General features: G+C 33.9%; 1 long non-coding RNA gene and 1 other non-coding gene across 3 annotated transcripts; one reads left to right on the forward strand and one right to left on the reverse strand.

Annotated features, from left to right (window-relative positions):
* Positions 1–41,215: 41,215 nt before the first annotated feature.
* LOC123669244 lies at positions 41,216–56,590 on the forward strand. Of its 2 annotated transcripts, XR_006745719.1 has the most exons (3): positions 41,216–41,226; positions 52,160–52,165; positions 56,430–56,590. It is a non-coding gene; the product is annotated as an uncharacterized LOC123669244 (long non-coding RNA). The 2 variants fall into 2 exon arrangements; XR_006745720.1 differs by lacking the exons at positions 41,216–41,226; positions 52,160–52,165 and adding an exon at positions 43,036–43,047.
* An 11,775-nt stretch (positions 56,591–68,365) lies between these two features.
* Positions 68,366–68,438, reverse strand: Trnar-ucg. The gene has a single exon. It is a non-coding gene; the product is annotated as a tRNA-Arg (tRNA).
* Between the last annotated feature and the right edge of the window lie 3,651 nt (positions 68,439–72,089).

Below are 72,089 nucleotides of genomic sequence, written 5' to 3' on the forward strand. Positions count from 1 at the left end.
CGCAGTTACCTTTTGCTGTTTGACGACCGCTTTGATATAATGGTGCATGTGCCGCGTCGGCGGCGTCTAAACACTGACGGTCGCGGGTTCAATTCCCGCTTGGAGTGGATATTTATGTTTATACAAATATTTATTTTCAGTCTAGTTGTTAATCCTTGTGGTTCTCCCAACCTAGCCTCAGAGAACACGCTAGGCTGTCAGTCCCGGTTGTTATTACGTACACCTGATAGCGAACTTTACTCATAGTATGTCAACGCGTTAGCGCAGCGGTCACAGCACTGGCTGTTGCGCTGGCGTTAGTGGGTTCAATCTCCGCGCAGGACAGACATTTGTATTGGCCATATAAGATGTTTGTCATGATCTGGGTGTTTGTGCTTGTGTATTGTGTATGTTTCCGGACCCCCGACACAAGAGAAAAAGCATCCTTGTTAGGTCTACCCATCACTAAAAATTGTAAAATAAAATAATTTTTAACAAAAAAAAACCGACTTCTAACAGGAAACTAAAAAGTGAAAAATAAACTTACTTAGTACAAAGTAATTCGTAATTTGATTTAGTTAATCAGAAATGATTAAATAAATATTTTATAATATTGAAGAAGTTTCCTGTTTGAAGTCGGTTTTTTTTTGTTAAAAATTATTTTATTTTAAATTTACATTCATCATCATCATCATTGTTCCGTTTGCAGAGTTATAAAATAAATAAATTTCTAAAATAGAAGCAGCCTATTTTACTCCTTATTGCATAAGATATACCCGTTTCAGAGATTAGCCGGAACATACCGACAGACAAAAATTGGAAAAATGTTATTTTGGTATATGGACCGTGTATACATCCGTATGCATTTAGTAAAAAGCAGTATTTTAATATAACTAAAGGACACTCCAATTTTATTTATTTGTATAGATTGTTTACGTAAAATATGTTATGTTTATTTTATTATAATGTTAAAACTATAATAATATAACTTAAAATTGTATGTGATTTTAAATTATAAAAATAAGCGTATTATTATCTATTATATTTTATTGTATAGTACGACGAACGAGTAGTAGATACCCTGACGCCTTAAGACATCGTCATAAACAGAGTAGGGGAGAGGTTCCGTGAATAGTAGGTACTTAGTAACAGTTACCAAGTTCGACTTTAAACTTACAACTAAATTTACTAATCAATACCAGTAAAATTAAAAATTAATACTTTCAAGTACCAAGATTAGTTACGTCGGTACAAAATCGAGCAGATAGCGGTATCAATGTGTGCGTACGCGTAATGTTATTGTGTTGCGATTTAAATACCTAAACTTGAGCGAGTGAAAAATGTGATAGCGTCCTTAAGAGCTATACAGATACTTATCGTGGTCTTGGATTCTCTACGTTCTTCTCGTTCTTCCCACTGTACTGTATGTTACTCATAATTGGGAAATCATTTGCTAGCCAACAGTTATGAAACACAGTGAATTAAGCCCTTCTCTCATACAGAGAATAGACCTTTATCTAACAGATAGTTTACAGCTTGATTCACTTCAAATAAATTATTATTTATATCTATTTATGACGACCGCTCTGGTGTAATAGTACGAGTGCCGTGTCGGCGGCGCCTGCACACCGACGGTCGCGGGTTCGATTCCCGATCGGATTGGGTAATTGTGTCTATAAAATATTTATTTCCGGTCTGGTCTGGTTGTTAGTCCTTGTGGGTCTTCCCACCGTGCCTCGGAGAGCACGTTAAGCTGTCGGTCCCGGTTGTTATCATGTACACCTGATAGCGATCGTAACTCATTGTAGTCAATAAGTATATCCACCATCCCGCATTGGAGCAGTGTGGTGGATTAAGCTCTGATCCTTCTCCTACATGGGAAAAGAAGCCTACGCTCTGCAGTGGAATATTATAGGCTGAAGCGAAACTACTATCAAAGTGACACATCTGAAATAACCGCATCATAATCTACAAACATTCTCAAGCAGGCATCTGTTAGGTATCTGATTATTACCCATTCCAACGGTCGCAAGTGTCGCCTTAAAATATTACCGAATATTACCGGACGTGTGCCGAATATTGTGCGCTATTACGCCGGTAATCATTCGAGTACCAAATAATTCCAGCTAAGTTTGGGGTGCGCTTATACACATGCACTACTTGAAGTTATTCGGACTATTAACGGTAATGGTTTATTTTGTGAAACGAATTTTGGTACAACACTGCTACGGTAAAACGACAAAGTCTTTATTTAACTTTCATAGTACGCTCAATGTCACACATTGTTTCACTGTTATTAACTACGTTCGATATACAAATATGAAATTAGACAGCGTTTTATAGTCTATTAATTTGTTTATTATCGTAAAAAAATTTAATTTAATGTCAAAAAGAAAAAAACTGAGGCAAGAGGATTAAAAAAAAAAGATTTATAAAAAAAAGAAAGTGTCTAAAATCAAATAAGAAAATACATTAAAAGGACTCCATCACATCAACACACCACGCCCGAAATATATCTTCCAACATTAAATACACAAAATATAAATATACTATTTATGCTCTAAAAAGGACATTTATCAAAACAAATATTTTTTGTGGATATTTTTTAATGAAATCAATGTATATTTTTACTATAAAACATTTAAGGATATTCACCCACGAGATACATGAAAGCATTAATCTGGAGTGCAGACTCTCATATGAAAATCTGTAACTCAACTAAAAATTGTTAACGTAGATTTTAGTGTTTTAAGTAAAATAAATTTAGTCATATGTCCTGAAACAAAATGAACGTTACTGTAGCTAAGCATTTTTCTAATTTATATTATTTCTTGTGTGAAAGACACGATAAATCCTATACCTTTTTGTCTAATAGCAAAATTGCATGACGAAGCTTTCTTAAGAATTATTGAAAAGACTCTTCCCCATACTACATTCTTAGATATCGGCGAAAAAGCGTTTTCGCACAAAAGCGCCTTATTGTAGATATTTGGTAATTTTATATAATTGAATAATATATTATTTTGAACATAAATCAACGGTGATGTATTTTCGTAATTACGACCAATTCTTTTATAAATTTTCATTACTGTACCAAATCTTATGTATTTTCTTAAATATATTTGGTCTCTTACATCTTAGGTAAATGAACTTAGGTACCTATTAGTAACGTCCGCGCTAAGCCACGTGTAACCACTAGCAATGGCTAGTGGTTCAGAGAAAAATGATATCAAAACTAAGACTCCTACAGTACCTATGCGAAAAATGCACACACAAAGGAATTACAAACGAAAAACAAACACCCTCACAAATAAAATCACATACACACAACCAATCACGCTCATCAACACACAACACATGAACGCACACATGCACAAACTATACACCTATCAAATATGAAAGCTAATGAGAAGTAGTAACAGTCGTTTTACGTGTCTGTTACAATTAACATTGTATCATAATAACGCAGGGTTGATGGAGCTCAGTTGTTAGTGGAAAATGTGACCCTTTTAGTGACGCTTACGTTAGATATACACGAAGCTGTAATTTACATTTAGTTATTTATGAGCTTCCAAGTTTTTTGACTACCCACCAGGGTCCCTTTTGTATAACTTCGTACACGTTGCTAATGTACTAGATGTTTGTAGGCTGAGTAAAATTTGCGTTGTGTTTTGTCTATGTCGTATAACAAAAAAAAAAAACACGAGAATTGTATCAATCATAAACTGACCGAAAATATAAATACAAAAAAAACCACACGGTTTATATAAAAAAATATTGTTAAAAATAGTTATAGGTACAAGAAATATTGGCCAGTAAGATAAAGTATTTGAGTGATTTGTTGGTTTGTGTGATTCATTTTTCTCATGTTATGTTTCACCTTTTTATATCTCATGGCAGAGTTGTATAAGTTCTGTAATTAGATTACAAAGAAATTGTTTAATTTCATTATGTTGATACAAAATGTTATATTTAATATTAATTTAGATTGCCGGTGGAGGCAGGATGAGGATTGCGGTAAACCGGGATGTTGGACGGGAGCTTGGAGAGGAATATGTCCAGCAGTGGACTGCGATAGGCTGAAGTGTGTTAATACAAATTTACAAGAACGACAAATACTCGTATAATTACTAATACTCGTAATTGTGTTTGCTCGCAAACGAAAAAAAACCGACTTCAATTACATCGACAAGTAATACAACGTAGATCGACGAAAAAATAGTCGAGCAACTACGCGTTATCAAAGATTACTCAAAAAGTAGTTATCAAATCTCGATAAAATTTATATGTGACCACATGAGAAACATCAGCTTTCGATTAAATTAAAAATTATCAAAATCGGTACACCTAGTAAAAAGTTATTACGGATTTTTTTGAGTGTTTCCCTCGATTTCTCTGGGATCCCATCATCAGATCCTGGTTTCCTTATCACAGTACCAAACTAGGGATATCCCCTTTCCAACAAAAAAAGAATTATCAAAATTGGTACATCCAGTAGAAAGTTATGCGGTATAATACAACGTAGGTCGACGAAAAAAGCGTCAAGTAAAAACGCATTATTAGATATAACTAGAAAAGTAGTTGTTAGATCTCAAATAAATTTAAATGGGACCAATTGGCACACACCACCTTTCGATTAAAACAAAATTTGTCGAAATCAGTCTACCCGGTAAAAAGTTCTGATGTAACATACATAAAAAAAAAAAAAAAAAAAAAGTACAGTCGAATTGAGAACCTCCTCCTTTTTTGGAATTCGGTTAAAAATAAAGTTTGTATTTTGTCATTTAAAAATATAAAAACGAATTTAAAAAATATAAAAATCCTGATTACGAAAAATACAATAAAAACTCTCACTGTATTAAGTATTCCATATGTGCTTCACACAGAATCAACTGAAATCACCGGTGGATTAACTGAACAACTCGCCGCATTTTAAAACCAATTATCTTTACATTTACATTTTTTAATTTTTAACAACAATACCATCTTTATTATATTTTTAACCGACTTCAAAAAAGGACGAGGCTACTCAATTCGACCGTATATATATATATATATATATATATATATATACATCCAGATACATTTTTGGCGTCAAGCACAAACTGCGTTATTACGACGTCCCTCAGTTATGCTTACATTTTATATGTTTTTTCTGCGAATGTTGCTTATTTTTTTCATTTTAAATTCCGTGGGTTATATCAATTTCTTTAAATTTCTTTTTTGAGAATATTCTGCTTACAGTTGTGCCCAACCATTTATGAACCCCTTTCATGATACTTATGTTATTGCTTCCTCCATATATCCATATAGCCTCACTTAATGCACCGATTATTTAGCGTCCTATATAAGTAATGATGAAATGAGTGAGAAGTAAGCTGAAATGCGACGTTGCCAGTTTTCTAGTAGGTGTGATCATCTATCGTTAACTTAAGAAATAATTCTATTACGCTCATTGAAATTTTAACATGTAACGGTCATAGGAACACCTCCAATTTTTCATCTTATAATAGCTCTCTTAATGAGTTTCAACATATATTATATTTAGGCTTTTAACATTTTAATTATTGACGACGTAGCACATCATCAGAATAATAATATAATAAATAATTATTTATCGTTGTGTCCATTTGTTATAAGTATTCTTTGACGGTTCGCAGGTTATGTCCACTTTCCTGCGAACCGTCAAAGAATAATAATAAATAATGTTCCCTTATCCTGCCACGGATACTTTCTGTACATTGAAGATATTTAAAAAAAGTGATACGGTCTATGAATACAGGTTACTGAATCGAACATTTTTTTTATATGTTTGTATGTGTCGTTGTGTCTTCATCACGCCAAAACAGCTAAACGGATTTCAAGTAATTTTAGAACATGGGTAACTGGGCATCCAAGAATACGAGGATATTATTTTTTCTTCTTCGCTGACGAATCTTATAGGTTAATTATGTTTTATAGCCACAAATAGTTGTGCCACCTGCTTTTACAAACAACATATTATTATCATTTTCAATATAAAAATGACTCATGGCTAAAATATTTTTTATACAGACTAAATAGTCTAACTACTTAACTCTATTTCACTAGAATGATTTACCTAAGTCGTCGTCTGGCAAATTTAAACGTCGTCAAACAATATTTACTTATAAAATATAAAGTATATCTTTTAAGTAGGTTTCTAATTTTTTTTAAATGGATAACAATAGTTTATTAAACATTATACATATTTATAATTCACAACTTAAGAACTAAATATTTACAGATAGTTTTGTTATAAATCATGTCCGCGTGGAATCGTGTCAAGAATGCTGACAGCATTTTCTCGTTGAATCGCTATGCCGATTCTCTGGGCAAAAAAATGCACCAGCCCTCTTGTCACCAGTGGAGGCAATAAGGCGAGGAGTTATCTCATTTAAAAAAAATTTAGCACTGCTACTCCAAGGTCCAAGTGTTTCGACTGCAAATGGCACAAAGATGTAATTTGAAATTAATGACGAATACTTGTGCCGTTTAGTCGTTTCAGCTTTTTCCGCTGTGGCTCCCGCTTTTAAGGCTGTTTCCCTGACATGAGAAGGAGCAAGTGTGTCAACGCAGGTTGCGTCCCACAAAAGCGCCCGTCCCCTTTCCCAGGGAACCAACGTCAATCCATCAGGTCTCTTGCCATCATTGCGACTAATTCCAGTAGGCTCGATAATAGCAGGAACGTCGATGGTGGCAAGAGATTTTTTATGGTATCGTTTAGGGAACCGTGGCGGGAAAACCTACCTGAACTCTTGTTACAGGAAAGGCCGTGTAGTCCGAAAGAATCGACCTCTTTTCCGCACGGAGATCTGTGTTCAAAGCACAGTGGAGCTCCCAACCGGAGACCGAGAGCAATCCTAAAACTTTCATTGTCTAAAAGTGTCCCAAAGTTTTTTGACGGCATTGCGTGTAACCTGGATTGGGTCAAAAGCCAGAACAGCTGCAAAAAAAACTTCGTATCCTTAATAACAGTATGCGTCAAACTAACGTCCGTATATGTGTTACGTATTGCGTAGCCCTTACCTTATATACGGACGTCGTAAACCTGTATACCTACTATTCGAACCACTACATATTCGACGTCCATGACCAAACCGTCACTAAACAAAAAACACAAATTTTCAGTAGGGGCGCTCAGTAACCAAATAAAAAATCATTGCAAAAATGTATTAAATATAACAGAACCTTTATTTTTTCAAATTCAAAGACTGCTACCCAGCCTGGCTTCCATGTGCATGCAAAAAAGTATAGATAATGTATATTAACTTATAGAAATATTTTTATGACAAAATAGTGTCACTTTTCCGTTTAATATGTAAATTCAATTCGTAAATTCGTTAAAGCCTCACTTTTTCCTTTTAAGTGTACTTTTATTTTATTTTACTACTTAAGCAGTATATTGCAACCGAGCGTCAAATAAGCAGCGACACGTGCGTAGCAACTTCGGCAAACGGTTTTTAAATGATTTGTTTTGACTTAATTGAATATTTCAAAACCTTCAAATACAGTCAGTTTGGCAACGTCGCAATAGGACGTCAAATAATCGGTTGTATCGGAAGAGTTTTAGCAGAGTATACGCTCTGTCGATATACGCGCTAGACTAGCGCTGCACCGTTGGTGCGGAATTTCGCGGAAGTTTTAGTTATACAAATGCAAATGTCTCAACGATTTTTTGACTTCCGGCGATTTTTGTTGTACAGGTAGCTAGAGCCAAAAGGACTAATGGGACATCGATTAAAAAAGTGGCGTCCGATATGCGGACGTCTAAAGGAGGTGGACGCCAGTTTAGATGCATTTCGGCCCATGTGGGACGCCTAATTATTAGCAGGATGTATATATATATATATATATATATATATATATATATATATATATATATATATATATATATTTATAAAACAAATACAAAAAAAGACAATTTAATAAAATCTTTTAAAAACATTTCATTCAAAACTATTTAATTTTTAGGTTGTCGTGAAATGGTTAATTAGCCGTAAGTCCATCCATTACATATGCACAATCTGTAACTATCTTAAAACTGTATTTAATAAGTATCATGTAGTTTTGTTGTAGATACAATAAACAATAACTTATTTCATCATCATCATCAACATTTCAGCCTATCGCAGTCCACTGCTGGACATAGTTCCACAGTTCACACAGTAGACCACAAGTTCAACTCATGTGTTTTGCCCATAGTCACCACGCTGGGCAAGCGGGTTGGTGACCGCAGGGCTGGCTTTGTCGCACCTAAGACGCTGCTGCCCGTCTTCGGGCTGTGTATTTCAAAGCCAGCGGTTAGATGGTTATCCCGCCATCGGTCGGCTTCTTAAGTTCCAAGGTGGTAGTGGAACCTTGTTATCCCTTAGTCGCCTCTTACGACACCCACGGGAAGAGCTCCTCTCTTGTGACTGTCTCGTGTGACTCTATTCTTTGTTGCCGTAGCCACACAGCAAATAATATAATTAACTAATTAAAAAATGTTGTTAATAAAATAAAAAAGTTCAGATGTAACCTTTTCTATCATAGCGGTGTGTTAACAACTGCGCAAGTTTGCGACATCATTAACTGGATGATTGTCTAGTGTACACCGATGATCATCATTAGTTTACAATTCATTAGCTTGTAATGACTCTGTTGATTGATCTAGCTTGTTATAGCCGAGTTTTAGTCATCTGGATAAGCATGTGTTACTATATATTATATTTAAATTAAATTTAATGCTTATATTAGGTAAAACAGCAAACAATGTCGACTAGCCCATTGGCGCGGTTTGTAGTGGCCAGTGCTTTCTGCTCCGCGGGTTGTTGGTTCGATTCCCGCCTGAGTCAGGGTACAATATTTGTATTTACATATTTATATATGTCTTAATAACATGTATATATATAAAAAAAAATTGCTATATCAGCCGGTATACATATTTTTATATCTTGGTGAGACCAAGACATGAAAAGTACTATGTGTATAGATAACACAGAATAGTTTTGGAAACGAGTTATTAAAAACTAGCAACCCGCCCCGGTTTCGCATGGTTGCAAAAACTATCAGTGTTCCTCTACTATATTATGCATGTACGATACATATAAACCATCCTCTCATCACTCATCATCATCACTTCAGCCTATCGCAGTCCACTGCTGAACATAGGCCTCCACAACCTTCCTCTGGAAACACTCGATTAAAGAAAGATTATTTAAAATTAATTTTAAAAATTTGTATGTGTTTGTCTTTTGAGGCAATAAAAATTAATATATATATTATTATTACATGTACTATTTTTATTAATAATTAACACTATAAAATTAATACTAAATATCGATCTAAAACCTTCTCCATTACTGTGTATTAATTTAAAATAAATATTAATTAAATGCTTAATAAATGCCTGTACTTGTAATATGTCGTACAAAATATAATTAAAAATATGATTCCGTATTTTATTTCAATGCAACTCATTACTAAAATAAAATGTTTACTAAAATAAATTTTATCAATATAAGTAAAATTATAGAGGTCGCTTCAGGATAGGCAGGTTTCATTGAAATGTTTCAAGTGTTTCTCAAGTATTCTTCCCCCATATAAAAAAATATAGCGGTATTTTAATTTTAATGTTTTTACAAAAAAAAAGTTAGCAAATTATATTTTTACAAGTGTTACTTCTGTTTTTTCCTCCACTCATAGAAAAAAAAATACATTTTTAATGTAATAAGGAACACAGATAATAAAAGTCAGCTCAGTCAGCAGTTCAAATACGTCTAAAGCACACAACCTTCCTCAATTCCTAAAGGCATTAAGTCTCAACCGTCCATTTGAACCGTATCTATGAAAATTCAATTTGCCATACCACCTTTTGTGGTTCGCTATATCTATCGTTATTTGTATTGCACTGCTAGCGATCTGCATTGCAACACGGTTATTACACGAACGATACGTCCGCTTACAGTCGACAATCCGCGAATGTTCGCGAACGCGTGGATTCGTGATTGATTTTAAATTGTTTACCGCTCTCTGGCAGAAATTAAAAGTGAAGATTCATTTTGTATGTTCTCTTTTGTTTTTCTGATGTAGAGATATACATATGTATTTGTTTAACGTTTACGTTTGTTGATTGAAATGTTTTATTAATGGTCGGGTATTACTTGAAATTGCAAATTGTTTTCATTTTATTTGTTAGAGTACATTTATGAAAAAAATAGAGACTTGTTAGTTTTAGTATATTTCTTTTAGATACATATACTAGCCCATTGGTGCAAATTGTAGTGGCCCTCTATAACACAAGCATTAAGTTGCTTACCATAGGTTTCGTGTGTGTGTGTGTTATATTTAATATTTAATAATAATTGAACATAAAATTTGAAATATACATTTCGAAGGCAGTATTATTTCTAACTATCATCAGACAACATGTGGTCAAACCGTAAGAAAATTGAGCAATCTTTGTTGTAATCATTTTCACAAATTTCTTCTCAGTCGTGCTACGCGTCGACGTCTTGCCATCTTGACCAATTTGCGCGACAGTGCTGCCAACCTCCGGTAGCCACGTCAAGCTCCGTTTTTCGTTGCGAATAATTATTGACTGTCTCCGACATAGACACAAAAATAAAAGTTCATATCAAATTTGTTGATTTTGCAGATTTTCTTACCACTTAATATTAAATGCAATTTAATTGCGCCTAAAAATTAAGTAATATTTTATTTATTTATTATAAAAGTAAGCAACTATCACATCTTACCCAATTAATATAATAAATACGAAACATTGAACTAATTGTAATGAAAATTGGTACGTAGATAGCTGAAATCCATGAATAATACATAAGCCACTTTTTATACCTACATTCCATGGCATCGCTTGAAACCGCGAGTCGAATTATCTCAATTATAATTATGATAAGAACATCATTTAACACATTTGTAATTGCAGTTTATAATTAACCATAAAATAATAGATAATTAATATAATTACTACGTCAGAAATTTATTTCAATTATTATTCACAATCAGAATTAATTCAAATATCATGTCGCGTTAATGACGTCACGGCTTAATCAAACATCGTATAACCATTAAATTAATTAATTAATCAATAACGGTTCGTTCAAATACCGGTAATTATGTTGATATTAATACTAATTTTGTTAGCGTTTTGACTTTACTGTAATTAGATATGTTTCTATTTTTTTTTTATAACAATTATATTTTTAACTTGGGGAGGCCTATGTCCAGCAGTGGACTGCCATAGGCTGAAGTGATGATGATGCTGATATTTTTCATTTCAGTTTACGAATCACTTTAAATAAAAAAAAAAGACTCAAAAAAATAAGTCATTAAAAAGTAAAATAAGTCATTTCATTCTTTTAAAATATTATTAATACTCTCATGCAATAACAATATTGTACACCAATCTCCTACTTTTTTCATGTATTTTTTTTTGCCACCAACCTCATTAAGACAATTGCTACATTTTCCAATAGAAAATTACAATCTAACCGTGTAGTTAGTAGTAGTATTTTCTCGATGGAGTTAATACGATACACAAATTCCATATAATTTTGAAGAATTGTCTCAGGAATCAGTTTAAAGCCGTTAGTCCTACTAGTTATCTATGTACCGCTATGACCGCTACTCATGATTGGAAATTTACCCGCTTGTCCGCAATGGAGCAGCGTAGTGAGTTAAACTTTTCTTCTACGTGAAAAGAATCCTTTTTCCGGAAAAGCTACGTTACTAGGCTTTATTAGTTTGGTTCAACCCTATGGAAAAAAATATACCGAAATATGGACAAATTTAGACCAAATTCTAAAACCGAATTATGAGAGGCCATTATATGTATATACCTATGTCTCATAACACAAGTAGAAATTTTTTCGTCTTCCTTAGAAGGACTGGACTAGGCATGCCTGATCAGGACTAGATAAGGCATGTAACACAGATGGTTATTCTGGACCTGATCAGGATGACATGAGATTTCCTGATCGGGTCCAGATCAGGAAATCTCATCTCATCCTGATCAGCCGGTTCGGTCCGGTCCTTTTAAAAAACACAAATGTATATTCTTGAAAAAATTGTTCAACAAAAAAAAAAAGCGAATTGATATTATTAATATGTTACTTAATATAATTATTATGATATTTGTTTCAGTTTATTTTTTCCAATGTATTATTTATTTATGTTTTTGCTTTAAATATTAATTATTTTTATGTTACTAATTAATTATTATTATTAAATAAAATAATTAATAGTAAAGCGGTGTCTATAAATGGACAAATAATTGATCCGCCTTTAATATATTTTCCTTCTTTCTGTCTGTCTGTCTGTTTGTCCCAGCTAATCTCTGAAACGGCTGGACCGATTTGACTACACTAGTATTGATTAAAATAATATACCCGAGTAGAAATTTTTTCGTCTTCCTTAGAAGGACCGGACCAGGCATGCCTGATCAGGACTAGATAAAGCATGTAACTCAGATGATTGGTCTGGACCTTAGGATCATCTCATCCATATGCCAGTTCGGTCCGGTCCTTTTAAAAAACAAAAAAAAAAAAAAATAAAGCAAATGGATATTATAAATATGTTACATAACATAATTATTATGATATTTATTTCCGTTTATTTTTTCCAATGTATTATTTATTTATGTGTTAACTTTAAATATTAATTATTTTTATTTATTTTTAAGTTATTAATTAATTATTATTATTAATTAAATTTTATTTATTAACTTCTAATAATTAACTATTTCCTATTACTTACATGTTACATAACATAATTATTATGATATTTCTTTCCGTTTATTTTTTCCAATGTATTATTTATTTATGTGTTTACTTTAAATATTAATTATTTTTATTTATTTTTAAGTTATTAATTAATTATTATTATTAATTAAATTTTATTTATTAACTTCTAATAATTAACTTCTAATTAACTATTTCCTATTACTTACGACTGCTCTACTGTGTAGAAATGAACTCCCTGTTTGACTGTGCTGATAACTGTATATATACTAAGTGCGCTTAAAAACATTAATAGCGCGATTCAGGCTCAGCTCGCGTAATTTATTTCAGGCTATCCTGATCTTGACCGGTCCGGGTCCTGATCTAGTATGCCTTACCATACTTGATTATATTTTACATCAGGCTATCCTGATCTAGACCGGACCGGGTCCTGATCCAGTATGCCTTACCATACTTGATTATATTTTACATCAGGCTATCCTTGTCTGGACCAGACCTGGTCCTGATAGAGCTTGCCGGATCTGGCATGCCTCATTCTATCCTAATCCGGTCCAGATACATGATTTGGTTGAGCCTGACCTTTTTTCTAGTCGGGAACTTGGTATGAGAATTTGGTCTGGATTTGTCCGTTTTTTTTAAAGGCTTATTAGATTTTTTCCACGGGAAAATGCTAAATACTGATTATTTATCCTCTTGTTTTATTGTCTCTACCTCAGTCTTTTTCAACCATTACGTCAAGTTGCAGTAGCAACGAAAATCGGACATATCACAAAAACTCTAACAATCAAATCACAGTACGGTGTCATCGTATTAATGACATTAATTCCGTTGTCGGAACAAAACCATAACACTAATAATATCAGATTAGGCTCGCTCTGTAATACGTTAAGGCATTAGTATTCCAATTGCCGATAATCGTATCTGATTAATGATTGTGAATTTGTAGCATGTGTAATTACAAAATCGTTTGAATAATATACAAAACATAAATACATAACCGATTGAACACAGCTTCGAATGCGAATGCTAAGCTACTTAGTACAAAAATGCGGTTTTTTGGGATCGAGTACGAACAAATATAAAATTTATTAATTCATTTGTAAATATTATAAAGCTGATATTTATTTGTTTGCTAAATCGTTTATTATTAATGGATTTCATATTACTTAATTTATTTAATAATTTTTATAAAATTTTAAATACGCATTTACCACGTTGTTTCTGAACGTAGCGTCAAAAATAACGAAAGGCATCTTTTGTACCAAAATGAAATTAGTTTTCATTTATTATTAAAACTGAAATGTAATAATATTTGGAGAGTTTTTATTATATTTCAAAAAAAAATGTTGGCTGTTTTTCTGTTACTGAAATTAGAGTTAGCAAATATTCGTACAAAAATCAATAATTATTATTAAAAAAAAATATATTTTAATTTAAAATTTTAAGCAATACGCAAACAAAAGTTTTAAGAATATTAAACGCCACTTTATTCAGTCATGAAGAAGTGGACGTAAGCTTTAGGGAAACAGTAGTAAAGAACTAAGGTGTACAGGCTTTTTAATAAAAGTATTGCCTGTTTAAATATATTTACTCGTAATTTGTACATTCTACCTCCTCGTCCCTGCGGTCACCAACTCGCCTGCTCAGCGTGGTGAGTATGGGCAACACACATGAGTTTACGCCATTTTTAGCGCGAACTTCTGGAGGCCTATGTCCAGCAATGGACTGTATTAGGCTGGTGTGATGTTGATGATGATGATGACCTCCTCGTTGAATTTTCATTCTTCAATTTTAAAAGCTGTCTAAATTTGTAAGCAAACAATTATTACTTTCTGTACATAATATAGAATAAAAAAATATATAATTATGTGTAATTTTTGACAAAATAATAATAAAAATTAATTAATTTATATTACAAATGATATAAAAAATATATGTTAAATAAATATTACTTAACACAATCAAAGCTAACGTAATAAAATCCGCTACGATTACATAGGGAACACGGGCGCCTCACAATGGTGTGCTCTTATTTGCATTTTCACTGTACTGGCCAATCTGCATTGCAAACTTCCACTATAGTATGTAAACAAACGCATATATAAATTTTCAGCCTACCAACCAACTGGTCAACTCTGTACACGTTTAGCCAAGACATAAAATCGCTTATTTTAAAGTTAGCGGTAACACAGCGACTGTTTGTTCAATGGGTTGTCATGCGCCGTTTTGACGCGATCGAATGACATTTACAAACAATAGTCAGAATGCGTTGGTCTGTGTTGTCGCTTGACGGGATTTACGGCTTAATTCCAAAGCGATTTAAATCGATTTTCGCGCCCACATTATCCGATATCGCGTTAATCGCATTGATGGGATGTCAAAGTAATTTGAGGTTTGGCTCCGGTGCTAGTCAAACATTGGTCAAATCTATTATAATTATTTGCGAATAGATTAAATACACTTCTCTAGTGGTTAGTATATTTTTTATTGTTTTGTTTGGAGATATATTTTAAGCACTTAGTTATTTTTTCCTATCGACTGAAATAGTGCGATTGTATTATAATGAACATCCACTTCAATATGTTCAATACATGTAAGTGCATGTCTTATAGAATTCCTCCAGAAACACGTAGGTATAATTTTAACAACAGGTACCGAAAGCTTAACGTGCTCGCCGAGACACGGTGTAGAGATCCACAAGAACTGCACAAAACATCTGTATGGCAAATACAAATGTTTGTGATGTGCGGGGATCGAATCCGCAACCGCTAGCGTAACAGCCACAAACCAGTGCTGTGACTGTTGCGCCAGCGTGTGGTGTGTGTACTTAGTAGTGTAATATGAGATTTACTCATAGCTATTCACATCTAGTTGCCTAAATATACCTAATAAATCTACTTAATATGTACGATTTTATTTTTGTGTTACCCACACATTAGGAATTCTAAACGTTTTTGAATATCATATCAAAAATTGACCGCTCCAGCGGGGATCGAACCCGCGTCTCCGACTGACCGTGTCGGCGATCTAGCCAATTAAGCAATGGCACGATGCACCCGCTAGATCGAAATTTTTGAAAATGATTTTATTTTCGGTTTAAGCGAACCGTGGCGCCGTCTATAGTGAGTTCTTTACAGAAACCCGTAACTATTCAAAGTTTCATATTACAATGAAAATCTTTGACAGGAGACGACACCATGCTATTTTTAAAATGTACGATTTTATTTTTGTGTTACCCACACATCACCCACACAAATCTACTTAAGAAAATAACGTCAAATCTCCCCCTACCTAAGGTAAGGAGTCCGGACCAAGATAATATACACGTATTCAATTCTCTATCAGAATAATTGTGTAATATTCTGATAGAGAAATGTTAATAAAATGTGAACTAATAAGAATTAATGATTTAAAGGAAAAACATTTTAAACAATCATTATCGGATCAAGCTGTCAGTTGACTTATCTTCATTAGTATTTCGTTACGATTTTATATTGATCGTTTAGTACTTTTGTTACCATTGTTTACTTTTTAATCATTTATCTTTTTAATTAGAACTTAAAACTTTCCAATTATTGAGCATTTATTAAAAATTTTGTTTTTGTAAAAAGATTCCACTATCTCTTAAAAAACTTAAAAATAATTGGCCGAATTAAACCAGTCGTATCTAGTTTTGCGCTTAGCGGCAAATTTAGGAACATTTTTTAAATTAATAGGTATTAAATTTTTGAGATTATATTACTAAAATATAAAAATTTAGTATAAAAAATTTATATAATTAATCAATTGTTATAATAATAAAAAATAATAATTTTGGTTTATTAAGAGTTTACCATTAAAAATAGAAATGAAAAAGGTAAAAGAACTGACATACATATGATGTATAAAAACATTTTTAATGAAAAAGTTGATGTACATTCTTAATTCTTTTCTAGCTAAAAATCAGAAGATAGTTAATAAATAAAAATTCTACTCCATTTTTCAAATGTTTCTTTCAAATTGATTTGTAACAAGCGTATACAAAAAAGTCACATAATCATCTATACTAATATTATAAAGCTGAAAAGTTTGTTTGTTTGATTAAACGCACTAATCCCAGAAACTAATGGTCTGTAAATCTAAAAACTTTGTATTTGGATAGTCCATGTACCGAGATAGACTATAGGCTATTTTTTTCATAAATTAACTCGCGTAGAACCGCGGGGCACAGCTAGTAATTAATATAACGTGGCTCCGTCTAAACAAGTTCATCACAAAATCGATGATGTCATCGTGTTCACATTCCGCACACATCGTAAACAGCAATCAGACGATGCGTTTGAAATGTATAACGCAATTCGGGTTGCGTTCACGCTATGACGTCACTCAGTCAACCTAACTGGCAATTGTCGTAAACAATGGCAATAGTAACTACTCAGCAACTGGTATTAAAGATTTATAACTGCTATACGATACAGGTATTTTTAAAATACCAACTTACTACTACGGTTTTATCTTCGTCGCTTATATATTGTTATGATATGTCAAGTCGCACTAATGAGTAAAGCCTTTTCTTCTTTTAGGAGAGAGAAACTTATAACTGGGCACAGCAGGAAATTTCCTGCTCAAAATATTGAGCAGGAGGGGCAGTACCTCGACCTTACAGAAGATCACAGCTAAATAATACTGTTTTCAAGCAGTTGTGGTTCTGTTGGTGAGTAAGGTGACCAGAGCTCCTGGGGGAATTGGGGATATGGTTGAAAACGCGCGTGCGATGCTTTTAGTGTTGCAGACGTCTATAAGCTACGGTAATCGCTTACTGGCTATAATTAGGTGAGCCGTACGCTTTTTTACCGACATTACCATATTATATATACTCGAATTTTTTTTTATAACTGAAGTCACGCTACAAGAATGAATTAAAATTAAATTTTAGCGTCTATATTATTAAGCAAAATAATTTGTTTGTTCATTTGTTAGTTGTAGTAAGTTATTTCCTCAAATTAACGCGGTTGAAACCCCGGGACTAGTTTTATACTCAAGATTCACAAATGATTCACTTACAACGTTAGCAGATATTGACAGGCTTTGCATAAATTCAGTTCTTTGAGACAATATCAATATGTTAAACCGTAAGTGCCGTTAACAATGCACTGACGGAATACGTTACGGGAACCATTTCAATATTTATGTAGTTAACTGCATCGCACGGTGGGTCAATAACATTAAAGGTATTTGCATGTGTGCAGGTAATGGTATTTATATAGTTTGTATTGAGTCGTGTATGATGTATGAAAAGTGCAGCATTGCGTAGCGCGGCGTAGACAATATTAGAGATTCCTGAGTCGTAATTGAAAAAAGAAAATGGTGATGCAGATGGGCTTATAATATATTTTAATTTATATACAATTGTGAGTTTATTTATGCCATACATTTTGCTAAAATATTTGCATGTTATATGACCACTTTGCTGCGAAAAACTTAAAGCTATTCTACATCAAGCTCTGACTCATGTTGTAATATATTCTGATAGAAAATCGTTAGTTAACGATGGTGTAACCATGTGATCTGGATTTTGACTAGCCCGTTGGCGCAGTTTGTAGTGGCCCTGCTTTCTGTTCCGCGGGTTGCGGTTTCGATTCCAGCCTGAGCCTGGGTGTAATATGTGTATTTATATTTATAAAAAAAAATATTTAGCTATCACAGTCATCTGGTACCTGTAAAACAAGCGCTAAGTTGCTTAACATAGGAACAAACGACCTTGGGTATAATTATGTTATAAGATATTTACTTATTTATCTATTTATTATAACCTTAATAAAACGATACCAATAAGATACTAATCGTAAATTCTTTATCATGCAATATCACACACATGGCTTACAAAATAATGATGTCATAAAATGCACACAATTGGGATGTACAATAAGGAGGTCCTAATTCCTAAATAGCGATTTCTTCGAAATAATCTTCCAGCTTTTGAAACAGATATTGTATAATGAGAGTTATGAATATATTAAACGGACACTTTAATATGTTTATAAAGTTTTATATTATTTTAGAAAACCCGGTGAACTCCGTATCACCTGCATGTGTTAGTGCAAAATGTGGACAAAACACTTTCTGAACGCACCTGACATTTGACAACAGTGACATTTTTTTTTTTGACAAAAGATATCAAATGTTTCATAGCAAGAATTTGTATTGGAAAATTAAATTATTGTTTTTAGTATTTTCTGTTACTCATTATTTTATATTTCTCACCGATTAAACCCTCTATTCTTAAACAAATACCTATTTCAAGATCAAAATTAGCCAAATCGGTGCAACCATTCTCGAGTTTTAGCGAGCAAGCGAACAGTAATTGTATATATAGATATCTGAGATATAAATAATAAAACGCATTAGAAGATACCCAAGTTACCAGGATAGAGTTAAAATTATTATTTAAAAATAATCATATTACGTCATTATTATTATTTTTAATCAACCAAATCTATTTTACTGTATATGGTAAAATTATAAAAATTTTGATCATAGTGTATTTTGCAGTCGATTCGTCCTTAAGCAACTTGGTAGATGTAAATCTGTATCTATCTTCATATACGACCTCTTATCTCGTTAAGCAGAACCTTTATATTCATAATGACGTTTTCATGACCCGAAGCGACTTAGAATGGACCACGTGATAACCGATCTTGGGTTCAAATCGGGTCAAGCACGTCTGAGATCTTCGAGTGCTAAAGTGCTTACCATTGATATTTGGCATAACAATGAAACATCGTGACGAACTCTGAAAAATATAAAGAGGGATTTTAAAATATGTGTCGAAAACAAATTACTGCAAAGACGCTCATAATATTAAAAAGTCATATCGCAACAAAAATTATCACACAATGACACGATTTTCGTGTAGTAAAGTATTTAGTTTTACTAATTTTCCTATTGAGTTTTTTTTTCTTTTACTTTTTCTTTCTGTCAAATTATGAAATACAAAGAAAAGTGATATATACCAAGAATCACGTACATATGGACGTAACATATATATAGTTAGATACAACTAAAAATACTTCGAAAAATTGTTGATAATAATACACACAGTGATGTTTCGATAGACTATTTATTGTCAAAAGCTTACATTAAATCATGACAGATGGCGCTACTTAAATTTTAAAAATGTGACTTTTTAATATATTTTTGATTTCCCTCCCTTTTTTACAAATGAAATCGAGATCGTGTGTATTCAGTTACAACTAAAACTATTTTTTTTTATTATTCTTTAATCTAATCAAACGCTGTAACACTTATGTTACAATGAAAAGTACGTTACTACAAAAACGTTACACGTTAACAATCCGCGCAAATTACATAATTCAATAACCAAAAAGTACACTTAATAAAATCACGATCAAAAGCAAAGTATAACAAACTAGCGACCCGCCCCAGCTTCGCACGGGTGCAATGCTGATGCTAAATATAAAACATAAAATAAATATTTGCAATGTAAGCGCAAAAAATATGTTTATTTACGACATCACATTAGAAACCTCTAAAAGGATCAGTGTTCCTCTGCTATATTATGCATGTATTATGGATGCATTATAGATATAAACCTTCCATCACTCTATTTACTAAAGAAAACTGCATTGAAATCCGTTGCGTTGTTTTAAAGATCTAAGCATACAGACAGCGGGAAGCGACTTTGTTTTATACTGTAATTATAATATATGTAATATAATATATAACATTCACACTGATTTGTCTGTTCCTAAAGTAAGCAACTTAATGCTTTGCATATAGATAACAGCCGACTGTTATAGCTAAATAAGTTATAGATAAACCTTAAGGAATGAATGAATCTAAGTGAATCTAAAGCCGCTTGTATTCTATAGTTCAATAAAACCGAAAAGTACGCTTTAGATCACAGCGATATAAAGATAATGGTTTAAACTACAAAGGTAGCCAAAATGTTCTTCCAGACTGATAACCCGTTAATTAATAGTTTGTAAGTTAACCGTAAAGCCTGGAGAGTGCATCTTGTTTGAACAGGGTTCGTTAACTCTCGTTTATTCAGTCTAATCATCTGCTAATCGTATGCCAATCCGCTATGCGAATTTATGCGAATGAACCGTATATGCATATCTTGCATTCATAGATTAATTAAAATGCAAATGCTATACTAAGAAAATGTTAATTTTTTGTTGTGTTTCCATTGCAAATGAATTGTAATGCACTTGTGTATTTAAGAGTTCGATACATGTTCATTGATATAGAATTGGGTGACGGGTGAATCTTGAAAAAAGTTAAATAAATTAACAAAATTTAAACATTTTATTTATTTATTACAACATAGTTTTAAATTAATTTGCATGTAAAAGATATCAAGTTATTATAATTATAATTAAACAGGATTTTAATTACTTTAAATATTCTATAGAGTTTAGTTGAGTAGATTTGAAATATGAGTTTCGTCGTAACACTGGACCATATTACTGGTCTAAATATACAAAATAAAGAGACATTTACAAATAGTATAACATACTCGTGGTAATGTCTGTGAGATCGACAGCCAAATAAATTTAAAAAAAAATTTAAAAAATCAGAAGAATTTAGTTTTGGTACACGACCCTTTAAGTACAGAAATTATTCAGTAGATTATAATGATAGTTTTTTTACAATAACTTTTATTCTTTTCTTTGCGTGTTAAAATACAATTTTATGTTTCAAACCGCTGGTCAAACAGCTTAATAACGTTTTTCTTTTGCCAGACCGACCTTACTTTGAACGTAATATAAAATTGATGATCACGTCAAACTTTGACGGATTTTATCAGAACCCTATTGCTGTTACGTACAGAGAGTTTTTTTTTTTCAATGTAAACGGGAGTCTTTTTGCAAAATTTGACATTTAGGTCAACATTTTTCAAGTATTAAATCGTAGGTTACTAACCTAAATATAAATATAAAAAATATATCAAAAATATATTTTTATACCGAATTTAAATATCAACAACGAATCTTTCTTTTTTTGAAAAATAATGATGGCCATATTTTTATTTGGCGCGAACTTGTGGAGGCTTATGTCCAGCAGTGGACTGCAATAGGCTGAAATGATGATATTTTTATTGTCATTTCTTAAAGATTTACGTTAGAAATAAACTTTTTAATTTATAGTAAAAATAAACTTTTTTGCAAAAAGTTTATTTTGTTATCAACAACTTTCAAAAATGTTACTTCTGAACTAGAAATGGAAAACTAAACTTAGAAACGTACGGCAAATTATTTTGAATTATCGTAAATTATTTTAGCGAACATGTTTGGCATGATTTTGTAAGTTTTCCCTACTAATATATAGCATGTACAATTACATAACATTAAGCAACGTCCTAAACAAAAAAACATAAATCTCCTTCTTATTTACTATATATTTAGAACATTGGAAATAAACATAAAATTCCGTGGGTAATGCGGAAGTTTGCAACTTTTATGTTTTCAAGAACGCCTTATTTCAACGTGATAAAGTTTATATTTCTGCAAATCAAGCGCATTATACGAAAGCTATATTATACTCTCTTGCAATTGGAAGTGCCAACTTTACGATCGTGCTTCGTAATCGATTGTGGACGTGAGCCGTGTACTAATATTTCGGCTATAAGTGTAAAGGATCTAGCCGGATAAGCATATGAAAACTGCACTCGCGTCTAATGAAGGATTCTTACTTCGTTTTTATTGTTTTTCATCTAAAATAGCCATACACTTAATCTCACATCCCTAACCCCTATAGTAAGGGAATAATGGGGGTGACAACCCTTAACGAAAGATTTTTATTTCTCAGTACCTATTGAAGATATCTTCATGAAATTGAAACCATATATGACTATCGATAAATTAATTATAATATATTTTTTTTAGAATTTTCGCAATATTAGAAACTGTAAAAAACGAGAAATATATTTTTTGGGGGTGGTTTTTTATACCAACCCCTAAAGTGACACCTAACAAAAAAATATATCTTATTTGTTAATAAGTTAGCTATTACATGTTAAAGTTACAAAAGGGTCGAATTGGTGGAACATAGCTTAAAAAATATAAATCAATTACGGATACGTACGTGCATATATACTTATATATCATTTTTTACCAAAAAATGTATGAACACTTGTGCGTTATCTTTATATCTACCATCAAAAATACGTTCTCATAACTTTTTAATGTCAACAAATATGTATACCAAAAAAAAAAAAATATGAACAATCAACGATAAATGATATTCGATTTGATGACTTTCAACTGCACGAATTTCGAACACCGTGTTTGTAGACTCGGTACAATGTTATTTTATGTTGAGTAACAAAGAACGTTTAGTGACCTGTTCATTTTCATACAAGTTTTGTCAAGTTATAAGAAGTATATTAGAGGAACCTAACGGACTCAAAACGCTTCTACAACCAGGTGACATCTGCATTGTTGATCGCGGTTTCCGTGACGTGGTTGATTTTTTAAAAGAGCAAGATTACCAGATGTACATAAGCCAGCTTTGAAGGGGAAAAGAGCACAATTAACAGTAGAAGAGGCAAATGCATCACGATTTGTAACTAAGGTACGTTGGCCTGTTGAAGCTGTACATGGGGCTATTGGTAAAAAATACCATTAATTACATAATGTTCTGGACAACAAGCTTTTACCTCTGGTAAAATCATTGTGCAGAATAGCTGGATTTTTAAATAACACTTTTGGTAAAAGATTGAACTCTGATATTGAACTTGTTGATACTATTGTTGCTTTTATGAAGGAGCGTCAAAATCAGCAGAATACAATGCAAGAATTGGTTAAAAATGAAAACTTGAATCGGCGTAGAAAACTTTTTACGAAATTATCTTCAACTAGTCTAATGGATTTTCCAGAACTGAGTGAAACTGACCTTAAAATATTATTTACTGGCACTTATCAATTATCACAAGCAGTGTATGTTATCTTGCTGAAATAATAACTGACAATGAATTAAACCTTGAATTTTTAAAAGATCGCGAAAATATTATAAAGGTAAGGGTACGATCAAGGCATATTAACAGCAAAACATATAATTGCTTTATCGACTATGAGCCAAATTCGAACACCTACAGAGGAACTCGAAGATATGTTTGTGATTGTGCAAATGGGAATAGAACAAACGGGCTGTTGCGCTCATGTAGCCATTATTATTTACTACTTAGCACATGCTCGTTATAAATCAAAAATTATAAAACCAGCTGAAATATTGACCTCCATGTTTGATGCGACTGGTATAACGACTACTATTGAAGAAAACAGTGACGATGATTGACTGTTCAGTATGATAATGTTATCCGAAATTATGTTCATATTTTGTATGATTATTAATTTATAATACGACGCCGCGTTGGCGCAACGGTTACAGCCATGGATTGTATCTGTTGCGCTGGCGGTTGCGGGTTCGATCCCCGCACATGACAAACATTTGTATTGGCCATACAGGAGTTTGCCGTGGTCTGGGTGTTTGTGCAGTCCTAGTGGGTCTCCCCACCGTGCCTCGGAGAGCACGTTAAGCCGTCGGTCCCGGTTGTTATCATGTACACCTGATAGCGATCGTTACTCATAGTAGGGAATATATCCGCCAACACGCATTGGAGCAGTGTGGTGGATTAAGCTCTGTTCCTTCACCTACGTGGGGAAAGAGGCCTATGCCCAATAGTGGGATATTACAGGCTGAGGCGTTTAATTTATAATACATTATTTCGTGTAACTACATGCTTTAATTGATTTTATTTTTTTTAAGCTATGTTCCACCAATTCTACTCCTTTGTAACTTTAACATGTAATAGCAAACTTATTAACAAATAAGATATATTTTTTTGTTAGGTGTCACTTTAGGGGTTGGTATAAAAAACCACCCCCAAAAAATATATTTCTCATTTTTTACAGTTTTTAATATTGCGAAAATTCTAAAAAAAATATATTATAATTAATTTATCGATAGTCATATATGGTTTCAATTTCATGAAGATATCTTGAATAGGTACTGAGAAATAAAAATCTTTCGTTAAGGGTTGTCACCCCCATTATTCCCTTACTATAGGGGTTAGGGATGTGAGATTAAGTGTATGGCTATTTTAGATGAAAAACAATAAAAACGAAGTAAGAATCCTTCATTAGACGCGAGTGCAGTTTTCATATGCTTATCCGGCTAGATCCTTTAACGTCCGCTAATAATTCTAGTGAATGATATAAAACTCAGCAATGAAATGTGTACTTTTAATGTACCACTTAGCCCTGAACGTTACGGATATACATAACAAAACTAAGGATCTACATATGTATAAGAGAGATACATATTTAAAAACGATTGGTAAGAATCATAACGAAATTCATCATTTCAGCCTATCGCAGTCCACTGCTGGACACAGGCTTCCCCTAAGTTCGCACCAAGCAATATGGCGCGAACTCGTGTGTTTTGCCTATAGTCACCACACTGGGCAGGCGGGTTGGTGACCGCATGGCTGACTTTGTCGCACCGAAGACGCTGCTGGCCGTCTTCGACCTGTGTATTTCAAAGCCAGCAGTTGGATGGTTATCCCTCCATCGGTTGACTTTTTAAGTATCAAGGTGGTCGTGGAACTGTGTTATTCCTTAGTCGCCTCTTACGACATCCACGCGAAGAGAGGGGGTGGCTATATTCTTTACCCTAACCACACAGCAATAACGAAATTAGTATTAGAAAAATTATGTATTTAAGACAAGTAACGAAAGAAACTGATACATAACAAAAAATGCTTACACATATTTTTTATAGATACATCTCGTATGGCCAAACTTACGGTACACCTGATGACAAGCGGTCACTGAAGTCTATGAACGCGTCCAAATTCAAGGGCGTCACAAGCGCGTTCACGATCTATTACTTTTGTCAAAACAGCGTATCTTACTACCTTACTTACTAACCGCGGTTACGGAAAGCAGCTATTTAGATATGATTCTGCAAGCTTGGATTATTTTCTAGTCGTCTCTAGATTTTGAGTTATATGTTTACGACTGTGACCTATCTCTTAAAACCTATTCTACTAATTACACCCTTAACGAATGTTAGTAACATTTTAGAATCGTATATATTCTATGCAGGTCATTTACCTCCTTATATAGATGCTTATATTCTGTTTCGTACCACGAATATGACGTAACTGGAATCATTAGTTATTAATTAAATAAATCGCTACATAAATTTGCTAAGTATAACTTGACAGTGTGCAGATGACCGACGTCGCGTTGTTGCAACTGTCCCAGCCGTGGATTATACCTGTTGCGCTGGCGGTTGCGGGTTCGATCCCCGCACATGACAAACATTTGTATTGGCCATACAGGTGTTTGCCGTGGTCTGGGTGTTTGTGCAGTCCTCATAACCAATTTCTAAAAAAGGTGGAGGTTCTCCATTCGATTGTATTTTTTTAATGTATGTTACTTCAGAACTTTTGACTGGGTGGACCGATTTCGACAAAAAAAATTTAATCGAATAGGTGTGTGTCATGTGGTCACATTTAAATTTATTTGAGATCTAACAACTACTTTTCGAGTTATATCTAATAATGCGTTTTTACTTGACTATTTTTTTGTCGACCTACGTTGTATTATACCGCACAACTTTTTACTGGGTGTACCGATTTTAATGATTTTTAATTCAATCGAAAGCTGGTATTTATCATGTGGTCACATTTAAATTTCATTGAGATCTGATAACAACTTTTTGAGTAACCTTTGATAACGCGTATTTACTTGACTATTTTTTCGTGTACATACGTTGTATTACTTATCGATGTAATTGAAGTCAGTTTTTTCGTTTGCGACCAAACACAATTATTTTAAAACAATAAATAAATTGACAGTTAACCGCTAAGAGAACCAGATTGTCATTGAAAAGCACACATTCTGCAATTTTACAACCAAATGGTTAAATTCCGAGTAGAATTTTTCACAAAAAACAAACTGCCGGGAATTTTACAATTCAACAATACTCACAAAAATACTTAACTTTAAAAAAAACTCTTATTATCTAGTATAAGCACAACAAACAGAACGTAGCGAGTTTCGTACAATTTCAACTAATAAAACACGTATTCACGTATTCCGTAACACTCGTAAATATTTAAAGTAATTAAACTTTATTTCAACAAAGAAGAGATGGACGCTAAAACATGTGCTTTTACACTGAAAATAAAATTTTTCGGGATTATCTCTCGCTTTTAATGTAAGCGAAGTTTTCGTCTGTGCTACTTTTTGTTATGATGTTGGAAAATGTTTTTGTAGATTACGGGCTATTTTGTTATTAAATATTAGACATATCGTTTAGTTAAGTAAGACTTATAAGTACATTTAGCTTTATTATTTGTGAATTATCCACACACAATATTTCGTTACTTTTAAAAGTAGTTGCAGCTATTGGTACTAGTAAATAGGTCGAGATAGTTATTCGATGTACTAGTTATTGTACACCACAAAGAAACATTACAACAAAAGTGATACATGAAAAGAAAGATGTACAAAGACAGTCTTATCACTAAGAGCGATTTATTCCAGACAACCTTTGGGCATAGGACATAGCGAAGAAATCTTTTTCTTCAAATAAGTATATACATATATACTACATAAACAAATACTACATAATATATATATATTTATGGAGCTGATAATGATATTTATGAGGTATTTAGTAACAAAAAATGCGCCTTTAGATATTTTTTAAAACAAGCAAGAGATTGAGCTTTTCTTATAGAGAGAGGAAGAGAGTTCCAAAGTTGTACAGCTTTAACAGAAAAGGAGTTTGAATAAAAGGAAGTAGTATGAGAAGGAATTTTGAGTGTTAAGGTTGAAGATGACCTGAGGGAACGTTCATGAGTGTCACAGAGAAACTCAAAGCGATTTTTTAGATAAAGCGGTGTACCTGGATGGAAAAGTACACAATATAGTAAAGAAAGGATGTGAGTATTCCTGCGAAAGCGGATAGGGAGCCACTTGAGTTGATTACGAAAATCGGAGACATGGTCATATTTGCGAAGACCAAATATGAACCGTATGCAGAGATTCTGGAGGCGCTCAAGCTTATTTAACTGCTTCTCTTTAAGATCTAGGTAAAACAAATATCAGCATAGTCAAGAACCGGTAGTAGGAGTGACTGTGCTAACGCAATTTTGGTAGGGATAGGAAGAAAATATTGAAGCCGTGTATTTCCTTAGCCCCAAGATTTTATTCCAAGTCAAATTACCTTTTGTTGGTTAAGTAGGCGTTTAGCTCAACTACGATTAAAAGTTTGACGGTTCAAATATCAATCAGTCTCGATATGAACCGATATTGCGACAACCCTAACTTCGTAAGCCGACAAGTGACTTAGCCGACGAGTGGTAAATAGAGTCGGCTTTACCGAGATTATAACAATACGTCTAAATAATACAGCAGCGAGGTGTATGTAATTATAACTTCCACGCTGCAGGTCGGGCGACAGCCGTAATTATGTGTTGACATTTATATTGCATGGTGTAATACGCTTACTAACAATTTTACACGGCTTTGCTCAGTTTCAGTTTTTTTCCTTTTTTTTTTATTATTGATAAAATGTTGTCGTAATTGTAGTCGTTTATTATTTTCTTCCATATATTGTGATATCTAATTAAATAATAATAGAAAGATTATTTGCTTTCTGGTTACGTCAGTAAAGAATATAGTCATGCCCTCTCTTCTCGTGGGTGTCGTAAGAAGTGACTAAGGGATAACACAGTTCCACTACCACCTTGGAACTGTTAAGCCGACCGATGGCGGGATAACCATCCAACTGCTGGCTTTGAAATACACAGGCCGAAGGCGGGCAGCAGCGTCTTCGGTGCGGCAAAGCCAGCCCTGCGGTCACCAACCCACCTGCCCAGCGTGGTGACTATGGGCAACACACATAAGTTCACGCCATTTTCGGCGCAAACTTGTTGAGGCCTATGTCCAGCAGTGGACTGCGATAAGCTGAAGTGGTGATGAAAAAGATTAAATTTAATAATAATTTTAATATAAAATTTATTTTATTTGTAATTTTGTATCTATCTATTAATTGTAAGAAATATTTACTTAATAACAGTCAACTTACGTTTGATCATTTCAGTCTATCGCAGTCCACTGCTGGAAATAGGCCACGTTAAAAACCCATCATTTTTTTTATTACTATGTTTGATCGTTTCAATAATATTATAGACGAAAGACAAAATCACTATTAAGAACAGATGAAAGGAAGGAAAAACAGTACGGTCTTTCTGAAAGGGTTCTATTAACATCATTTGGAACTTATGGTCGTTATAATCACCATAATACTAATATAAATCTTACCATGGTCTAGACTATGTTTGTATATTGTACTGGAACAACGTAATGTACTAAATACATCGGGGACGCGATGCCGTTGGATTCGACGCGCCGTAACTTATAGTGGGCGAGTGACATGTAAACTAACAGGGGTTGCAAACATTTACTATGTATTTATTTATACTAATATTATTAGTTTTTTTTTTATACAATGATAAGCTTGCATTTGACCACTTTTTTTTTTTTTTTTTTGATATCGCAGGGTAACCCATTTACGGGTGATATCCAGGATGCCCGGGTAGGCATTCCTAGACCGTATGTCGGCTTAGCACTTGGGGGTGCACTACCGACCAAAACCCCTGCGGGAGCCTTCAGCCGCTTTAATTGGAGGGTCCCGGATCTGCAGGCAACAGGATCCCTCCAGCGACAGGCTGGCCTCGGCGAAAAGACCAGACTTCTCCTCCATGGGACTGTCCGGCATTTGACCACTATGTCACCTGATATTAAGTAAAAATACGATTGAAGTAATCTATTTCACTCGCGACTTAAAGATTCCCAGTTATAGTTTACCGGAAAGACAGAGATATACATAGGTTTAATGTTTTGTTTTTTTTATATTTTTGTAATAGACAAACTAATCATTGTTTGCTCGCAAACGAAAAAAGCGACTTCAATTATATCGACCAGCAACACAACTTAGGTACTCGAAAAAAATAGTAAATACGAATTATCAAATTCAGCTTTCGATGAAAAAAAATAATCACGACAATCGGTACCTCAATAAAAAGTTAGTACAGATAACTCAAAAAATACTTGTCAGATCTCGAATAATTTAACTGAGAACACATGCACACACACAAACTTTCGATTAATTTAGGTATTATTAGTTAAATTATGAAAAAGATATTATTTTATTTACTTATTTTTAAAATTTTAAAAATACATAATATTTATTAAGCTACGAAAATATTTAAAATTTTTATACACATAATTATATATTTGTACATTACTTAAATATTAAAAAAAAAATCCATTTTGTATAGCATATTTCTTTTTGAATATGTTGTATCTATAATATAAAAATGAGTCGCTGAATGTGTTGCTAAGCGCAAAACTCGAGAACGGTTGGACCGATTTCGCTAATTCTTTTTTTAAAATATTCCTTGAAGTACAAGGATGGTTCTTACGGAGAGAAAAATTCTAAAAAAAAAAAATAATAATAATAAAATTAAAGAATCGACTGTTAGTCGATACGAAGTTCGCCGGGTCAGCTAGTTGTAGATATATTTCTATACGTATAAAATTACTAATTTAATTCCTAATAACAAAGGTATTCATTTATGAAGGCAAAAAGCCTGAGGCAACAACATCCCCTTTTAAGGCACTGAGATAATTTAATATAAGATTAATATAATCAGATATTCCATAAATATCAAATAAACAAACGGACGCATAATGAATTTGCGTCCCTTACAAAATGCAATAGTCATTTATATGTACATATTATATGTATATACTTGAAGTCATAAGTCGTAACAGCTCAATTATAAAGCCTTAGAGACAATAATCAAAAGAGGGTTGAGAACCCCTGAGAGAGACATTGCCCTAGGCTTGTATAATGCAACGTTGAACCACATACACTCATAATTATACATATATCACATTCATTTGTATGTCTGTAAATAATTATAGCATTTTTCCTTAAGTATGATATCGCAAGTAATTTTTTTTTTGCTTTAATAATAAAATTATTTGAATGGCAAAAACATTAACTAATTGTTTAATGACACGTTTTTATTATTATCAATTCGTGTTCATTTCGTGCGTAAACATCTTTTTTTTACAAATTGTTTACACATTTGTAGTTACATTGTTGTTGTAATATATTAAGCTTTTAGATATAATCCAATGTTATTAAACAAATAAATATCTGTAGAACACATTCAGTTATTAGATTCAGCAAATGAAGAAACGCGATTGTTATTTTTAATTAAAATTACTAACCATACAATCATACATTTAACGTTACCTAGGCAACGACTCAGATCTGAGCAATGATGAGAACACTTTATTACAGTCACTCATCACACAAAGTAAAATTGTCATCCATTTTAAACTACGTCATCCAGTACGACTCCTAAAACTATAGACCTTAGCACATTTATCATGAATAAATCTATATACACCTTTGCTCTTTAATATTAGGTCAGCCACAGTTAGATTGTAGAATAAGCAAGACTTTTAGAGTGGTACATTTTTATTTCGAAAACAGTGAAAGACTTACTAATTGACATAATAGTGCAATCCAGAATATAAAATACATTTCCCTTAGATCGGCCAATGCAGTAAACAAAATTGTATTGATTTGACAATCGTGCTAAAAAAGTTCTACAATTTCTAAAGATTTGCTGATTACTAGACGATGATAGATGACTGACTACGATAAATGTAAAATGTTGGTTACAGTTGGTATAAGAGGTTAGTTATAGTTTTTGGAACTCAGACGCAAAATTTTTATTCTACTTATAGGCGGTGATAAGGAGGTATACCTACATTATTATAATTTATTATGTTATTGGTCAAATCCGAAGTGACAGTGGTCATTACAAAAACATGTTTTATGGAATGGTGCAAATGGGTTACGGTAACATGCGACACAATTATGCACTGCATTTTCCTGCATTTTGCTGCATTCCATGGATTTTCCCTTTTCGGATATTGTCTGCTCGCTTATGGAGGACGCGTTCCGTTCATTATTCCGAATGCTCATAGCATCGTGTACACGCGTAACAGCGTTTGCTCGTTTTGTGGTGAAATTGTATGACTTTTAAGAATTTTAATTGAATGTTTTACTGTACTTAGTTTTTGAAGTAAAACTTCTTTTCGCGCGCTTGATTTGGGGAATAAGCTGGTGAATGCGTTATGAGAGCGTTACGAAAAAAGTGATGGGGCGAGGCGAACGGAAGTTGAGAGGGAGATATAATTTTGTGAAGATAGAAAGATAGAGTTACGCTTCGTAAGTTTTACTTCAGACGTGTGGTCTAATGCACAAAAAAAACTTGCATTTAATTTTTTGACTAGTTACGTAGTACGTTGACGCAGTTTGTAGTGGCCCTGTTTTCTGATCTGCTGGTTGCGGGTTTTGTTCCCGCCTGAGTATAGGTGTAATATTTGTATTTATAATATGTTTTATATCTATACATATTCATCAAAACAAAATATTTATTTAGATATAAAAATATCTATTATATATAACACAGCCATTCGGTTGCTTACCATAGGAACAGACGACCGTGTGTGTATATAATAAGATATTTATTTATATGACATTTATTTATTATTTTTTATTTATTTAATTTAATATTAAACTTTTTTTAATTTTATTAATTAAAGTTTAATATTTCACGTGAGATTTTCTTTTGCATCACCATAACGTCGCCATGGTTAGCTCATATTTAAAAATATGTAACTAAATTTACATTTTTAAGTATTTATTTAATTACGAATAAATTGTACACCAATTTTTGCATGAAATGTAGATAATCTAAAAAAATATCCTCCTTAGATTGCACCATATATTGCACTGTTAATTTTTTATCAAAAGAGCATAAAATTAAGATAAAAAAATATAAAAACTTAAACCTTTTTATCGCTCAATATATTCTCCATACTTTGGTTCTTCTAACCTTGTTCCCATTAAGACAGCAACAATTTCCTCTCCCGAAGCCGCTGCACAGCGCTTTGACGTTAAACAAAAGCGGTTCATTTTACTAAGTGCACTATCGCTTAAAGACGTATTAATAAAATTGTGCGGCAGAATTTTGACTCCGTCCAGCCTTTTTAGGCTAAACTCAGCCTTTGTCGGCGACCACGGAATGCCCAGCTTTTAGCTCGGTACAGAGCTTTTAGCAAAAATCAAATATTTACCGCAGAATCTAGCCGCTTTTTGAATTTGATATATCGTGTTTGCTGGTGTTTTTATTTGTAATTATTCGACTTTATATATAATTTATAAAAGCTTTCGTCATCCTAAAATCATTTTGATGCTGATAATATTTTTAATAATTTATTTTTAAACTAGCTGCCCGGACAGACTTCGTTCTGTCAAAAGTTAATAGTATTTTTTTTTAAATTAAAACCTTCCGTGGACATCAAAGAACACACAAAAAAATAAATCAGACGAATCGGTCGAGCCATTCTCTAGTTATGTACTTAGCAACGTCCATTTTTATTTATATATATAAATATAAATCAGTCATCAAAAATGTTCGCGAGATAATCTATATATTGAAATTTTACACTACAATTAATTAAATACACGTCACAATACACGACAAATGTAGCACAATTCGAATCAAATAACATTCATAAAACCCAGGGAAAATTAAAGTCAAGTGAAATGCTTAAAAGGCGTAAAACGCTTCCAATCTCACGATAAAATTGCAGAAAAAAAAATCGACTGAAATAAAAATGAGTTCGGTTGATCCGGTATGAAATTACTATTCAGCGTTTACCGTCGATTTACTAACCGGAAACTACAGGTATATTTTTTAAAAGAGTATAACTCACTTCCTGAAGGAAGTTAATCCTTAGATTACAGTGAGCTCAGTCAGCTTACCCTGATACCAGTATTAAAAACTAGTGTTAAAGCTTACCGAACTGTTGCTGAAATATCCTAGACCTTTAAATAGTTTATGTTAAATATATATATATATATATATATATATATATATATATTTAACTAGGTTGACAAAAAAGCTTACGGTTAACTTGTAAGTGGCGATTACCGTAGCCTATAGACGCCTGCAACACCAGAAGCATCACAAGCGCGTTGCCGACCTCCCCAAGAGCTTTGATCACCTTACTCACCACAGAATCACAACACTGCTTGAAAGTAGTATTATTTATGTCTGTGTGCAATATCCATAAACCAGTGCTGTGGCCATTGCGCTAACATGTATAACATGTCGTCGTCAGAAAAAAGTTAAGTTCATTATGATGAGAGAGTTTGATAAACGCATAGTGTCCTGGCTAAGACAGGCCATAAGTAACAGGCGAGGAGATCCCGGGGGGAGCCCATGACGTTGGAGGAGGTCGCACGCATGCGGAGGCAGGCGCAGGACACCCTGTTGCGGCGGTGGATGGAGGACCTGGCCCCGCCGGTACCCGGTCGTGTCGAGTGAGTGGACGGTCGATGCGGTCAGGCTGGTCTTTCGAAAGTGGATGAGGCGGCGGCGGTTCGGGCCGCTGACCTTCCGTTTGGGGCAGATATTTTCCGGACACGGGTATTTCGGTCAGTACCTGCACCAAATCGCGAGACGGGAGGTGACTCCAGTCTGCCACGAGTGTGGGGCGCCAGAGGATACGGCGCTCCACACGCTGGAGACGTATGGGGGCAAGGAGGAGACGTCCACCTTCTCCCCCTCTCGTAATAGTGGGGCCCGACGATACGACCCCACATGTCTGAAGGGTGGCTTTGTTTTGAGCAAGGCCACCCCCACCATTGTGCCGGGCCCCGGAGATGTCGTCTGGGCCTACGCTGAGGCGACGTGGCGAATGCTAGCGCGACCCCATCTCGCCCTACCCAGCCGGACGACTGATCATACATGGTGGTTTTGTAGTCAGAAGGAGTCTGGCATAACCCTCTGGGGCCCCTGCGCCGGAGGGTATCCATGATGGATTTTCCCCACGTAAAAAAAAGGGCCACAAATAACATTTAGACCTTAAAGAAAGAAGGAGATTTTTTATCTTTTCATGGAGTTAGAGGATATATAAATTGAATTTTGTATCATAATACAAGTTAAAATCTAAGCCAATACTTGTGAAGCTTCAAGTGCGTTATTACGTGTCTTAAAATTAAATTTTCAAATTCATAATCCAAACGAAAGGTTAACAAATTTTAGTGTGGTTTTGCATTGGTAGACAAAATATATTTTATAATTTTCAGCTCTCATTTCACTCCCACCCTACCTTTAATGTTCACGTCATTCAATAAATACTAAGTTTTAAAAATCACTAAAACACTATATTCCTTAAAAGCTCAATTAGCAAGAGCTATTTGTAAAATTAAATATTAATCAGTAAACAAACTTCTTCATCAGTTAAAGCAGGCCTTGAATTAATAAAGCATCTCAACCGCGACTAGTCTAAATAAATACGTAATGAACCGTTGAGAACACCTGGCTTACACGTTTTATCACTAACTTTAGTCGTTTTCAGACGTTGTAAATTATTGGGCGCTCAATAATACTTAAAGTATTATATGCCTACACTTACCAAATTAAAAACATGCGCTTTTAAGGTTTTTCTAAAATTTTCATATAACCGCTTACTTCGGTAAAGAGGTGTTTGTTGTACATTATAAAATATTTTTTTATTTAGGTTATATCTGAGATAGGTTACAGACAAAAATATCAGTAAAAATATATTTCTGCATGAATCATAGAGTGCCCTACAAAAGTGTTTTTTAAATACTTTCAATGTTCCGATTGGAATTGTGAGTTTTAATGCAAGAATAGACTAGAATTTCGGATTTTTTTTTTTTCTAGTCCGTAGTTCGTTAAAACAATTACTCTCGCCTAAAGTTGTCTGATTGATAGAAAGTGAGCAAAGCTACGTTGTTACCACTATGAGACCACGTGCACACAGCAGTAAAGTTGGCAAAGACTTTTTTATCTATTTAGCAAAATTATTAATGAACGATTAATATTGTGCACTGTGGTCCTTATTTTTATAAAAAGTTTGTCGCAAAAATTACAATTTCCAAAGGTTCGTCTGCAATGACATTTATATAATATTGTATTGTTTACTTTCATTTTTTTCCCTTTTTTGTAACTAGAATTTTTTTTCTAGAAGAATTAACCGTGCTGGAAGTCAAACTTAGTAGTGTTTTCTAAGTACAATGGCCAGCAACTGTATTTGTTTTTAGTCTACGATTGTTTCTATAATTTTTATCTTGTCATCTGTGCAGACTAATCAAATAATGTGTTTTATCTGTGATACCTCCCCCCCTGACCCTTCCCTATAACTGGTAATATCTATAACAATAGACTAAATAAGAGCTTATTTATAAATAATAAAAGAGTCACCTTAGTTGCTGATTTGAATCGACGTCAAGGCCCTAATAAATGGGTTCAGTTGACGTGACGCGCTGAACCGCACCGTAGTGCGCACAGGTACTAAGGCATGAATATCTTGGCCTGATCTCGAGCCTAAAGCTCTCAAACAAGTAACTCGATGAACTTTTTTCATTTCGCTCAACGTAACCACTTGAGTGAACTTTTTTCGGAGGCAAGTGTTGAAATATTTGTTTGGAGGAGGTTTTAATACGCTTTTAGTAATGAAACTGTGCCGGTTAGTATTGTTGTTTGAACTACTCCGTCACACATTACCATTTTTATTTTGTAACTGACTGGATTGATTTTTACTATATATATATATAGAAGTACGTAGTTAGTAGTAGAACTTTACTCATCGCCATTTTCAAACACTCGAAACATTACAACTAATATACATTTATAAAACTTGAAAACAGTATAATATATTCTTAAAACAAACGTCCGCCACTTATTTTTGTGATAGTATCTCTTATTTCAGCGAGAAACTTTCTCGTGATGAAACGACGAATTTGCATACGATTGTACGTTTAAGAATACAATTTATTCTGCAACTATACCGTATTTATAAAAACGTCAGTCTGTTTAAAGAGGCAATATTACCATATATATTACCGGGTAATTGTTTTATTAAACATATATAATTCAGCCTTTAACATCCCAGTGCTGGGCGTTGGCCACTTTCTCCGTGTAGAAGGATTGGAACTCAATCCACCTCACTGCTCAATTGCGGGTTGGCGGATATGTTACTATGAGTAACGAACGCTATCAGGCATTTGTGATCACAACCGGGATCGATAGATTACCTCATTAAACACATAAGACATTTAATAATCCTTTAAATTATCACGAAAGAAATGAAAAGAACAGAAAGATTAATAGTTGTTCATGTATATTTTGTCGTAAAAGAAAAAGAATTCTTAATATAATAGTGAACCAAAATTTAATCTTTTAAAATAAAAAAAAACTGTCAAAACATGTTTTACTCTTTTTTATTGAAGTGAAGACTTCTTTGGCGCACCGCACACACATTTTTTCGTAGGTAGTAAGTTAGGCTGATCCGTCACGCTATGAGGTGAAAGGCTCGATCGGGTGAACTCGGGACTGCCGAGTGTACCCGAGCGAGAAAGATACAGACAGCTGCTCTTTTCTGCTGGACGGCGAGAGGATCGATCGGGTGAACTCGGGGGAGACTATGGCGTTATTGTTTGACTGCGATTGCTAATGAAGTTTCCACTTCTGCCGTGCGGTCTTAAGTACACACTATATTTTTTTTTTATGTGTATACTTCAAAATCTATAAACTAAAAACGATTTTCTGAGAACTTATCAATTGATATTATTATAAATTTAATACTGTATGGCGTTTGTTACCTTCACTTTTTTTATCTATTTGTGTTGTTTTTTTTTTTTTTTTGAGAATGTAGATAGTTTTGCGACTTTCGTTGTGTAAAATCACCTAATGGTAAAATAAATATTTTTTTATTTTTTTTTTATTTTAATATAGTAGGTATCCAATGCAGGTAAAACTGAAGTCGGGAATTCTAGTCTTGTATGTAGCGGACATTTAACTAAAGCATCATATACATTACAACTTAAAATATACAAAATACATTTTGCATGCAACTTTTTTTAGTATTTGGTAGTGTTAGTAAAATTTTATTAGCACTGATATAAACTACAAAACAAGTAAAAAATAACAAACTTACTTAAGTCTGTTTTGTGTAGTTACATAGAATATTCTGGAAACGGTCTGCCATTGAGCTGGGTGTGTTAAACTCATTCGCGCAAATACGTGGATTTGGACCCAGTAAAATGTGATGAGGTAACAATAAGAAAAAACTGCAGTAAAATTAAGTACAAAATAATGAACTACTATATAATATATAGTAAGTATGATTACCACCCAAATATAATGGCTTTATTTTTTACAGAAACTTAGCTATCTATTTTGTATCGATTCGTACCAAAACAAATATTTTTAAACTTCTTCGTAAATCAGAATATTTTACAAAATAATTATTCATTCCAAAACCCACTCCAATATAACCTCCTCCCGTGACCTTGGTTGCTGTAAAGTATCCGAAACGTCTGGCATCTAAAAAATTTAATAAATCGACACGACAAAATCCTAAAAGTTGTGTCATTATAATGAGTGAAATTCGCGTTAACATTAGAAAACAATATTCAATTCATATGAATTTTGTTATTCAATTGTATGTAATTGTATAATCAGCTTAAACCAATTAGTATATTCAATTAGTTCGATAATATTTTAGAACTAAGCTGCGCTAATTAAGTAACCAATGTATATTTTATTGGTATGTGAGAAATGTTGTGTTTTACGAATATTAAATAAATATACATACATACCTACGTTTAGTATGCACACATACGGTCGTCTGTTCCTAAGGTTGAGTTAAAGAGCCTGATGTTGGTGTTATTTTTTTTTTTCTATTATTATTATAACTAATTTTTTTGGAATAAATATTCGAAATATTGAATATTCGAAATTCGAAGCATCGCAAGCGCATTACTGACCCAATTCCCAATCCCCCCGGAAGCTCTGGTCACCTTATTCACCAACAGGAACACAATACTGCTTGAAAACAGTATTATTTAGCTGTGATCTTCTGTAAGGTCGAGGTACTACCCCAGTCGGGCTGCTCCATATTTTGAGCGGGAAATTACTGCTGTGCCCTACCTCAGTTAAGTCAGTGTTGTGTGTTATAATTGACTGAAATGTATATTTTTATATTTTTGTTACTAAATATATAAATACTTTGCGCCGCAGTTTCACACTCGGTTATCCAACACAAGTAAAATTATAAGTTCGAACCAGCAGTTACCGAAATTAGCGCGTTTAACCAAACAAATAGACTATTCAGTTTTATAATATTAGTATAGATTACATAGAGACTCAGGTTAGGAATCAGAATCATTCTTGAGAAGAAACAGAACTACGATTACGGCAAAGGATAAGTTAAATTAGAAACGAAATTAAAATTTTCATTTATTTAAGTTGACTTCAGCAATTCCTTAACGTAAATGTACAATAATGTATAATGTTAATGTTATCGAAGTAATTTAGTGTATACAGAGAAGGGCCGATAAAAACTTAATAGTTACCCTTTTAAACAATTTCAGAACACGTATTATTTTAAATTAGTGCAACTGTAAAAGCACTTTGTTTCCAATGTTCAATGTGTCTCAACTAAATCTACGACCGGAATTGAAATGTAGATGCCGCTGAAAGGAACCAGCAAGGAACTCATTATTTAATATTCTAGAAGAAAAATTTCATTCATACCACGTAACTTATAAAAAAAACGTATTTCCCAGTGTAACTGCTTCCGAGGAAATTGCAATGTTGTTTCAGTTACAAAGAGAATAATAACCTGTATTCTTTACGACTAACTCGATTTTCCAACATTTACAATGAAACTTTTCAATTCAAATTTTAACAACAAACATTCAAGGGTCATAAATTCTCAATGTAAATGATATATATAATTAATATTATTATAAAGACATAACATAATAATAATAATAAAACAAATAAACCGTAACAATAAATGAAAATAAAGATTTCTGCTTTTAAGATTTTTGGAACGAAGTTCCTTACGGCAAGGCTTGACATTTGGCTGGGCGACCGAACTGAAAAAAATGTGATACTAAACCGTAAGAAAAATATATAACGGAAGTGACGTAACGCCATATTATACATATAGTCACGCGACTATATGTATATTATGGCGTTTGTAAAACTAAAATATTACTAGTAAACTTTTTTAAATTATTTATGTAATTTTATACTGTCGACAATAATAAATAAAGACATATGTTTTTTTATTTCACTTAATAGTTTGAATTATTATTTATTTATAATTTTCTAAAATACTTAATTTCCTAAATACTTTTATTTACTTAATTAAAAACCAATTTACAACAAAATTAAAAAAAATTAAGAACTACAATATATATATATAAAATTCAACATTTTTTTTTAAATTGTGTTTTGACCACATATCTTTCATAATTTTTAGTGTAATACATGTATTTTTTTATGAAAGTAGAACGGCCAACAAGCGTACGGCTCACCTAATGGTAAGCGATTACCGTAGCTTATAGACGTCTGCAACACCAGAAGCATCGCAAGCCGAACCTATCCCCAGTTTCCCCCAGGAGCTCTGGTCACCTTACTCACCAACAGGAACACAACACTGCTTGAAAACAGTGTTATTTAGCTGTGATCTTCTGTAAGGTCGGGGTACTACCCCGGTCGGGCTGCTCGATATTTTGAACAGGAAATTCCTGCTGTGCCCTAATTCAGTTAAACGTTACTCAGCTATAAGTATTATTTATGGAAAAATATATAGCTATATCATCCGGCGGTTACCATAAGAAGTTGTTATTATAAGAATATACGACCTTGAGTGTATGTTATAGATTTTTTTTATTATAACGAATTTTTATTGGAGTAAATATTCGAAATATGTAGCCTCGCTTTTAATAAATTTAAATATTTTCTAAGCATTTCAATCACGAAAACAATTTAATATAAACAAATCCCTTTCTGATTTACAAAATAAATATAACATAATTATTTAAATATGAAATCCGTCGTGGAAATCTCGCACGACACCTGCGCGATTCAACGGAGCAAATACATGGTAAGAATTTTCGAAATGTATTTAAAAAATTCCACCGAGAAATTGAGAGGTGGAAATCTTTCGGAACGGATTTTCGTACGACATATGGCGGATTTAATATAACTGGCGATAGGTGAAAGTTAACGTGCAAAAATTATCATGGATAGGTAATGTACGTATAGTATACATTATGTATTATATTGTGTATAAATGTATGTTCTCTATGTCGATTAAAATTATTATGATTTCCTATGATTGGGTATAATTTCGACATTATATTAAAGTTGTAAGGGTTATAGAACTGATACCAAGTCTTCTTTATATTCTTCTTATTTCATTTCTTTATTCTGGTTTTGTCCTTGTTGGTCTTTTCAGCTTGCCTTAGAGTGTGTAAAACTGTCGGTCCCGATTGTTATCAAAACGCCTTTTCACGATTCAGTCTGTATTGGTCCACTGTTGAGCAGAGGCCTCTTTATCCATGTAGGAGAAGGATCAGAGCTTAATCCAACACTCTGCTCAAAGGTTTTATATTAAATTTATATTATTATGAAAACATTATACATATTTACAATTCACAACTTAAGAACTAAATATTTACAGATATTTATGGTACAAATCATGTCCGCGTTGAATGGTGCCAAGAATACTTACAGCATTTCCCCGTTGAATCGCTATGTCAATTTTCTGGGAAAAATGCATCAGCCTTCTTGTGACCAGTGGAAGCAATACGGCGAGGAATTATCTCATTTAAATTTTTTTAGTACTGCTACTCCAGGCCCAAGTGTTTCGACTGCTAACGGCACAAAGATGTAATTTGGTATTAGTGACTAATATCTGTGCCGTTTAGTCATTTCAGCCCATTTTTACAGCGCTTCCCGCTCTTAAGGCTGTTTCCCTGACATGAAACGGAGCAAGTGTTTCAACGCAGGTTGCGTCTCACAAAAGCCCCTCTTTCCCAGGGAACCAACGTCAATCCATCAGGTTGCTTGGCATCATTGCCACTAACTCTAGTAGGCTAGATAAGAGCAGGAACGTCAATGGTGGCAAGCGCTCATTTTATGAAATGCATTTACATATAATAATGAGTATAATTGTAATCACAAACTTGTATAAATATTTAAACTAAACTATACAATAAACTAACTCTACGTTATAGCATGTAATCTTCATATAATTTGCCCATTTTAATAACAAATATTACCAGAAATGAAGAATTAATGTCTAGATATATTCAAATTTAGCACACAACGAGTTCAGAAGTTTAGAACATGTACATAACACGAATATATGAACAGTAAACGAATATATTTAACTTGTTATGGCAAACTATAATTGTACTGGAGATATAACTACTATTTTACGATCTATTTTAATATTATAAAACGATATATAATCGAATCTCTGTCTGTATGTCCTTTATACAATGGTATACTATGTATTTGATCATGTCATGATCTGCAACAACCTGATGTGCGTAAGCCCACAAAGGTTTCTGAGTTGGTACAACCAAAAATTAAATAAATAAAGAAGCGTAGCAACGCGCGCAGGGAACAGCTAGTGTTTCATAAATTAAAAAGTCACTAATTTTTCAAACTTTTAATGCTGTGGTCACACCAACGTTGTGTAGCGGTAACGATCGCAAATTTGATGCTGCGAGGATTTTCTGCCACTCACACAGTATTCAAATGTTAACTTAACAATCTGTTAACAAATAAAAATAGAAGAACTGGCCATAACATAATAAAGTAATCACACTCAGTAGTCAATAAGGTCGTCGAGGATAATTTATGTGTCGAAGGAAATTCTAAGGCAACAGTAACTTGAATTTAGCTTATGTCAAATAGACAGATTACCTTATTAAGTTCCAACCTTCGCGTCGTCTTAACTATCCATGAGCGTCTTAACTATCCATGAGGCGCAGGGCCAGACCTATGAGGACGTCATTATCCTCCAGACGAAGACAAGGAGGCTCAAGATCCACGATAGCGTCTGGCACGCTGTAGTCGCGGTGACTAGACACACCAACACCTGTGTCTATTACACCGACGACTGTGACGACGCAATTGGTCACTTTGTGGCGAAGGCAGCGGAAACTTCTGAAAAAGACATCCTTGAGCGCAGCCTCAGAATGGCGATTGACCACAGGGATGCCGCCGTTATTGAGGGTGTGCTCGAAATGTTAAAACGTGTTGAGGTGTGAAGACAACACTACAGAATTAGTATATTAAAATAAATTGTAGCGCACCTTATTTGTAAGAATAAATTGTAATTTAATGTAAGGAAAAAACTTAGGACTAAGGAAAAAAAATAATAATAACATAGGTTAAGTGTATATTGTAAGTAGGCCAAGTAGGCCATAAGTGTACATATACGTTAACTAGACAATAAGTGTACATATATTATAGATAGCAAGTAAGTGTATATATAAACATAGATAATAATAATAATAATAATAATAATAGTGAAAACAATAATTAAAGTAAGGCGCAATATAATTCTATGTCTTTTTGCATGTAAGATATCAATTAAGTTTAGCATAATTTTGGTCGGTGGACTCACGTCTGCATTAGGGATACTAAGATAGAATAATTAGTTCTCTTAATGTATATGTAATGTAGCTGCAGTAGTGTAACAAGTAAACGATCAGTAATAAAACTAAAAATCGGAATAACAAAAGCACGGGCACTATAAGCCTGTGGACATAACTTTATATATAAAAAAAAAGTTCCTACCCATCACCTTCTAGATATAAAAAGACCTGTATCGAGCAGTAGGATATTTATAGCGTCCAAAAGTCCACTAAAATTACGTCCATTGTTTTCCTTATCCCAAGAGGAATTATTCTAAAAAAAGTTAAACTATGTCTTATGTGAGATGTGCGTAAAATGTTTTTTAATCTAAACAAAAATCGAGTATGGGATGAGTTACAATAGTAAGGATCCGACCAATATTATGCATGTTTCTATGCATTAGTCGTCCAAACTTTAATGCTCGTCGCAATAAACACACCGACAAGATATATACAATATACATACAGAGTGCATCGAGTCAGAGCTTCTCACTTTTTGAAGTTATACATTTTTACTTTTATTTATGCTGTCTATTTTATTACCCGACTGCCAAGGAAGGGTTATGTTTTTCGCGCGTATCTTGTATGTATGTATATTTGTATGTAATATTCTTTACTACCTCATATTTCCAGAACCACTGAACGGATTTACATAATAGAGGTATCGTTAGGTTCGTCTTAGCTGCCCAAGTGTTCTTAGATAGGTGACATTAAAAAAAATCAAACATGGCGGCTGCGCGAAGCCATTGTATTTAATGAAAAAAATTTTTTTTTTCTCGAATACAACAATATGGGTATCAAATTAAAGGGCACAGTACAAGGATTTTAAAAAGGTATATCGTGATTATTATTACCGAAATACTAATCCAGAAATACAATATTAAAGTTTAAAAAATGTGGACTTTGCTCTTTCCCACGCCTATGCCATGTCAAACTCGCCTCTTAGGCGACGATCAACTTCGGGGTGTAGCCTTTCTAATAAAATACAATGGTTAAAAAAAACATACAATTAAAATTACAAATAAAAATTAATAAATGTCACACCAATTTACAATTACATTAATAAAATCAATAACAAATACATAATACCAAATACAAACAAATAATTTTAATAATAATTTCATTATATTAAAACTAATGGTTGTTGACTTAAGCAGTCACCTATTTGCTATAGGTCAGGCTTACGTTGCTTTGAGCAGAGTGAGATCTTTCTCCGGGCTTGCTATCAGTTCTCTTGACCCTAAAAAATTACTTAATCAACCACATGATGTAAACTGTTTTAATGAATTGAACCGATAACGTAATTTGTCTGACTAAAAAGACATAAATAAAATAATAATTAAAAATAAACAAAAAACCCGCCTGCGTGAAGAATAACTAATAGAAAATCAACTGAAAAAGCTGGAACAAGATAAAAATTCAATATGCACACAAAGTCAGCAAAATAAATAGAAACAATATCAAACATTTTGTGCTGTACATTTAAAATATATTAATACGGTAGTCCTTCGAAACTTTATGCAACGTCGTAGATAATATGCAGTCGGAGGCATTAAATTGAAGGATAAGTCAAATCATTCTCTCTTTGTGCATGTCTCCGACAGCATTTTATGTACGACGTTGCATAAAGTTTCGAAGGACTACCGTATTAATATATTTTAAATGTACAGCACAAAATGTTTGATATTGTTTCTATTTATTTCGCTGACTTTGTGTGCATATTGAATTTTTATCTTGTTCCAGCTTTTTCAGTTGATTTTCTATTAGTTATTCTTCACGCAGGCGGGTTTTTTGTTTATTTTTAATTATTATTTTATTTTTATTTATACTGTGTGGCTACGGTAGAAAAAAATATAGCCACCCACTCTCTTCCCGTAGTTGTCGTAAGAGACGACTAAAGGATAACACAGTTCCACTACTACCTTGGAGCTTAAAAAGCCGACCGATGGCAGGATAACCATCCAACTGCTGGCTTTGAAATACACAGGCCGAAGACGAGCAGCAGCGTCTTCGGTGCGACAAAGCCAGTACTGCGGTCACCAACCCGCCTGCCCAGCGTGGTGACTATGGGCAAAACACATGAGTTCACGTTATTTTTGGCGTAAACTTGTGGAGGCCTATGTCCAGCAGTGGACTGTATAGGCTGTAATGATGATTAGTATAAGGTGTCACTAAATTATAACTTAAAAAAAACTACCAAACAAGAGTGCAGAGGACAGTTATTAAAAAAAATATTCAAAGTAAAAGCAACCAAAACTCAATTCAATTCCATAAACGGCCGACGTTAAATGGGATTGATAATAATTTTTGTTTTTTTTTTTTTCTTTCTATTTTTTATCCAACCAATTGGTTCTATCGGTTGCACTTTGAACGCGACTATTGCAATTTGCCAATTTAGTTGAACAATATATGACCGTATACTTTTTGAAACACGTTTAAAATTTATATTTTTTTTTCGCAAAAATTAGACATTTTAAAATTTATGATATCAAAGTTGGATTAGCTATAACAAAAATTAAAAACGTCATACAAAGCCCTGTTTATATCTATAGTAAAAGCAGATATGTACATGATAATATACAAGTGTATTAAATAATATATATAATAATAATAAATAATAATATATATGTATTAAAGAATATATATTAAAGAATATGAGAGTGAGAAAACGAACTAAATTATTTTTTTATAAAAATCTTAATTTGTTGCCAAGTTACTTAAAACATTATTTTTCAATGTCTTATTTAGTTATTTTTAACCGACTTCCAAAAAAGGAGGAGGTTCTCAATTCGACTGTATTTTTTTTATGTATGTTACATCAGAACTTTTGACCGTGTGGACCGATTTCGACAATTTTTTTTTAATCGAAAGGTGGTGTGTGTCAATTGGTCCCATTTAAATTTATTTGAGATCTAACAACTACTTTTCGAGTTATATCTAATAATGCGTTTTTACTTGACGCTTTTTTCGTCGACGTACGTTATTACCATGATAAGGAAACCAGGATTTGATGATGGGATCCTAGAGAAATCGAGGGAAACTCTTGAAAATCCGCAATAACTTTTTACTGGGTGTACCGATTTTAATAATTTTTAATTTAATCGAAAACTGATATTTGTCATGTGGTCACATATAAATTTTATTGAGATCTGATAACTACTTTTTGAGTAATCTTTGATAACGCGTAGTTACTTGACTATTTTTTCGTCGATCTACGTTGTATTACTTGTTGATGTAATTGAAGTCTGTTTTCAAACCGACTTCCAAAAAAGAAGGAGGTTCTCAATTCGACTGTATTTTTTTTTATGTATGTTACATCAGAACTTTTGACTGGGTGGACCGATTTCGACAAATTTTCTTTTAATCGAAAGGTGTGTGCCAATTGGTCCCATTAAAATTTATTTGAGATCTAACAACTACTTTTCGAGCTATATCTAATAATGCGTTTTTACTTGACGCTTTTTTCGTCGACCTACGTTGTATTATACCGCATAACTTTCTACTGGATGTACCGATTTTGATAATTCTTTTTTTGTTGGAAAGGAGATATCCCAAGTTTAGTACCATGATAAGGAAACAAGGATCTGATGATGAAATCCCAGAGGAATCGAGGGAACTTCTTGAAAATCCACAATAACTTTTTATTAGGTGTACCGATTTTAATTTAATCGAAAGCCGATGATTATCATGTAGTCACATTTAAATTTCATCGAGATCTGATAACTAATTTTTGAGTAATCTTTGATAATGCGCTGTTACTTGACTATTTTTTCGTCGATCTGCGTTGTATTACTCGTCGATGTAATTGAAGTCGGTTTTTTTTTCGTTTGCGAGCAAACACAATTATTTTTCGTTTGCGAGCAAACACAATTATTAAGAAATACATACAGCTTATTCCCTTTACCTAAAAGACCTTTGAAAATCAAGTACATACATGTACAATTTTAATCTGAATATTATCTACTAATAAATGACGATCCTATTAAAATATATCATACCTATATATATAAGGCTCGAAGATAGCGTACACGTCATAAAACATTCCGTTTGTATGATTGAACCGCGAGAGTCTGGCGTAAAGCATCATAAAATTATTATCAGGTTTCCGGTTCTTATTTCTTTGTACTCTGTTTTTGTTATACTTTATCTATATTTATATTATGGTAAGTCTTTAGTAGAACAAAATCTTTTTACTTTTTATTTTTTAATCGACTTCGAAAAAGGTGGAGGTTACTCAATTCGACCGTATATATATTTTTTTATGTATGTTCGGAGATAACTTTGTCGTTTATGAACCGATTTTGATAATTCTTTTTTGTTGGAAAGGAGATATCCCTAGTTTGGTACCATGATAAGGAATCAGGATCTGAGGATGGGGTCCCAGAGAAATCGAGGGAAACCTTCGAAAATCCGCATAACTTTTTATTGGGTGTAGCGATTTTGATAATTTTTAATTTTATCGAAAGCCGATATTTATTATGTAATCACATTTAAATTTCATCGAGATCTGATTACAGCTTTTGGAATAATCTTTGATAATGCGTATTTACTTGACAATTTTTTTCGTCTACCTACGTTGTATTAGTTGTCGATGTAATTGAAGTCGGTTTTTTTTTTGTTTGCCAGCAAACACAATTATACTTTTAATAAAAGTCACTTACGACATGCATAAAGCCAAACATGTTAACATCAACATTAAACCATTGCTTTTAGCTTTTGAAACCAAAAAAAAATTATAGTAAGATGAAACCGATTGAAAAAGAAAGAGAAAACAACAAAAATGAATGCAAAAATAAATTACTTTAAGTCTACATAATTCTTGCGACATTTAAAAAAAAAGTAACACTAATTTCAATATTATAATAAGTTGTTCATGGACTTCAAAGAAAAAGAATATTATGTTCTAAATTTGGCAGTGTTTTTACGTGAATTACTTCATAACCCTGTACTCTGTCCCTTAACTAATTTTGATGATTCTTTTTTATTCCTAAATTTGTGCTTATCGTGCGGTCTTTTCTAAAAATATGTAATGTACGTATACTTATAAAATTTAATTATTGAATATTACCAGTAGTAACATTAGCAAATAAAACAATACGCTATCAACTTGCACCGTATACACGCAGCCGCGTACACAGACAGATACTGGACTCGCATAACGAATGTCCAAACACTGAATAGCTGATGAACAATTTGCATACGTGAACCGCTTTAAATCAAGCCATCGAAGCTGAATGAAAAATGTCTCATTTTCAAACAGATGAGAGTTGAATGCACTCTTATCTTTCAGACATTGACAATTGACTGGTTTTCGTGTTTAAAACATGTTAACATAAGCATGATTGGGTAACTGAAAATGGGTAACTGTAATGTTTTTTCTTCTTTTTTTTACATTGGTTCTTGAACCTGGCCTTCAACGAAATAGCTTCAACAAAATGATAAATCCAACATAAATATTATGTTGGATTCGCCGACGATATTGTCATCTTTGCGGAGACGCTGGATGAGTTAGGCCAAATGCTGGCTGGCCTAAACGAGTCCTCCCGACGTGTCGGTCTCTGTATGAACTTGGATAAAACGAAAGTTATGTTTAACAACCAAGTCATACCGATACCGGTATCGGTCGATGGTACCCTTCTCGAAGTTGTTCAGGATTATATTTACCTAGGCCATACTATCCAACTGGGCCGCAACAACTTCGAGAGGGAGGCCGATAGGAGGATTCGGTTGGGCTGGGCGGCGTTTGGCAGGCTTCGTCGAGTCTTCACTTCGAAGATTCCGCAATGCTTGAAAACAAAAGTCTTCGAACAATGCGTCCTGCCTGTGTTAACATACGCAGCCGATACGTGGACACTGACGAAGGGACTGGTCCACAAGTTTAGGGTCGCTCAACGTGCAATGGAACGGGCTATGCTTGGGGTTTCTCTTAAAGATAGGATTAGAAATGAGACTATCCGCGAGAGAACGAAAGTAACCGACATAGCCCACAGAATTAGCAAGTTGAAGTGGCAGTGGGCTGGTCATTTGTGTCGCAGGACCGATGGCCGTTGGAGTAGACGGGTCCTAAAGTGGAGACCGCGTCTTGGCAAACGCAGTGTGGGACGTCCTCCGGCCCGTTGGACCTCCGATATACGTAAGATTGCCGGTGTCGGCTGGATGAGGATTGCGGAAGACCGGGATGTCTGGCGCGAACTTGGGGAGGCCTATGTCCAGCAGTGGACTGCGATAGGCTGAAGTGATGAGGCCATACTATCCAACTAGGCCGCAACAACTTCGAGAAGGAGGCCGATAGGAGGATTCGGTTGGGCTGGGCGGCGTTTGGCGGACTCCGTCGAGTCTTCACTTCGAAGATTCCGCAATGCTTGAAGACAAAAGTTTTCGAGCAATGCGTCCTGCCTGTGTTAACATACGGAGCCGAGACGTGGACACTGACGAAGGGACTGGTCCACAAGTTTAAAGTCGCTCAACGTGCAATGGAACGGGCTATGCTTGGGGTCTCTCTCAAGGACAGGATTAGAAATGAGACTATCCGCGAGAGAACGAAAGTAACCGACATAGCCCACAGAATTAGCAAGTTGAAGTGGCAGTGGGCTGGTCATCTGTGTCGCAGAACCGATGGCTGTTGGAGTAGACGGGTCCTAGAGTGGAGACCGCGACTTGGCAAACGCAGTGTGGGACGTCCTCCGGCCCGTTGGACCGACGATCTACGTAAGATTGCCGGTGTAGGCTGGATGAGGATTGCGGAAGACTGGGATGTGTGGCGCGAACTTGGGGAGGCCTATGTCCAGCAGTGGACTGCGATAGGCTGAAGTGATGATGATGATGATGATGTTGGATTTATTACGTATTCGCAGTAAAACAGCGTCTAAATTCTTTATCTAAATTTCAGAAGATGTATCTGTCTAAATGTAGGCTAGCTGATGCAGTAATTTCGATGAAGGCCAGGTGACCTTAAATAGAATTTTTATGTATATACTAGCTGACCTGGCCAACTTTGTAATGCCATATTATATTTAAAAAATGATTTTGCAATGAAAATATTGTGGTTATTAATTGAAATAAAATATAGCTTTCATTTTAATTTGCACAAAGTTACATATATGTCCAAAATTTTATTACCAGGAACACAACACTGGTTAAAGCAATATTATTAATCTGTGATATTCTGTAAGGTAGAGGTACTACCCCAGTCGAGCTGCTCATTTTCTTTTTTTGAGCAGGATATTTCCTACTGTGCCTTACCTCAGTTGTTAAAATATATAGATATGAAATCTCCAAAAAACAATTCGTTTACCGTTCCTACCAAACACATCAACGAAGGATCTGTCCAGACAGAGAGATTATGATCGAGATAAAAAAGCCATTTCGTTAAAATTTAAGATGAAACGACTAGAAATACAAAGGATTTAGTTTACTACATACTTAAGTGATACCTGGATGATGTTTATGAAACGGCGAAGCGTATACATTTCTGTGGAACTTTAAAATCGGTCCGTCTGTGTTCACTGCCGTGATAATCGTTTTACTCTTATGACTACAAAGTTTTGTTATATTTAATGTTGATACGATAAAATGAACAATGAAGTTACCTTGGTATAAAGTAATAGGGTTTCTGAATACAACTAAATACTATATTCCAAATCGGTAGCGAGATTAACGAGCAAAAAATGATTCATAAGTGTTACCATTGTGTATTTTGATTTTAACTGTGAACTTTGTGTCGTGAATTTATATTTAGAATGCCTTGAAGGACTATAAAAAATAATTGTTTGCTAGCAAATGAAAATAACCGCAATTACATCGACAAGTAATGCAAAGTAAGTGGACGAAAACAAATTAACAAACGCACTAGTCGTCACTACGATTTTCGAGGGTTTTACTCGATTTCGCTGGGATTTCATCATCAGATCCTGGTTTTCTTATCGAGGTAACGCACTATGGATACCTCCTTTCCAACAAAAAAAAAAAGAATTATCAAAATCGGTTCATAAACGAAGAAATTATAAATTATATATATGTGTGTAATTATAAATTATATATATGTGTGTAATTATAAATTATATATATGTGTGTGTTAATTGAGTGACCCACTCCTTTTTTTGAAGTCGATTAATAATACATACGTGCTATACCTGAAATAAAACTGGACAAACTCAAAATTTTATACCGTTCCGTTTCTAAAGCATGCCAAAGGGAATATTATATAAAATCAGCTTACAAAATTATCCTGTAAAACTATAAAAGAGTTTATCACACAGATAATTCTAAACCGTGCGTCATGCAAAAACAACAGTAATCCGAAAAGGTTAAAATTATAAATTACACCGTAACAGTGATTGAACGGAGGGCTCTCTATTAAAGTGACCATGCATAAATCTACGGAATATTTTAACATAAGATCAGTCTCATTACTTCGACTCCACATAGATAATCCTGTGCCCTCAATTTAAAAGCCGCACAACAAATGAGGGTAGTCGGAATAAGTAAGCGGCGGTCGGTCGCTAGCCCGAATCGCATCAGTCTCGCTTCGACCACGAAGCAAGACGGACCTAAAATAGGTTAAATATAAACCGGAGCGTTCATGTAAATTTATTTTGTAGATGTTATCGATAATAATTATAGAAGGTTCGTCGGCAAATGTATTTTATTGCATTTCTTTGTCATATAATTAATTAAATATTGTGTTAAATGTAAAATCTTTCAAATTTAAAACTTATATAATTTACGAACACCGTATCGTACTTGAATGTGATTGAATAAAGTATTAGGTATTTTTTGTTACACTAAAATAAGGAAAACAACTTATATATCACAAAAAAATTTAACCGCCGAAATCACTGAAAAGCAAAAATAACATTTTTTTTTAATTTACCTTAATTAATAACTTCTTAAACTAATGTAAGTATACCAAAGTAATTTTGAGTGGGCGCCAAACAAGCAAATTAACTAATTACGTAAATCGTGAGCACTAACGTTTTTGAAAGCGGTTTCACGTTGCATTGTTTAATTTAATTTAGTTATTTCATTAAATTGAAAGTAATTTAGTAATCTTTGTTCACTGATTGTTATGCTTTATTGAAAGCGCGGCGCCGAGAAGGCGTAGAATCGGGGGCCCTGGGGTCATAGTCCGCCGGAGTATATGGCTTTGGTCATCTCGGTCTTTGTCAACTTTTGTTGGCAATGGCTACCCCGAGCACGGCCAGCGACGGTAATTTAACTGCCCCTGGCTATGGTGACTATGTGTGAAAGACTAGAGGCAATTTTGCTTTTACCGCCAGTTAGGCCGTTACCGGGGTAGAGTACACAGTGAGTGTTGACACTTGGGGCACCTCGGTAGCGCAGGGAGGGTGTGCCGTTGAGGTCGTTACACTGAGAAGGCGCAGCGTTGCGGGAGGAGGGATTTTCCCCATATTCGACGAGATCGGCGGACGATGGATCGGGTGATCTATCGTCCGCATTACACGATCTCAAGAATGCGTCATTAGCGTTCGAGGGAGCCTCTTAAAGAGTTACTAATCGTAACGAGTCTGCAACTGCAAACGCTGGTGGGATTGTGAAAATGCAATAGTGTCCCAATGATTCTGCCCAGGAATGTCAGGAACACCAATGGGGTTTAGGTCAGTGCCAATCCGACCGTCCACGGCTCCACCGCCATATGGGGATCCATAAGGGTATTCCCCTGGGTTAACAAAAAAAGACTAGGCAATATAAATAAAAATTAATAAGAAAAATAATAAAAAACGTATTATATTAAAATTAATACAGGTCAGGGAAAAAATCGATACTTGATATAGAACAGGATACAGGTTAATATATCTCATTTCTTTCAATGTTTCTGATTTCTGTGGAATAGGTTTTGAAATATGCATTATGTCACGCTAATTTATAGAATATTTCATACATTGTACCTCATCAAAACATCAACAAAAAACATCCAACCGCAAATGTCTTTCCTGACAAAAAAAAAATTATATGAATCAGAAAGGATCGTAAAAAATCATGTATCAGTTTTTACAACGTCGCCATCGTGAATTGTATCACAATATTGTTTGTCTATAGGTGCGTGTGTTTATCACTGTCACCAGTGCCAGCGTATTCAATGGTGGGAAAGAAAATTGGACGTAATCTGTAACGTGGTCGTTTCGACTGAAATACGACCCCGAAGTATCGTAAGCGCAATCGACGCTGGCTATGCTGTTACACTTTTTTTAATATAGATTAAGTAATTTACAGATGGTACAGTCTGCTGATTTCGTTTTTGTATCGTACAAGCTTACCAGTTTTAAATATTGAGGTAACTTAAGATGAAAAATTCGAAAGCAACATTATCATTTCTAAAGAAAAATAGATGTGTATTTTGTGTATTAATAGTTGTGTTCGCTCGCAAACGAAAAAAGGCGTTTTCAATTACATCGATCAGTAATTTAACGTTAGTAGATGAAAAAAATTAACAAACGCATTAGTTGTCTTGTCGTCACTACGATTTTCGAGGGTTTCCTTCGATTTCGCTGGGATACTATCATCATATCCTCGTTTCCTTATCATGGTACCACAGTTCAAATATCTCCTTTCCAAAAAAAATTAATTATCAAAATCGTTTTATAAACGACGAAGTTATCCCCGAACATACATAATATATATACGCTCAAATTGAGTAATCTGCTCCTTTTTTGAAGTCGGTTAAAAAGCAAGTTATTTTTCTTTTGGCCCTTTAGTAAAATAAATTTTCTACTTAATATAGATGTTTAGGTATTCTGGCATCCATTCATTACGTGTCCTGTCCATTGTAGCATCCTACCATAATGTACTTAATAAGGATAAATCGGGATAATTTAAAACAAATATAATTTAAGAAAGTTTTTCTAGAAACATCTCCCTCTCACTTGATAACGAAAACAATAAAATGTTAGCTATATTAAAAACATTAAAATAAAATGAAAAATAAAAACAAAGTCACCTGTCGTATCTACGTTATAATGAACTTAGTCTGTGCCGACGGCGCAAAATGGTTAATATTCATGGCAGTCTGCGGGCGGTGAGTGAAATTGGCTCACATTTTTTATGTCCGCCTAGTACACTCCGTCGACAGACAAAAGTCTTCAGCGCTTTTATTTAAGCTTTCTTCCTTAAATTCTCAAGGTTCCGAGGTAAATAAGAGAGTTTATGTATAAATCGAATCTGTATACATTTTAAAAAGCAATCTAAAACGAGTGTAATATTTTAGCTTCAGAGATGGCTAGACGGTCGTCTGCATACTATAAAACATTTAAAATATGTTCTCTGTTCGTGCGAAACTGAGTGTTGACTGTAGTTTCATCTATAATATACAAGCAGATGCATAGAATTGAATCGTTCTGAATAAATAACTTGAAAAAAGAGCGAAAAATCTCGATTTTTTTTTCTGTAACCAAAAATCTTTAAGAGTTTTTCAAATAAATAAGTGTAATTGTGTAATAAGTAAGGGATAACAAGGTTCCACAACCACCTTGGAACTTAAGAAGCCGACCGATGGCGGGATAACCATCCAACTGCTGGCTTTGAAATACACAGGCCGAAGACGGGCAGCAGCGTCTTCGGTGCGACAAAGCCAGTACTGCGGTCACCAACCCGCCTGCCCAGCGTGGTGACTATGGGCAAAACACATGAGTTCACGTTATTTTTGGCGTAAACTTGTGGAGGCCTATGTCCAGCAGTGGACTTTATAGGCTGTAATGATGATGATAATGATGTGTAATAAGTGGAATTTAAAAAAAAAGTACAAATGCCATGACCACGACATACATCTATATGGCCAATACAAATGTCATGTGCGACCAAGCGACGGTCGAACCCGTGACCACTAGCGTAACATACAGTCCTGTAACTGCTGCGTCAACGCGTCGTCAAAAGTTCAAAAGTTTTCATTATAAGATTTTTAACGATGTTACTTTTTTATATTATTTCATAGCTAGCTGTGCCCGCGACTTCTTCCGCGTGGAATTTAACAAAAAAGTAATTGTTCAGTTCGCAGACTTTTAAAATAAATAAATTTCTTAAATAAAAGTGGCCTAAGTTACTCCTTGATACATCGGCTATCTGCCAGTGAATTTTCCGTCAAAATCGATCCAGCCGTTTTGAGATTAGGCGGAACAAACAGACAGACAGACAGACAGACAAAAATTGTAAAAAATGTTATTTTGGTAGGTATTTTCACCGTGTATAAATCCATATGCATTTAGTAACAAAACGGTTATTGTAATATTACAAACAGACACTCCAATTTTATTTATATGTATAGATGAAATTGTAACGCCACACCATATTGCCTAGCCGAGCCTTATGACATAATACAAATGAAAATAAAACTTACTACGCAGCAACCAATATATCGTCAACCTTGTAGGTTATCGCACACTGAGCAACAAATAGTTAATTCCAAAGTCCATGAATTATTAGATGCTGGTTATTATAAAAGAGTCCGAGTCAAATTATGCCTCTCCGGTTATCTTAGTCAAGAAAAAGAATGGTGATAGTAGATTATGTACTGATTATCGTGCTATCACTATTAAAGACAGATATCCATTGCCTAACATTGACGATCATATTTCTAAATTAGCCGGTAAGAAATATTTTACTAGTCTTGATATGGCCCAAAGTTATCATCAGTTATTAATCGCACCAGAGGACACTCACAAAACTGCTTCTATTACACCTCAGGGTCAGTACGAATATTTACGTGTTCCATTTGGCTTAGCAAATGCACCATCTGTTTTTATGCGCGTGGTTAGCAAAATTGTTAATTCGATTCGTTGTACACAGAGTGACAGTTCACGTCATGAAATTCTCGACTTTTTAGATGATTTACTTTTACCCTCAATAGATTTTATTTCGGGCTTAAGAATGTTAGAAGCGGTATTACAAAAGTTTCAATCGGAAAATTTAAAATTAAATATGAAAAAGTGCTCTTTTTTACAAGATAAAGTAACTTATTTAGAACATGAAATTTCTCAAGACGGGATTAAACCTGCAGAGCCAAAGTTGATTCAAAAAAAGAAAGAAAGAAAGAAAGAAAAGTTCTTTATTGGCCATTATCATTTAAAATATTAATATTACAATTAAGTTAGAAGGCCAACCAGGTCTCTGCCTCAGCATTGCTTAGCAGCAAATTGTTACTGCTAAGGCGCTGCTCTTCCGTCAGAGCCTGCATCGGCGACTTCAGACGCCAAACGCCACAAGAACATAATGTGCTTAATAAAAAGAGAATATAAAATAAAAATCAACGAAAGATAGACACGTAAAAAAAAAAAAAAAAAAACTTAATAATGAGAAAAAAAAAAATAACAGAAGTAACAATAAAAATATTCCAGAAAAAAAGAAAAGAAATATATAATAATATAACAGTCATACAGCCTGACTAGACTCACACAAAAGATGCTCACTCATATTTAACAGTCAAAGTAAATGTCAATAATATACTTATAGTAAATAATTAAAGAGATATATATGTAATACATAAAATAAATAATAACATGATTGCGGTTTCACATTTTCCTATACCTAAGAATGTACATGAAATACGTCAATTCATAGGACTTTGTAGCTATTTTCGAAAATTTATTAATAAGTTCGCGATTATCGCCCGCCCTTTAACAGAAATAACAAAGAAAAATGTACCGTGGGTATGGGGTGATAAACAAATTGGTAGTTTTAATGAATTAAAGAAATGTTTGTGCTCTAAACCAGTTTTAGCTTTATATGATTCTACTTTAAATACAGAAATACATACCGATGCGTGTAAGTTAGGCATAGCGGGTATATTATTCCAGCTGCAGCTTGACGGAACCCTACGTCCGGTTATGTATTTTAGCCGAGTAACGTCGAGAGAGGAAACTATGTACCATAGCTATGAGTTAGAGACGTTAGCGGTCGTGGAATCTTTGCGTAAATTCAGAGTGTACGTTATAGGTAAACACGTAAAAATAATCACTGACTGTACTGCCGTCCGTGCCACTCTTACTAAACGAGATATTATTCCCCGTATCGCTAGGTGGTGGTTGCTAATACAAGAGTACGATATTAGTGTAGAATATAGACCCGGGGAACGAATGAAGCATGTGGATGCGTTAAGTAGAAATCCTATTGATGCAGTAAATATTAATCGCCTCGAAATCTCGGATTGGTTCTATACGATTCAGTATCAGGATGATAAATTGAAAAGCATAATCGATCAACTAAACTCTAAGTCTGCTGGGCCCGATATAGTGAATAATTATGTAATATTAGATAAGACTGTATAGAAAAACGCTCAACGGCAATCGCCTCGTAGTTCCTGGGGCGGCAAGGTGGAAGATCGTTCAAATGCATCACGATGAAATAGGCCACGTAGGATTAAAACGTTGTACAGATCTAATTAAAAATGAATTTTGGTTTCCTAAAATGACACGGTTCATTCGAAAGTATGTAACATCTTGTTTGCATTGTGCTTATGGTAAGGGGGAATACGGTAAAAAGGAAGGTATGTTACACCCGATTCCCAAGCCAAATGAACCCTTTAGAATGGTCCATATCGACCATTTAGGCCCTTTCTGTAGAACTAAGAAAGGTCACGAATACATGTTGGTTATAACGGACGCATTTTCGAAATTTGTAATCGCAGAACCTACTAGGACAGTCAATTCGGTAGAAACATTAAGAGTACTCAAAAGAACATTTTCATTATTTGGTTATCCAGATAGAGTAGTGACGGATCATGGTAAAGCTTTTACCAGTAGGTATTTTAAAAAGTTCACGATAGACAAATAGTTCAAACATACATTAAATTCAATTGCGTGTCCGCGTGCTAATGGACAAGTTGAACGCACTAATCGAACTATACTAAATGCTCTACGCGCCACTGACCCTAGTGAAGCAGCTAATAACTGATCTAACTGCCTCCCCGACGTTATTTGGGGTATAAATAATACCGTAAATGATACTACTGGTTTTAAGCCCTACGATTTGATGTTTGCACGTGATGGTAGGCCAGGGTGTGATGTAACGATTCCAGATCAGGTATCAGAGTCAATTCAGTCTAAGCGCGAAAAGGCCAGTGCACGTATTGATAAGGCCACCGCTAAGATGAAGCGAAACTTTGACAAACGCCGCAAAAGGAGTCATAATTACAAAAAGGGAGACTTGGTTCTATGGAGGCAGGCGCCTACAAGTAGTGCTGCTAAGGTTAACACTAAACTAGATGACTTATATTCAGGCCCTTATATTGTAACTAAAGTCATAGGTAACGATAGGTATAGAATTAGGAGCATAAAGGGGTTAAGAGGCTACAAAAACTTTACTGGGTTAGTTTCCGCTGACTCTTTGCGACCCTATCGTAGTGTAGCCCTAGTGTCAGATAGCGCGAGCAGCTCTGACGACCAACTAGAAACTGAAGATCTTATTGACCTTCTAGAAAGCTAATTGACAACGTCTTCCCATTGCGGGAGCAATTGTTTCAGGATGGCCGACTGTAACGCCACACCATATTGCCTAGCCGAGCCTTATAACGCCACGCCATAGCCAAGCGAAGCCAAGCCAAAGCCAAAGCCATACGGTACGATAACGATCTTCCGGTTGTGAGTGACATTACGTTCCACCGCCAAATAAAGAGGGTATAAATGAGCCGATTGTTGATTTATGTGATTATTCTTGTGTTAGCATTCAAATAAGTAGAAACTCTGCCAGTTTGTATAAGTGATTATTAATAAAGTAATAATTGTATAAAGTGCTTTAAGTGTTTGTTTTACCTCTGCCGTTTTAAAATATATAAACTTACATAAAAAAATAGACGTAAAGAGCTTTGATGATAACTATAAATATGTCACGACTTAATAAGGAAGAATTTAAAGAAGGGTCAAATCAAGGTTTATTTTAACATAAATTTTAATGTAAAAAAGAACACCCCTTTTTTTAAAGGAAACCAATATTTACGCGTAATTATAAAATATTTTTTCAAAAAAAAACGTGATCTTTAACTTACTTTATACGGCCTGCATTAAGCTCTAGGCATGAAGGAATCTTGGAAAAAATAAATAAAAATAGAGATATTTCCGCGTCATCTTGCCTAACGTTTGCAATCTAGAGGCATCTGAATGAATGAATGGGTCGCTGTGACCTATTTCGTTCGGTCAGCCGGTCCGTAATATCCGGTCAGTGAACGGCACTTACGAGCGAACGGAAATTTCATCAAATCTGCCATGCGTTGATAACCACTTTTATGCTAATGACCGCAATTTCGAATCATTATATATATAATATGTATATTTCATTAGCAATCTTCAATAAAAAATAGTTTTATTTTACTATATTAGTTTTTTCATATTTAAATAGTAATAAACGCCTTAAATGTGACAGCCCACAGAAAATAATCCTGTTTCGGATACCTGCGTTAAAATTCAGTGATCCAGAATTACAAGCAACCTGACGAAGATTGATTTTATTTTATGTGTTAGAATAAATTTAAAACCAAAATTACGATTTTAAGATTACTTTCATAATGAATCACTCTCTATTTACACACACACACACACACACACACACACACACACACACACACACACACACACACACACACACACACACACACACACACACCCTCACACAATTTTTACGGTTGCAGTTAGAATATTAAAAGAGGAAATCGAACAAGATCACGTTAAACGTCTAGTGTAATATATATGTATAGCTAAATAATAACAAAAAAATCTCTGCTAGTTTAGTTTTATAAAAATTAGGTCATCCTAAGTACAAATTAATAATCTCAACACATCCTTACAAATCATATACATCTATATATTTAATACGTGAAGCAAAAACTTTGTAACCCTTTACGAAATTTACGCGTACCCAGTATGAAATTTCACACACTCATAGTTTATATAGAGGAGTGCAGAATGCTAATATTTTTCTTTAATTATGCATAAAATGTACATTAAAACAAAAAAAAAACATTGCACACACTGCCATGTATTTGACACACACAAACGCATATATACTCTTTTGTTTATTATTAATAATGTTAAAAGTTATAATTTAAATTAATTATGGTTGAATTTCGACCACTGGGCGACCAATAGTGTCTATAAAAACGCAATACGACCTTGTACCTTTTAATTTGTTACAGCAACCGAGCGGTCCGGCTCGTTCGACGTTCGGAGCGAAAGTGATTAGTTGCGGGCAAAGGAGGAAGCACTGCTTATTTATTAAAACTACCCTCATTTATAATCCTGTTTTATTCGTGTGGAAATAACAGTAAACTTATTGGATGTCGTATTTGTACCTACCGATCAGAATAAAATTAGATATTCTGATCGGTAGGTATAATACTATATGTTCGATGTTAAATTAGGGTCACTAGTGACTTACCCATCTCTGATGCAACACGTTAGCTGGCTCGGTCTGGGTAGATCAGCGACTCGGCAAATACACAAATAGTTCAAATTCATGTATCGAACACCACCATAGGGACACACCAGTTGGGATCTCCAGCCTAAGATGTGTCATGTTGATCCTCGACCGAGTTAAACGGGAGGTAGTACGTTTCGTATACGCTTGCGGCAACGGTTCTCTCGCAGGACTGGCTATGCGCACTCAACAGATGGCGCGCAACGTAGTGTAATCGGATACAGTAATATATTGCTAAAATATCAATAATAATCAAAGAAAAAAAAAACAATTATAAAAATATAATTAATAAAAACAATATTTCCAATTTATGTTATCTTGTAGTACGAAAATACGAAATAAAACAAGTTTTCTTATTCGAACAAAAAGATCTTGTTCCGGTACGGAACACTATATAATAATTATATATTGAATTGTAATATATTGAGTTGTCCGAATCAAAATAACTTATAAGTACCGAACTATTTGTTTTTATCAAAAAATCAAAATGAAATTTTGTTGAAGTCAAAAACACTGACTCCTCATTTTACAAGGTACTGAACTTGAAAGTATTAATTACAGCTGAGAAGAATCGATAAGAAATTCAAGTTGCTCTTAAAAATCGTCAATACATAATTCAAACATTCTAAACTTAATCATATACTCGTAAAATGTAAGCAATAGCCATTATAATAATATTTTTTTTAATAAAATCTGTTTGTCACTAGGTATAATTTTCATTTTGCTCTCTGCTGTTGTTACAACTAAATAACGATTATCAATGATAATGTTTGTATGTCCATATTTGTAATAGTTCTCAACTTCAACATCCATGTTTTTTATAGAAATTCCTAAATTGTTAGTATGTTTAGACTACGCGTTGACGCAACGTTCACAGCACTAGTTTGTGGCTGTTGCGCTGTCGGTTGCGGGTTAGATCCCACACACATTACAAATATTTGTAATGGCCATATAGATATTTGCAGTGGTCTGAATGTTGTGCAGTTCTGGGTCTCCACACCGTGTCTCGCAGAGCACTTCAAGTCGTCGATTCCGGTTTTTCCGGTGTCGGGGATTATATACGCCAACCCGTATTTGAGCAGCGTGGTGGATTAAGCTCTGATCCTTCTCCTACACGGAGAAAAAGGCCTATGTCCAGCCGTGGGATATAACTCACTGAAGCGAGTATTTTTGATGACAGTGGCAATGATTCACACTGTAGTTGAAGCTTACGAACCTTATTCAAAAACACGACATGTAATATTTAATAATAAGTATTCTGTATCACGTAAAACGAATAAAATGTTATGTAAAAAGAAAAATATTTGTACCTAAAAATCTCTCGAAAGATACCCAAACTTGTTATTGACGTAAAAATACAAAAATCTTTTTATCGTATTAAAATTCACACCCTGAACGACCGCAAAAACATTATTCAGAGCCACGCTCCCAGCAGAAGGTGTGTAAGTAAAAAACCAATGATTTCTCAAAGGGATATTTGTCGGGCGCGCCGGCCGGGAACGCACGAGTTAACTTTTTGACCGGGATACCTTTAGCAACGTGATGGGAATGACGAGCTTGGTCTAAATTGAGATTGCGAGCGTTTTAATACAAGATTATATAACTACGACGACGTCAATAATTACTTAGGGAAATGTTTATGAATTGAAAATTGCTACACAAGTTTTGTAAATTTTACGTTTTCGTTGTCCTGCGTTTACGTTTGAGATTTTTTTTTAAAAATGAAAAAAAATCCGTTTGTGAACAATAATGCGAGAGTTGCATTTATTTTGATAGAAATTACCTAAGTAGTGAGTATGATAACAAGTACACACTTACAAAGTCACAAATAAATTAAAATTGTTATTGATAAATGACCATTGTTTGTCGTATGTCGTAAATAAAAATATGTACCTAAATTTTCCATTAAATCCACTAAATTGTAGATTTCTTTTTTAGAGAAGGGTAGATTGACCATCTTACGACACTGAAACTCTTCTGGGTCAAGACGGTCTCACAGAATCAGAATTTCCAGCTGAAACATTCTGAATTGCCGATACTACTGCTCACACAAGTAGATTTAAGTGTATTCTAATTATTAACGACAAATTGATTCAATTCGGCCTATAATATCATCAAGCCAATAGCACGTTTATATCCAGTCTCTAGCTCCATTATTCTAAATCGCCTGTGACTCGCACCACTCTACGCGGGTATGTTTTTTCGCCTCGATGATTTTCGTCGAGATCTACCGTTGATGTGAGAACGGCAAATTTTAGCCGCTACGTGTTCAAGTTTTGTAATATTTAGCGTTACCACCGTTCGTTACGCGACCGTATTGCGTTAACATGAACATACCTCGAAACGTGACATTTGTCCTAAACTAGCGAAATATTTTACAATAAATAATGATTATACACTGTATAAAAACCTATTTCAAAAACTTCGGTTCATATTTTTGATACTATCAACGTATTGGTGAAAAGAACTTTATGTACAATTTCAAAAGGTAGGGTTCCAGTCTGGTCTGTATTTTTTGAAACCTTTTCATTGTTTTAATTTTTCTTTTATTTACATTATTATTCTTTAGTGTTTTAAATATAGTATACACTTTATAAATGTGTACAAATTTGTACCACGATTAAGTTTCATTGTAATCAACGTCAATAAGGAAACAACGGAACGTTTAACAATTGATGGCTTACAACTAATACCAAGTCAATGATCTAAATTCATGTGTGTAGACGCTATTCAGATTTATCGCCATTCCACGCCTGAGGATGTTGTGAGTGCAATCAACTTAATCAATATGGACCTTAAAAAAATTCTGATTGGAGCAAGCGATATGGACTTAGTATCAACCCTGGCAAGTCGGAAGTCATTGTTATAGGCAGTCCTGGCATGATCGCAAAAATAAATAATTTACCACCCATTACCTATAATGATACTAGCTTGCCTTACTGCTCCATTATCAGAGATCTCGGCATTCACTTAGACAAAACGCTGTCATGGTCAGATCATTTAAAGGTAATTACTAAGAAAACCTTACCGACACTGAGTTCGTTACGTCGCCTTAAATCCGTTCTGCCAACCCCTACAAAAATTATGTTGGCAAACTGTCTTCTCTTATCTATTCTAGATTATGCAGATGCGAGCTACTCTAATTTGACCGAGGACCAACTTAATAGGCTTGAGCGACTTCGAAATCTTGCCATCCGGTTCATATTTTGCCCACGCAAATTTGACCATGTGTCGGAATTTCGTTCCAAGCTCAAGTGGCTTCCTATACGCCTTCGCCGGAACCTACATATTCTTTCTCTGTTGTACTGGGTGCTATTTAATCCAAATTCTCCTTCTTATTTAGAAGATAAATTTATATATCTCGGCGAAGCTTCAGAATTAAGAACATCTCGAAGACTTATGCTGAAGCTACCCGTACATAAGTCCAAGTACTTTAGTCAGTCTTTTATTGTTCAGGCTATTAAATTATGGAATAGTCTGTCCTTTCCCATAAGGGAGGCCAAATCACTGTTGACTTTGAAAAAAAAACGTTAAGGATTATTATCTTAAGATGGAGACGATTTAGTGTAATATGGTGCAATTTCTTTTCTTTTTTTTCTCATTTTGTTTATAATATATGTATATTTGTGTATTTGTGTGAATAAGGCCCCCAGCCAACCACGCAAAATAGGCGCAATGAGACGTCGAGTTGCGGAGAATAGCCCGTGAAGAAACAACAACAACAACATGTATATTTGTGTTTATATCATTTCACTTAATTGTTATCTTCACACTAGCCATTATATTAGATTCGATAAACCACAGATCCTCGCAAAAGAACACCGATTCCAACCAAGGATGATCCGTGAGGCTATTGAAATTAAAAAACATCCAAATTTCAATAGAGAAGATGGCTGGCAATTACCACCTGCTTGGGACCCCATTATTAATATAATTAAATCAAAAACCAAGCATAATTCACCACAGATTAAAGACTCAATTAGCACATTCTGCGTAGATAGGACTATATAAGATATTGATGTATGTCGGGTAGTTTCGAATAACTTTGTAACGTTGGGACGTCTGACACCTCAGTCCTCCCGTGACCATGGTTGCTGTAAAGTATCCGAAACGTCGGGAATCAAAAGTTAACAATAAACCGCGATAAAATCCGAAAAAAGTTGTTTCATTAAATGTTATCTTCAATTTACGTTCATTGCTTACATACTTTATTAGTTTATAATAGAATATATATATCATATTTTTATTCTTCTTTTTATTTATTTATGTATTTTTTATGATAGTACTAATGATAATAATAAATTCTTTATTTTATTATAAGTATTTGAATGTAGACATTTGTATGTAATTTTATTATACACCACCTACCCAATTTAGATAATAAGTTTCCTTTCTATGTATGTGTTGTCTGGAAGAAATGGCTAATTAGCCATAAGTCCGCCCACTGTACTTCACTGTCTGTAACTATCTTTACTCTTTGTTTGTAATATATTTGTGGTGTACAATAAAGTATAAAATAAAATAAATTCCTCTACACATTTGAAAACGAACCAAATATATAAAGCAAGCTTTCAACCATATAATACACTTCAGCCTATCGCAGTCCACTGCTGGACGTGGTCTTCCCTAAGTTCGCGCCAAAAATGGCGCGAACAATGTGACAGCAGGGCTGCCTTTGTCGCACGGAAAACGCTACAACCCGTCTTCGGCCTGTATATTATTTTGAACGCCAGCAGTTGGATGATTATCCCACCATCAGTCGGCTTTTTAAGTTCCAAGGTGCTAGTGGAACTGTGTTATGCCTTTGTCGCCTCTTACAATACCCACGGGAAGAGGGGTGGCTATATAGCCACCCCTCTCATGGTAACCACACAGTATCAACCTCGTACTCGTATCGAAATTATGATAATGTTGAAAATAATATAAGTTAAAATACTACATATAAAGTTCAATCTACAAGATTAAGTAATTTTCAAAAACGTAAATAAGAAAGAATAAAAAAAAATCGTCTTAAAAATTAGGTATATCATCAAAATTAAATATCTTGATACGTCTCTGTTCACAAACTATCTAAATCGTAGAGTAAAAGATATGTAATAATTCTGGGTCGTAGATTTATGAGATTTTTCGATCAGACGGCCGTATGCCTCGCCAGGCAGCGGATATGAAGGCTTTGACCGTGACGGGTGACTGCGCCTTATAACCCGCTTCGAATATTTCATACTTACTTGAGATTTGAGACTGGGACAAATCTGATTTTTAGATATTTCAATGTATTACGTAAGTCAAAAATAAAATAAAAAGTATAAAAACTCTATCAGTAATAAGTAAAAATTAAAATTGCATTTTATAAAGAACAACTTTTCATTTACCTTTACTATCTACAAAACTTTAATGATAAAATGTTGAGTTTTAATGTACTAAATGATATAATATACCCAGATATGAATTAGATAATAAAGAGGCTAAATGTACCTAAACTTTTCTTTATTCAAATCTGAAAAATCTTAGTCATGGCAACCGGCCCATTGCCCCATTGTGCATCTGTGGCTCACTGTGTAAAATAGAAAACCTTTTATCAATTTTAACTCTTCAGAGCCATCTCAAGTATTAAGTTTGAACTAAGCGTTGAATCATATTAAACATCACTCTTAGCTTAAATCGCGATGGTGCTGCCACTTACAATTAAGGTACGACTTTTGTTGTTACTGGTAGGTCAGTCTAAACCTTCGTTTTCTATTAAGACAGGTAGTGGCTAAAGATACCAGGGAACGGGATTTTCGACCCAAAGATCCACTCCAAATACTCTCGTCTACGTTTTCAAAGCTTACTAACAGTGACACCTATTGCACAATAGCAGAACTCGTATGCAATGAATTAAAGTAAAGTTAATAACATAGATGGCGCTAAAAGTACTCAACCTCTAATAATGTAAAGTATAATACAAATATGTAATTAGGTATATATTTATCCGACTTCAAAAAAAGGAGGAGGTTCTCAATTCATCTGTTTTTTTTATATTACCTCAGAACTTTTGATTAGGTGGATCGATTACAATTTTTTTTTTTAACCAAAGGTGGTGCTTCATGTGGTCCCATATATGAAGTGTTTAATGTACGTAAAAATTTAAAAACTTGTCATAAGATGCAAAGAAACTGCTCATAGAAACTAACTTTGTGTAGAGTAGGGCTCTATGCAGGCCAATTTCGTTGCAGGATCAGGCCATCGTAATATGTTGTACCTAATTGTCTTTTTTAACCGACTTCCAAAAAAGGAGGAGGTTCTCAATTCGACTGTATTTTTTTTTATGTATCAAAACTTCAACATCAGAACTTTTGACCGTGTGGACCGATTTTGACATTTTTTTTTTTTTATCGAAAGGTGGTGTGTGCCAATTGGTCCCATTTAAATTTATTTGAGATCTAACAACTACTTTTCGAGTTATATCTAATAATGCGTTTTTACTTGACGCTTTTTTCGTCGACCTACGTTGTATTATACCGCATAACTTTTTACTGGGTGTACCGATTTTGATAATTCTTTTTTTGTTGGAAAGGAGATATCGCAAGTTTAGTACCATGATAAGGAAACCAGGATCTGACGATGGGACCCCAGAGAAATCGAGGGGAAACTTTTGAAAATCCGCAATAACTTTTTACTGGGTGTACCGATTTTAATAATTTTCAATTTAATCGAAAGCTGATGTTTGTCATGTGGTCACATATAAATTTTATTGAGATCTGATAACTACTTTTTGAGTAATCTTTGATTACGCGTAGTTACTTGACTATTTTTTCGTCGATCTACGTTGTATTACTCGTCGATGTAATTGAAGTCGGTTTTTTTTCGTTTGCGAGCACACACAATTATAACAATTAAACTAGGTATCTGAATCGTTTATTTAAACAAAAAAGTGTGTGTGAGTGCTTATGTACGCACGTAAGAAGTAACTTCATTGGCTAGCTAACTTCGCATTGTTAACTTCTTCTTCGTTGACTACCTAACTTCAGGATGTCGGTTTTTTGTGACGGTGGACCCGCGAATCGTAAAAATTTATCCTCATCATTATTCCCTAATGTAAAAGAAGTATAACTTTAAAAATTCCATTTTAAGGAAAGAAGATGAGGCCATTTTATGAAAGTAGCTGGTACTCTTCAAACTGCTGGTTAAATTTTTACCAAACATAGGTAGCTAAAATTCATTACAAATTGTATACTTATTTGCTCTCACATAAAAAAAAAACACATCGAAAGTTGTCAAAACGTTCGAGAATTATGACGTCACAGACAAACTCACACACAGGTATCGGCATTAAGCTTATAACATCCCTCAATTTCGTCGGGTTCAAAAAGAGGACGTCCAGAATATGCCATTCAATGTATTTAATCACGTTAGTAAACATGCACACCGAATATTAGAAAAATACATACAAATATTTTTTATTTGTAGAGAAAATATTCACTAGTTTGTATAGAAAATCTCTACTATGTAAAGTAACATATAAATCATTTTTATAAAATAAAAATTTAACATCTAAACAAAAAACGAACCGTCGACCGTGACAGGACTCGAACCTGCAATCTTCGGATCCGAAGTCCGACGCCTTATCCATTAGGCCACACGGTCCTTGCCAAGTAGAGACGAAAATTTTAAATGGTATTTATAATTATTGATTTTTTTGTAAATATCAAATATAACTTTAAATTTTTAACCGACTTCAAAATAGAAAGTGGTTACTCAATCCGACCGTGTATATATATATATATTTTTGTATGTACGTTCGGGGATAACTTCGTCGTTTATTAACTGATTTTGATATTTTTTTTTTTTTGTTGGAAAAGGGATATCGAAAGTGTGGTAATACGATAAGGAAACCAGGATCTGATGATGGGATCCCAGATAAATCGAAGAAAACCCTCGAAAATCGTAGTGACAACTAGTGCGTTTGTTAATATTTTTCGTCTACTTACGTTGTATTACTTATCGATGTAATTGAAATCGTTTTTTTTTTCGTTTGCGAGCAAACACAATTATTAATCAACAATTAAGCATAAAACATAATAATTTTAAGATGAGTACATACACGAATGCTAGTTTTTCCATAACACAAAAATAAAAAAATAAAAACGGAAATAAAAAGAAAAAAATATCTCTGCAATAAAAAGCCATAAACAAAATAATAAAGAACAAATTCCTATTTAAATTACTTTTTTCAAAAATATTTATTTTGCCTTACAGCGCCATCTGTAATTCACAGCAAAAACTATTATGACTACACTCGTTCTACTTTTCCTAATACGGCACAGGAGGTAGTAATTGTAGTATAACAGTTATCATAGATGGCAGTAATCACTAAAGTATCGTAATCGTATCATTAAAAACAATATTATTTTAATAGTTCTGTTTTTAAATTCTTAAAAATATGTAAATATCAAAAATATAATTACACATTTAAATTTTAGGGATGGGTGGATACTCACATTGATTACTCACAAAAGAAATTTAAAACAAATCCTACTATTACAAAAATACGGTACCTATCTGTTCGAAATAAATAATTTATCTGCCTTATCACAATATTTGTATTATTAAATTCGTTCGTTTATTTATCTGTTACGGAGTGTTACGTCAAGGTAAATTTATACATAACTATGTAAAAACGACAAGAATTCAATGAAAAATATCTACAAAAGTAAACTATCGTGTCATTGTTGTATAAAAATTATATTACACCAAAATGCCAAAGTGTATTCACTTTGGCATTGTTAAACTACACTAACGATGTTATTAACTTAATATCGACTAAAGCACTAGACGTTTTCATCGGTAACCGGACTAAATTATTAGACCCCCTTCGTCCTTGGTCGGCTAGCGCCTGGAGAGGCAATTTGTCGGGGTCGGGAAACACTCAAATGTGTTTGCCTCTTGCGTAGTAGCGCACTCGACTCGCCAATTTTGCCATTTTCGAGTATCTTTTCGTCTTGAGTTTGGGTTACAGTTAGGATTTAGAACTACACAAAATTTTAGGTATTTTTATTTCTTAAATATCGTTAGTCAATTTTTGTATCATATTTTGAATTCTATTTTGCAATCTATAAAACTAAAATTGTATATTTCTTAACCATCGTTCAATAACGCTTAACTTCGATATAATCAACTAGAGGTCGCTAGTTGTATAGTATAGCTTACTTTATGACGTATTCAAGTTTTCATATTGCCCGATTCAATAAAGGGTTTCAATAATTTAAAAGCTAAGCGTGTGTTATTTTAACTTTAAAACTGATCAACCATTTATTTATTTCGTTTCAGAAGTTGCCTGATAAATATAACAAGACTTTCAATTGACTTGATTTATTTGAAGGTATTCAGAACGTTATTCTTATCCCCGTATAAACATGGCTTTAACTCTACTAAATGACAGCAAATATGTTGTTTGGCTTATATGGCTTAGATATATAGACTGCCAATGGACGTTACCTGTTGATGAAAGTGAAATAAAATTATGTCTTTTAAAATATTAGTATGATTCCATATGTTAACATAGAAACGCCTTCATGTAATATTACGACTACTCGATCTATCGTAATATGTACAAAAGTAGCTTTTAAAGATAAAAATGTCGAATGCTAGCTACAATCGTGTAACAATTCTAATAAAAGGATCTAGCCGGATAAGCATATGAAAACTGCACTCGCGTCTAATGAAGGATTCTTACTTCGTTTTTATTGTTTTTCATCTAAAATAGCCATACACTTAATCTCACATCCCTAACCCCTATAGTAAGGGAATAATGGGGGTGACAACCCTTAACGAAAGATTTTTATTTCTCAGTACCTATTCAAGATATCTTCATGAAATTGAAACCATATATGACTATCGATAAATTAATTATAATATATTTTTTTTAGAATTTTCGCAATATTAGAAACTGTAAAAAACGAGAAATATATTTTTTGGGGGTGGTTTTTTATACCAACCCCTAAAGTGACACCTAACAAAAAAATATATCTTATTTGTTAATAAGTTAGCTATTACATGTTAAAGTTACAAAAGGGTCGAATTGGTGGAACATAGCTTAAAAAATATAAATCAATTACGGATACGTACGTGCATATATACTTATATATAATTTTTTACCAAAAAATGTATGAACACTTGTGCGTTATCTTTATATCTACCATCAAAAATACGTTCTCATAACTTTTTAATGTCAACAAATATGTATACCAAAAAAGAAAACTATGAACAATCAACGATAAATGATATTCGATTTGATGACTTTCAACTGCACGAATTTCGAACACCGTGTTTGTAGACTCGGTACAATGTTATTTTATGTTGAGTAACAAAGAACGTTTAGTGACCTGTTCATTTTCATACAAGTTTTGTCAAGTTATAAGAAGTATATTAGAGGAACCTAACGGACTCAAAACGCTTCTACAACCAGGTGACATCTGCATTGTTGATCGCGGTTTCCGTGACGTGGTTGATTTTTTAAAAGAGCAAGATTACCAGATGTACATAAGCCAGCTTTGAAGGGGAAAAGAGCACAATTAACAGTAGAAAAGGCAAATGCATCACGATTTGTAACTAAGGTACGTTGGCCTGTTGAAGCTGTACATGGGGCTATTGGTAAAAAATACCATTAATTACATAATGTTCTGGACAACAAGCTTTTACCTCTGGTAAAATCATTGTGCAGAATAGCTGGATTTTTAAATAACACTTTTGGTAAAAGATTGAACTCTGATATTGAACTTGTTGATACTATTGTTGCTTTTATGAAGGAGCGTCAAAATCAGCAGAATACAATGCAAGAATTGGTTAAAAATGAAAACTTGAATCGGCGTAGAAAACTTTTTACGAAATTATCTTCAACTAGTCTAATGGATTTTCCAGAACTGAGTGAAACTGACCTTAAAATATTATTTACTGGCACTTATCAATTATCACAAGCAGTGTATGTTATCTTGCTGAAATAATAACTGACAATGAATTAAACCTTGAATTTTTAAAAGATCGCGAAAATATTATAAAGGTAAGGGTACGATCAAGGCATATTAACAGCAAAACATATAATTGCTTTATCGACTATGAGCCAAATTCGAACACCTACAGAGGAACTTGAAGATATGTTTGTGATTGTGCAAATGGGAATAGAACAAACGGGCTGTTGCGCTCATGTAGCCACTGTTATTTACTACTTAGCACATGCTCGTTATAAATCAAAAATTATAAAACCAGCTGAAATATAGACCTCCATGTTTGATGCGACTG

Source organism: Melitaea cinxia, chromosome 3 (assembly GCF_905220565.1).
Source record: "Melitaea cinxia chromosome 3, ilMelCinx1.1, whole genome shotgun sequence".
NCBI classification, from domain to species: domain Eukaryota; kingdom Metazoa; phylum Arthropoda; class Insecta; order Lepidoptera; family Nymphalidae; genus Melitaea; species Melitaea cinxia.